The 68,344-nt window shown below is 53.9% G+C and overlaps 3 protein-coding genes across 10 annotated transcripts; 1 reads left to right on the forward strand and 2 right to left on the reverse strand.

The window, feature by feature from the left end:
- Positions 1–4,755: 4,755 nt before the first annotated feature.
- Positions 4,756–19,992, reverse strand: SLC4A1 (solute carrier family 4 member 1 (Diego blood group)). 2 transcript variants are annotated; one of them, XM_049636244.1, is made up of 20 exons: positions 19,856–19,992; positions 16,225–16,307; positions 16,009–16,099; positions 14,908–14,969; positions 13,868–14,048; positions 13,631–13,766; positions 13,059–13,182; positions 12,835–12,919; positions 12,480–12,682; positions 11,807–12,011; positions 11,164–11,376; positions 10,836–10,984; positions 10,553–10,747; positions 9,329–9,502; positions 8,798–8,887; positions 8,170–8,336; positions 7,417–7,670; positions 6,133–6,302; positions 5,862–6,038; positions 4,756–5,178 (listed from the first exon to the last, which is right to left on the reverse strand). In XM_049636244.1, exons 2-20 carry the CDS (start codon positions 16,237–16,239, stop codon positions 5,098–5,100), a joined length of 2,772 nt encoding a protein of 923 aa, XP_049492201.1. In that variant the 5' UTR covers positions 16,240–16,307; positions 19,856–19,992; the 3' UTR covers positions 4,756–5,097. The 2 variants fall into 2 exon arrangements, with proteins under 2 accessions (XP_049492201.1, XP_049492200.1); XM_049636243.1 differs by lacking the exon at positions 19,856–19,992 and having other exon boundaries at positions 16,225–16,748.
- A 24,223-nt stretch (positions 19,993–44,215) lies between these two features.
- Positions 44,216–53,701, forward strand: RUNDC3A (RUN domain containing 3A). 4 transcript variants are annotated; one of them, XM_049636246.1, is made up of 11 exons: positions 44,216–44,551; positions 48,218–48,333; positions 48,704–48,852; positions 49,043–49,128; positions 50,073–50,162; positions 50,263–50,343; positions 50,487–50,652; positions 50,752–50,909; positions 51,664–51,801; positions 51,928–52,034; positions 53,073–53,701. In XM_049636246.1, the coding sequence occupies exons 1-11, from the start codon at positions 44,445–44,447 to the stop codon at positions 53,213–53,215; spliced, it is 1,341 nt and encodes a 446-aa protein (XP_049492203.1). In that variant the 5' UTR covers positions 44,216–44,444; the 3' UTR covers positions 53,216–53,701. The 4 variants fall into 4 exon arrangements, with proteins under 4 accessions (XP_049492203.1, XP_049492204.1, XP_049492205.1 ...); XM_049636247.1 differs by lacking the exon at positions 53,073–53,701 and adding an exon at positions 52,459–52,836; XM_049636248.1 differs by lacking the exon at positions 51,928–52,034.
- Positions 53,702–54,350: 649 nt separating this feature from the next.
- Positions 54,351–58,742, reverse strand: SLC25A39 (solute carrier family 25 member 39). 4 transcript variants are annotated; one of them, XM_049636251.1, is made up of 12 exons: positions 58,609–58,742; positions 57,645–57,744; positions 57,452–57,511; positions 57,283–57,327; positions 56,916–57,025; positions 56,505–56,572; positions 56,238–56,362; positions 55,883–56,056; positions 55,431–55,540; positions 55,123–55,204; positions 54,963–55,043; positions 54,351–54,870 (listed from the first exon to the last, which is right to left on the reverse strand). In XM_049636251.1, the coding sequence occupies exons 2-12, from the start codon at positions 57,727–57,729 to the stop codon at positions 54,755–54,757; spliced, it is 1,056 nt and encodes a 351-aa protein (XP_049492208.1). In that variant the 5' UTR covers positions 57,730–57,744; positions 58,609–58,742; the 3' UTR covers positions 54,351–54,754. The 4 variants fall into 4 exon arrangements, with proteins under 4 accessions (XP_049492208.1, XP_049492206.1, XP_049492207.1 ...); XM_049636249.1 differs by having other exon boundaries at positions 56,916–57,049; XM_049636250.1 differs by lacking the exon at positions 58,609–58,742 and adding an exon at positions 57,846–58,519 and having other exon boundaries at positions 56,916–57,049.
- Between the last annotated feature and the right edge of the window lie 9,602 nt (positions 58,743–68,344).

Below are 68,344 nucleotides of genomic sequence, written 5' to 3' on the forward strand. Positions count from 1 at the left end.
CAAGCCTGAGGACGCTGCAAGTCATTTATGGGAGGGGAGTAGGGTGCAGCAAGGTGTCCCTTCTTGGGAGACAGAAGAAGCCAAAGGTAAGGTGCTCCATGGAGCACCACACAGGAGCTAAGGCAACTCAGTGTTCAGCTTTGGATCCTAAAACCACAGTGTGGGGCAGAAAGAGCACCAACAGAGCCGGGACTAGAACATGATGCTGATAATGTATAGGAACAGACAGACAGACAGATACACACACACACACACACACACACACCCCAACCGCAAACAGACATCTTGAGAAATTTATTGTAGGTTGGATATTTGATAATATCAGGCACGAGTGCTCATTTTGTTGGGTGTGATGGTGGCACCGCAGCTGGTTAAGAACACGATCAGTGTTGGTGGGAAGGTGCACAGCTGAAGGGTGCGTCTGAGATTCATTTTGAAGCATTGCGAGAAAGATGAAACAAACAGATCTACCCTGAACTGAGGATGATGAATTTAACCCTTTGCCCTGGAAGTTCAGGCGAGGGAGGGAAAAAAAAATACCCCTATAACTCTACCACTGTGGCGTTTTCATATTTCCCGTCTAAGCCTCTAAACTTCATTCCTGTGCACGCTATCCTTTCTTGCATGGCTGTCACCTTGACTGTCACAGCACTTCATGCTTTGCTTAAGAAACAGGAATAAACGTTTTGCTTACTAAATGCCAGCACCGGGGGCACCTGGGTGGCTCCGTTGGCTGAGCATCCGACTTTGGCTCAGGTCATGATCTCACTGTTTGTGGGTTCCAGCCCCGCGTCAGGCTTTGTGCTGACAGCTCAGGGCCTGGAGCCTGCTTCGGATTCTGTGGCTCCGGCTCTCTCTGCCCCTCCCCTGCTTGCGCTCTGTCTCTCTCAATAATAAACAAACATAATAAAATAAAATAAAATAAAATAAAATAAAATAAAATAAAGGCCAGCACCGGGCTAGGACCTCGAGGCGGGTGATCTCAATTTATCCTCTCAAGAACACTGTGAAGTCAATATCGTTACCACCGTTTTACAAATGCAGATGACGTTTTCTGTCCTTCTCCAACTAAATCACAAAGCTGGAATTCCAAACTCATTGACCTCAGAGGCCCAGGATCACGTGATTGCACCAAGCTGATTCAGCAGCTTCTTCATCGTCATTATTATTTTGTGGGTCTTTTTCCTAAGTAGGCACTTGAACCGACAACCCCAAGATCAAGAGTCACATGCTCTACAGACCGAGCGAGTCAGGTGCCCCTCATCATTTTTTTTTTCATGTTTATTTACTTCTGAGAGACAGAGTGTGAACAGGGGAGGGGCAGAGAGAGAGGGAGACACGGAATCGGAAGCAGGCTCCAGGCTCTGAGCTGTCAGCACAGAGCTTGACGTGGGGCTCGATCCCACGAACTGTGAGATCACAACCTGAGCTGAAGTCGGATGCTTAACCCACTGAGCCCCCCAAGGCGCCCTGCACCCCTCATTATTATTATTTGTAAGGCCTGCCTAGTGGCCTATCATATTGAGGTAGGGTGATTTGCTATAATTTACTAACCACCCTCCTATTACAGAGTGTTTGGCCTCTTTCTAGTTTTTTCTTGTTACCATAGAGAGTCCTATTAAAAAAATAGCTTCGGGGCGCCTGGGTGGCTCTGTCGGTTAAGCGTCCGACTTCAGCTCGGGTCACCATCTTGTGGTCCGTGAGTTCGAGCCCCGTGTCGGGCTCTGGACTGATGGCTCAGAGCCTGGAGCCTGCTTCCGATTCTGTGTCTCCCTCTCTCTCTGCCCCTCCCTTGTTCATGCTCTGTCTCTCTCTTTCTCAAAGGTAAATAAACGTTAAAAAAAAAATAGCTTCAGGGGCGCCCGGGTGACTCAATCAGTTAAGCGACTGTCTCTTGATTTCCACTCATGTCATGATCCCAGGGACTAGGGATGGAGCCCTGCGTCAGACTCCCCACTGAGCATGGACCCTGCTTAAGATTCTCTCTCTCCCTCTGCCCCCTCTCCTCCACACACACACACACACACACACACACACACACGCACTCTCTCTCTCTCTCAAATTAAAAAAAAAAAAGGCAATCTTCAGGTATAGGAGTACGTAGTTGGCTGAGTGGAGCATGTGACTTTTGATCTTGGGGTCCTCAGTTCGAGCCCAATGTGTGGAGTAGAGTTTACTTAAAAATTTTAAAATATTTTTAAAAAAGAGAGAGAGACAGTCTTCAGGTGTATAGCTTTTGGATTCTGTTGAATTATTCTCTTACCTTGAGGGGGGTTATTTTGTGTTCACACTGCAGTGTGGACCTCGTTTCGGCAACCCATTCACATTGAGGCAGTCTTCGAGAAAGGGTTGAGTGGGTGAGCAGGATTTAAAACTGCAGAGATGTTGAGGGAGTGTGTATGTATTGGGGGTTGGAGGGGGCAGAAGGACAGCTCTTAGAGGAAACGTGGGCAGTAGAGAGAGTGGGACAGGGCATCTGTTGGGGGCGGCCGGAAGCGCAAAGGGAGTAAGGCCTCAGGACAGGCAGGAAGTCGATGGGATTGATTTCTGTGGCCTTCACACTTCCCTAATGCCTTGCCTGCTCAAGGTGGCCAGTGGGGTTCTGGCGAGCCCTGAGGACCGGGCCAGCTGCTGTGGAGACATGAAGCTGCTGTTTGCAGGAGGTGGACAGCCAGGACGGCTCTCCCTGGGGCCAAGGTAGCTCTCCGGCCCTTTGGCGGCTGTCCCGGGCAGCCTGGGAGGGGTCAGCTGGGGATAGGCGGCAAGTAAATATAGATGCAGGGAAGGAAGCCAGGCGGCCCAGCCCTGCGCTGACCTCTCGTTGGAAGGCTGAGAAGTGTGGGGAGGGTTTATGTTTTGGCACCCTCCTGGCCAGGGGGTGAGTGACACCTGGCCCAGAAGCCTTCTAGATTTGCTGGAAGCTGGTGGTCTTCCACGGGGACCAGAGTGAGGGCCAGTGGAAAAGCTGGTCAAGAGACGCTGTTCCTGCGTAACTGAGCGCAAACTGCCTTCCCTCCCTGGCGAGGCCCCTCAGAGGCGCTGCCCACCTTGATGCGTGCAAGCCAAGGGGCTGATTGGCCCCAAGGGATGTGGGGCCCATGGTACAAGGGACAGGGCCAGCCTGAAGATACCGGATGACACTCCTTTCAGCCCCTCCCCCCACTGGGTCTTGCTCATTCTGAAGAAGGATGTCCAGAGCGTAATGTGTTTTCCCTTGCTCTCTCACCCTCTCACTGGCGGCTGGCCTTCTCCACCCTAAGACTCAGGGCCACCAGTTGTATCCCTCCCCCCAGGACACACCCTGCCACCCCCCAGCCTGGCCCTCCTTGCCCGCACCCTGGGTTACTCTGGGCACCAGCCCCACGGCGTGCGTGCCATGTCCACAGGGTCCGGCCAAGACCCCTTGGACCCCCGACTCTCGGAGGGAAATTGCAGCAAGGCAGTCACTCCACCACAGACGCATTTATTGGCAAAACCTACTCCCAAGCATCAAGGGGAAGAGTGCTAGCAGTGAGGGCGACTTTCTTTCCACTTTCCTGAGCAGTGTTCAAGGAGCAGAAGGAGGGAGGGGGCAGGGACACCCCAGTGAGGATCACAATACCAGCAGCGAAGGTTGATTGAGCGCTTCCTCTGAGGCCTGAGGCCAGGCTGGGCTAAGCAAGCGCTTTACATGCACTGTCTCATTTAAGCCTTACAAGAATCCTACAAGGTAGGTACCCTTATCGTCCCCATTTTACAGATGAGGAAGCTGAGGCATAGAATGGGGAAGTGGTGAGAGGCAGCTGTCAGCCTTCAGGGATGCACCCAAGAGCCTCCCATTGGGTGCCCAAGGCACCTGATTCTCCGTTTCAACCATTTCTCACCGCTTCCAGCTCTTTCCACTCTTTTTATATTTTTGTTTTGTAAAAAAAAAAAAAAAAGATTATGCCCCTATTCTGCAGAGTCCACTGTCTCTTACCCCAATTGGTCAAATCTGGGTTTTCCCCAAGATTCAGCTGGGGTGAGGTTGTGGGCAGTGCGTCTCCAACGGGAGGCCTGGGCATTTGTGTGAAGCCGAAGTACAATGAAAGCTCTTAGAAAATACGCAAACAATAAATTACAAACCTCCCTCCCTCCCCCCCCCCCCGACCTCACCCCCTCCCCCCCAAATCCAGCACAAACTCTGCATCCCCCCCTCCCGCCCCCCCCCCCACCCCCGCCCCCATTCCCCACCCCAGGGCAGAGTCTTTTCTCGGTTGCCCCTGTATCTGCAGGGACCAGGGCCCTCAGTAAGTGTTTGCAGAATGAATGAACACATGACTGAGTGAGAGCATGGGAGGAGGGAGTGAGCACTTAGGAGTCCTGGGTCCCCACCCTGACTGCTTCTTCACCTGCTCCTTGCCCTCACCAGGACACCTCCCTCTGCCCCAGATGAGAGGGTCCAAGGGATGGGGGTGGGAATAGGGAAGGGGAGTCAGCAGGGGCATCTCTAGGCATGGGAAGGTGGGTAACTAAAGTAGAGCCTAGGGCTCTGGCCTCAGAGTCAGGAGACCTGGTTCAAACCCCAGCTGTACAGCTCAGGAGCTGTGTGACCTTGGGCCAGCCTGAAGATACCGTCTGACAGTCCTTTCAAAGTTGACAAGTCTCCTTTTTCACATTTATCTTTGGTCCTCAGTGGCCATCCTGTAGCGTGGGTATTATTATAATTATACCCATTTTACAGAAGAGGAAGCAGAGGCTGGAGGACTTGCCCAAGGTCACACAGCATGCAGGAATTTGAACCTCACCCCCTCCACCTCCCCTGCCACTGCCCCTGTCTGTGCTGGCTGTGAAGACGTTGGTTCGGATCAGAGCCTTCCAGCTTGGGAACCCCACGTGGCAATGTGGCAGCAGGAGGGGACTACACAGCAAATTTCCTAATGTGGGCCCTACTGGCCATCTCCAGCCATAAAAGCTGGTTTACTAGTCACTCCTTCCATCCCCACCCACAGCCCCAGGGCTCCAGTTGCTACCCCAGGAGGGACATGACAGTCTATGAGATACCCATGAACTTCTGCTTTTCCTGGGAGAGAGGGGAGGCGGGAAGGTGGAGGGGGCCCTGAGGCCTGGGCCTTCTCCTCACACGGGCATGGGCGCCTCGTTGTATTCATCCTGACCTTCCTCCTCATCAAAGTTCGGCTTGGCATCGTCGGCATCCAGCTGGAGGGTAGAGTAGCAGGAGAGAGGGTAAGCTTCCGGGGAGAGGCGGGGCAGATGAGCCCTCCCCGCCCCCCCCCCCCCTCTCCCCCCCCCGGGTGCTGAGAGCGCCTCTGGAGGGAGAGGGCCTGGCTCTCTCTGAACCTTGGACGAGTCATGTCCTGCCCCCTCGGCCCCCAGGTTTGGTCCGGATGAGCGGTGTCCAATGGGCGAGGAGCCCCCGGGGATCCGGTGCCCCGGCAGGAGAAGGCCTACAGAGGGTGGGCAGGGCACCCCTTCGCCAGGACAGCCCCACAGCGACTGTCACATCGTGGAAGCATTCTACTGGAGGAGAGACTCTGTCCAAAATGACTTACAAGACCACAGGACCAGTCCCCCAGCGGTGAGGACAGCTCGTGTGGAACACAGCCCGTGTGCTTCTTAACTCTCTCCAACCCTGCCATTACTTCTGTTACAGGTGAGTAAACCCAAGGCGTAGAGAAAGGAAGCCACTTGTTCCGGGTCAGAAACTAGGATGACGCAAGCCCCAGACCCAGACCTTAACCTCTGCGCCCTTCTGCCTTCCTTTGTTTCCAGACCCGCCCCTCCTATTCTGCCAGCCCCGGGGATGACCCCTCCCTGCCCCCTGCAGCTCTGCGGGGGGTGGGGGGCACAGGGGAGGGGAGGGGAGGGGAGCAGACACTTACACACTTGAGCTCCAGCTCCCTGAAGATAAGCGGCAGCAGGAGGCGGCGCAGAGGCACCGTGAGAATGAGGATGAAAGGCAGGATCAGTGAGATGGCCTGGAAGGACTTCACGACCCACAGCACCACCAGGCAGATGATCTGGATGCTCGTGAACAAGTGCATGCGCCAGGTCTTCACCTGCGGGCAGAGGCTGGGGTTACCGCCCGCCCTGCCCTGGCACCCCGCAACCCCCCACCCCACTCTGGGCCGGGCCGCCAGGAGGGCTCTGTACCCGCTTGACGTAGGGCACGACCGGGTGGTACTTGGGCGGCTTGAACAGAAGCAATAAGCGGTCAAAGAGCTGGATGCCGCTGAGGGATGTGACCCCCATGTAGAGGAAGATGCCAAACAGCACAGCCAGGGGGATGAGGGACAGGATGGGCCCCATGAGGATAGACACGCCTGCAGGGAGAAGCACACGCTCTTAGCCCCCAGGGGCCCCAGTGGGCCAGAAGCATCAGGGGCTGGGGAACGAAACCATAGGTACCATATGAAGCCCTCTTAATAGGTATTACCCCCCATTTTACACAACAGTATTAATGCCTGTGCCGCTTTCCAAGCCCCTGACCGGCCCGCCGGGCCCCTCAGACTTCGGCCCACGGCCAACCACTCCCAGCATCGTCCTAATCTTCCCCACCACCTAGCCCCAGGCCCCCGCCCCTCGCCCACCCCGTCCCTCCCCCCCAGGTATTACCCCCATTTTACAGATGGGGAAACAGACCCAGAGAGGGGAAGCAACTTGTCTGCAACCACGCAGCTACTAAGTGGCGGGTCAGGGAGTCAAACTCCTGCCAGCCCAATTTCAAAGCCTTTTCTTTTAGCCTCAGGGGATCACAGAGGTCAGAGAAGCCCAACTTTTCCATCGCTCCAGCCCAGAATGCCTCCAACCCCCTCCACCTATCCAAACCCTGACCCTCCTCCAGCTAACACCAACTTTGCCTCCTTTAAGAAACTTCCCTGGTTCCTCCATCAGTGACCGCGGTGCTGCCCACACTGAGCTCAGCCGGATTCTCAGCTGCTCCAGAACTTGGATCAAACCCCAGTGACCCTCTGTCTTCTCTCCCACCCCAGATAACGCCTGGGGCACTGCCCTTGGGATCAGTCGTAGAACAGCCAAGCTGGAGAGACTTCAGGGGCATCTAATGAACCCTCTCATGGTACAGACCGAGAAACCGAGGCCCAGAGATGAGGAGGGTTACTAAGTTGGCAGCAGGGCAGGGCTGGAACCCACTATTCACTGAACTTCTGTCGGATAAAACTCTGAATGCTGGGTCCTATCTAGAGAAGTCCCCTGCTCCTTCCTCGACTCAGATGTCCGTCTCAGTGCCTTGGGCATTTCCTCCAGAATTCCCTCATGTGGACAACTGACACTGGGAGACACGGGCAGGGGGTACATCGGGGAGATCTGGCTACAGTGCGGGCAGGGCTGGAGAAGGCACTGGATCCTAACGGGCAGGGGCTGGGGGCCCGGAGCAAGGCCAGAGGGTGGTAGAGAGTGTGGCCAGCCCTTACTCACCCACGAGCACAGCGACCAGGAGCCCGCTGATCCGCTGCTCCCTGACCGATTGGATCTGGGGTGCAGCCCCCGGGGTGCTGTCCTTGACCATGACGGTGAGCGCGTTGGCATGGGTGATGGATCGCACGGTTGTGGCACTGAGCCAGGGCAACCCAAAGAGGGCACCCACACCGCCCATGCCGATAATTAGCAGCAGGTCCAGGTGGAATCCAGAGCCTTTGACCATCTTGCGCTCTGGTTTGCTGATGAGCAGCCTGGCGGGGGGTGGCGGTGAGGTCAGGGGTGAGCAGTGCTCTCGCTTGCCCCTACCCTCTTTGCCCCTCCTTCCTTCTCCATACTTGTGTCCCTCTGTATCTTATTTATCCTGCTGTGTTCATCTCCCTTAGTGTTCTTGCTCCCCTCCCTCCCACCCCCTCTTGAGAATCCAGACTCTAAGAGTAGAAGTATCTTTAGATATCATCTAGAACGTCTACAAGCAGCTGATGCAGCTGAACTTCAGGGAGCCTCACTGGTACAGGTCCCTTCTGCGTTCTGGCACCTCGTTTTGTCTCCTTTTTCTTAAAAAGCTTCCCCAAATTATACAGTGTCACGTCCCGCAAAACCTGGACCTTCCCCCGCCCCCACTCCTGCTTGTCAGGAGGGACACAGGTTTGACTGAGACTCGCGCTCAGTCCTTGGGTGTCATGCCTGCCCGGAGCCTGTCGCTTTCCCCGCCTCGGCCCCTCCCAGGCTCGGCCCCACCCTGGCTCTCACGTGGTGATCTGGGACTCAAGGAAGATGAGGATGAAAACCAGGAGGGCAGGCAGGATGGAGGCAAACATCATCCAGATGGGGAAAGGCGAATACAAGCCCAGTGGGTGGATGATCCAGCCCCGGACCGAGGAGTTGGACACCGAGAGGCCTTTAGGCACACTGAGTTTCTGTGGGAGGGGGATGCTGGTGAGAACACCGGAGGCAGGGGGCTGGGGGCAGGGAGACAGGGCCAGCCAGGGTCCTGGGCACTTGGGAACTTACTTATGGTTTGTACCCAGTCACTGCACTAAGCCCTTTACGTACATCTTCTCATTCCCAGCTTTATAGATGAGGAAACATGATCAGAGAGGTTATGTGGTTTGCCTTGCATCACACAGCTATTTGGTGGCAGAAGTGAGATTCATACTCAGATCTGCCTGGCTAAAGCAGGTTCTTTGGAGTAAAGAGGGAATCTGCCCCAGACCCTCGCTTCAGTCAGAGGGCTCCTGTAGGGCTGTGGGAAGGACTTGGGGCTCTCAGGGGAGGCAGGGATGGGTAGGGGTAGTTCTAGCCGGCTTTGGGTTTGGGAAAGCTATTCTTGGGAGGGGGACACTGGGAGAATGAAATAACAGTGGGGAGACAGGGTCACCTGGGTATAGGTGTCCTTGACTGAGAAATCCACCAGGACCATGATCAGAATGGAGATGGGAACCCCAAAGTCTCCAATGACCCGTCGCAGCTGAAGGCAGAAATCAGTGGTCAGTACCCGGTTGTTTCTCTACCTCCTGCCTCCCACTCCTGCCCCTTCTTCACCCAGGGCGCCTTGCTTTTCCCAGGGAGTCCATCAACATCTAATGCCCTGTCCTGCACCTCAATGTACCTGCTTCCTTTCTTCTGCCCCTGGCCCAGCCCCACCTCTGGCCCCACAGCTTCTCCATCCCTTTTTTAAGAGCTGTCCTTGGCTCCCCACTAGGTTCTCAGCCTGGGCATGCTAAGAAAGGGAGATGGGCTTGCCTGAAGAGTGGCAGCCTAGATGAGGAGGAGACCAGGGAGGCTTGGAATGGGGAATGGGAATGTAGGGTAAGAAGGAGAGCTAAGGACACTGAGGAACCTAGAGGCATGCTTTGGACTGAGATAGGGCAGTGTAGGCAAGGGCAGGGTGAGGGGAGGGTGTTCTCACCCGGCCGGGGAAGTAGGAGCTGTTCTTGAACTTGCGCAGTATCATGGCTAAGAAGAAGGTGCCAGCCATGAGCACAAGGGAGAGGAGGGCTGTGTTGGGCAGGGGAGCCTGAGGTTTGGGCACTGTTGTCACATTGTAGTCATAATCCTTCTGCAGTGGATGGTCCCGGAAGATCTGCAGCAGAAAACCAAGGCATCCTATTCCCTTTCATCCATCTGTCCATCATCCATTCATCAATCTGCCCATCATCCATCCATCCATCCATCCATCAATCTGTCCATCATCTATCTATCCATCCATCCACCCATCAATCTGTCTGTCATCTATCTATCCATCCATCCACCCATCAATCTGTCCATCATCTATCCATCCATCCATCCATCCATCCATCTATTATCCATCCATCCACTTATCTTCTTCCTCAACTGACAGGGTAACAGAGGGACAATGGGATTCTATAGCTTAGTTTTCAGGAGTAGAGACCAGGCTCAGCTTGGGTGGGGTTAAGCCACGGTGGCAATGAGTACATGTGTGTGTGCACGTGAGCACTCAGGGACTGGGAGACCTGAGAAGGCTGGTGGGCAGGAAACAAATGCCAAGGAGGTTCCTAAAAAGGGCTTCAAAGACTTGGAAACAGAAAGCCCCACCAACGAGCAGAATCAGGGGCAGACACGCATCGTCCACCCTTCCTCCATATAAAATGCAGATGCAGAGGTGGGCATAGTTTAAGGTGACTGAGGTGAGGAGGCAGGGTGCTCCAACCACAGGCCCTGTGGTTCTTGGGGGTGAGTGTAGAGATGGCATGCAGGACTGGACATGGGCGCACAGAGGCACAGGCACTATGCAGTCACAGCAAGAGTACCAGCCCACAGGGGTCCTGGGGGGCTCAATGTGTTAAGCATCCAAGTCTTGATTTCGGCTCAGGTCATGATCCCAGGGTCGTGAGATTGAGCCCCATGTTGGGTTCCGTGCTGGGTGTGGAGTCTGCTTGGGATTCTCTCTCTCCCTCTGCCCCTCCCCTGCTCACACTCCCTCTCTCCCTCCCTCTCAAAAAAGAGAGCACCGGCCCACAGGCAGCAGATGTCAACAGGAATGCGGTCACGGCCACACACTGTGAAGGTACAGCCGCACGAGTGCCATATGGACATGTGCGCAGCGACACACACGGTCACATGGCGCGTGCACAGAGTCACACGTGCTTGTCGACACTCCCGTGGCCCCTACCTTGATCAGCTTGAAGAAGGTCTCAGAGATAAAGATGAGGGAAATGAGGATGGAGAAGATCTCTTGGGTGTAGCGGGAGATAAACTGGACCAGGAAGCTGCCCTCGAAGGCCACAATGAGCACCACTAGCAGGACGAGCCAGAAGCCGATCCACACGCGGCCCACGATGTACTCCAGGTTGTTACTGCTGCAGAACTGCAAGGGCGGGAGAGGCGGCTGGGTCAGCGGATGGGCCCAGGCACCGTGCGTCAGGCAGGTGGGGTCAGGGCCAGAACAGAGCTACCGAGAAAAAGGCTTCCTCGAACACGAGCAGGGGTCCTGAAAAGCCAACCACCAGCAGGGGCTGAGCCCCGAGCAGGGAGAAGATGACGCCCTGGGCCGCAGTGGAGATGAGCAGCTCCGACACCCCCATGTGGTTAAAGGTCTTTTCTCCTGTGGGTAGAAGTTACAGTGTGGTCAAGGTCAAGAGGTCATTCCCAACGGCCAATAGAGCGTTTCACGGGCAGGCTGGTGCAGGGGCCCCGACCGTCAGATCGGGACGGAAGACAGGGCCGACACGGAGGCCAAAGGGTCAGAGGTGAAGGTGAGGGGGGCCATGTGGAGGCACTGACCCAGGAGGCCGCCGAAGGTGATGGCCGGTGACAGGGCAGCAAAGTAGATGAAGATAACGGTAGCCAGGACCTGGGGGCTGAACGCGTCTGTGATGTCACTCGGGTAGTGGGAGTAGCGGCGCTTGATGTCACGTACCAGGCCCCCAAAGAACTGGCCTGTCCGTCGTAGAGGGTCTTCCGGGGCACCAGGGACCTCTGGACCCCCATTCAAATCTGCAGTCAAGGACAGGACCGTGGTCACAGGGGGTAACAGCAGGAGGTGTGGGGAGAGAGGAATCAAGGGGAGAATCTTTATTTTTTATGCTCATTTATCTATTTTTTAAGAGAGAGAGAGAAAGAGAGAGAGAAGAGAGAGAGAGAGAGAGAGAGAGAGAATCCCAAGCAGGCTCCGAGCCGTGAGCGCAGGGCCCAGCAAGGGGCTCAAACTCGCAAACTGTGAGATCATGACCTGAGCTGAAATCAAGAGCCGGACGCCCAGCCCAACCGACTGAGCGACCCAGGAGCCCCGAGGGGAGAATCTTCTGATGGGAAGGGAGTGGCCAAGGAGGCTGGGAGACATGAAGACAGAGAGAGGAGGGGAGGCAGGGTCCCGCAGGGCTGCGCCGGGGGAGCTGAGGGTCTGTGGGGGCTGCAGGGTAGGTACCTAGGCCCTTGTAGAGTCTGGGCTCCTGCCTGACAGTGCCTACTCGTCTCTGCAGCAGCTCTCTCTGCACGGGCACCAGACCGAGCAGGGCCTTCTCTGAGGGGACTTCGGAGGGAGGCAGCACCAGGCTGCAGTCCAGAAACTCCTCCAGGTTTTTCACCAGCTCGTCCCGGCTCTGGGCCAGGTAGGCCTCAATGCGGAACACCTGGGGGCCGGAGAGAGGGTCAGGGCTGCCTGCACCTGCTAGACAAAAGGACCCAAGAGGCCACATTCAGGGCCTCCAGGAACCAGAACCCTCTCCCCCAGCTCCTTCGTGCTAGGAACTGCTTTTCCTGCTGCCCCCCTCACCTTTATGCCCACCACAAAAGGGTTTTGGGGAGGCAGACAGGGCCTCGAGTGGGGAAAGGGGAAAGGAGGCTGGGCCAGACCAGGCCAGACCTAACCCGCTGGAACCGGGTCAGAGTGGCCACACCAGACCAGGCCAGATCAGGCAGGGCTGGGCCAGAGCACGGGAGCCCTGGACTACCTGCCCCTGGCCGCACAGGGTGGAAGCAGCTAGGTTAGACGGCATGTGCCAGACCAGCAGAACTAAAGTGGCCCGGGCCGGTCCAGTGAGTGACGTCAGCGGCCGCCCCGCCTCAGGCTCCCCCGGCCCTCGCCAGCCCCTCCTCACCTTCTCCGACATGAGGGTGGCAGCAGCCCGCCCCAGCTGGGTGTAGTCGATGCGGGGGACCTCAGGTCCCAGCAGCACGAAGAGGAAGCGCACGGGCACTTGGAGCCGCACGGCCTCCTCCAGCAACGGGGCCTCCTCCAGCGAAGAGGCCTCCTTCAGCCGCACGAAGCCCAGCACGGGGCGTGCCAGGAACTGCGCTCGGCCTGCGAGGGGAAGGGGTGACGGGGTGGGGGGTGGGGTGGTCAGGCCAGGCTGAGGGGGGGCTGCTGGGGCCGGGCTCAGGGAGACGAAGGCTGGGCCGGGCCGGGAGGCAGAAGCAGGGGGTGCGGAGGGAAAGGGGGCACCAGCTCCTTACCCACTAGCACCAGGGTGGCCTCCGAATCTGGGGGTATCTTTTCCAGAATTCCAGATGCTGAGTGTTCTTCTATGTCTTTCTCTCCCTGTTGGAAGGAGGGTGGTGAGGGGACGCCTCTGGCCACTCTGAGCATCCAGCCCCCTCCTTCCCTAACCACTGTCATGTCTCTGCATGTTCAGGTTGGGAGCTCTCCAGCGCTCCCCTCACCCCTGGTACAGCCTCACCTTACAGAAGAGCTTCGTCTCTAACGAGGGCTGCTGCTGGGAAAGCAGAGGCTCTGAGGGGTTCCCAGAACTCGTCACAACTGTGGGCTTCATACCCCCCAAGTCCTCCAGGTCTCTGGCATGGCTGCAGGAAACACAGGGGACGCGGACTGAGAGAGCTGTTCGGGCCGGGCTGTTAATAGCGTGGAGACCCGTGGTGGGAGGGATCAAGCGGGGCTCCCCAGTGACCAGACTAGAGAAACCCCGGGGCAGGAAGACAATCGGCCTCCTGTGGAAGGACGGGGTGGATGCCAGCGGGTGGCCTCCGTCTGGAAGGACGAGGTGGGGCCAGGAGGGATGGAGGGAAGGGCCTTGAGAGCCTCGCCTCCTGAGGACCAGTAGCCCCCCAGATCTGGGCATGGAGACATGGTCACCCCCCAAGAGGTGTCTGAGGCAGGAGCCATCGTGGAGAAAAGTGGGCCCTGGTCCGGTGGGGGAGGGGCCACCCGGGCCTCTAGGGAGAGCTCGGGGCAGGCGGGCCGGGGAGGTGGGCCTTTTGGCTGTGGAGTCCAGGTCCTGGCAGACAGGGGCACCTGTGCTGGAGCAGCAGGATCCGGAGCAGTGTCTCTCGGTCGTCAGGCCGGATCAGATCCTCGTAGATAAACCTGTCCAGCAGCTGGTTGGCCACCCCCGCCAGGGAAGTCTCTGGCAGGTCCAGGAGGACAGCACCTGCAAGGGGTGGTGGGGTGAGCCGGGCGGCGGGACGTTGGCCCTCCTCCCCTCCACCGAGCCGTAGGTGCAGGGTCGCAGAGGCACCCGGCAGGGCTCACCCTTGGCAAAGGCTCTCTGCAGCTCCAGGAGGCTCCAGAAGGTGAGGTAGGACAGGTGCGGGCAGCCCCAGGTCCCGTCTTCCCCCAGGTTCTCCTCCAGCCGCATCCAGTGCGCGACCTCCACCCACCGCAGCTCTTGGTTCTTCCCATCCATCACCAGCTCGTGCAACTCCACATAGACCTGCAGCCCCACAGGCCTGAGTTCGTCTCCAGGGCCCGGAGCAGCGCCCTGGGGAGAAGACTGGCAGCCCGGGACATGGGGGACACTCAGCAGGCTCTGAGGGATGTCTGGGGGAGGCCCGGGGTCCTGGGAGGCGCTCGGGGCAGACCCCGAGCTCAGGAGGGGGACCGGCAGGAGCAGCAGCCTGGGCGTGTCGAGCGAGGCAGCAAGTGTGGGGAAGGGTACAGCCCACAGCCCTGGCTCTATTCCCCGACTCCCTGACCGGCCTCCTCACCCCATCTCAGAGGCATTTGGAGAACCTCCGGACCAAAAGGGGTGCTAGAGAGGACACCTGGGAGGAAAAGGAGAAAGGAGGACTTCGGGGTCATCGGGTGGATCTCCTGCCTTCAAGACTGTTGAGCGGGCTCGGCATGCCCTTCCCTGTCCTTGGGGCCAGAGAACCACTCCCTGGAGCCTCGCTGAGGGCAGACCCAACTTCCCAAGCAGCTAGACAGTCTGCTGCCCAGCAGGGAAGTGCGGGGCCTGGCGGACCTGGGCAGAGGGGGCACATATGTAATTCTGTGCTTCCCCAGGGAGCACATGACAGCCTGGCCAGAGGGTCTGGGAGGGCAGGTCCCCAGCAGTTACTTTATCTCTGCCCAGGGCTCTCCCTGCTCAGTGGAAGAAGGCCCCGGGCACCCCATCAGCGAGGGTGCCCATTCTGCCAATTTCCCGGGGTGCCCACTCCTTCTCTACCTGTTGGTGGGGTTCGCCGATGCTAAAGCTGTGTCTGTCCTTCTTCACCTCCCTTCCCTTGGTAGAAGGGCAGATCCCACGGGCAACACAGAAAAGAGAATTGGGGGAGCCCAGGGGTCCTCACCTCGTGGGTCTCTGGGTACAATGTGATGTGATAATCTGTGGCTGTCGGCTCGGCTTCGTGAGCTGAAAACCCGGAGGCCAGTTAGGGTTGCCCCCAGATAATGCCCCCCTCGGGGTCGTCCTGCACCCCCCCCCCCCGTGAGCCTCAGCGCAGCAAGCCTCCCTCCCTTTGCCGCTGGGCAGGACCGGGGTGCCCGCACCCCACCCACCCCACCCCTGCTGCTCCATGGGCTGTGGCCCCCCGTGTGTCCGTTCTTGGCCCGGCCTGACTCTGTCATGCCCCGTCCAAGCATGGTGGACGACCCTTGAGACTCATCTTCAGCGGTGACAGAGAGGGTCACCTCCGAGGTACAGGGTCCTGAGCAGCAAATCTCAGGATTCTCCTAGGATCGCCCTCCTCTCCCATCACCTTCTGGGACCAGGTTCCCTACCTTCCTCCCTCCAGCCTCAGCAATCCCACCCACCCCAAAACTCCTCACCGTCTCCAGGTGGAGCACTGGGAGCCAGGGTGGGCTCTACCTTATATAGCCCCCACCCCCCACCCCTCTCCCAGCCCGCATTTCTCAGAGGGGCCTCTTATCTTCCATACCAATTGCCAGCACTTAAGTCCTGTTGACGGTAAACAGGTCCCCACCTGGGGCTCCCCAACCGAGACCTTGACAGGGCCAGGAAGGTTTCCTGGTGTCTCTCTGCCCTGGGAGGGTCCCCACGGCCCCCCATTTCTCAGGACCTCTAGACCCCCAAACAGAACGATGCTCTCAGGACAGACCCGGTGCCTGGCCAAGAAGTCAGCCTTGGATGGGCACAGGTGGCCTGTGGGCTCCTGCCCTTGTCCCAGACAGGCTTGGCTGCCCTGTCCCAAATCGAAAGGCCTGGCCATGGGTGACTGGTTCTGCCCGGCCCCCACCCCACCCCACCCCCGCAGTCACCCCCTGTGATCATTTCAAACAAAACTCTGTTTATCCTTCAATCAGCCAGGATTGTGGGGAAACTGGCCCTGGGGCTGGGGAGGTAGTGGAGAAGGGAGAAGGCATGTTGCCCACCCGTCTCTGTCTGGGGCTCAGCACCTCATCCCAACAAGACAAAGAGAGACGGGGCTCACCCACTGGCTCCTCCACCTGAAACACGGGGACGTCTGGGTCTTCATAGTCCTCCTGTTCTAGAGTGATCTCCAGCTCCTCTTCATAGTCATCCTGTGGGAAGTGGCCATCAGGGCTGGGCTGTGAAGGGCTTCTCCAGCCACCACGAAGGGAGGGGTCCAGGGCGGGGTTCCCAGAGCCCCGAGGTAGGAGCCCTGCAGGTACCACGAAAGACTCACCAGCCGCTCCCCCATGGTGCTGTCCAGATTTCCTATTTGTCTGCGGTGATCTGCGCTCCCAACATAACCCACACTGCTGGTCCCTGCAGTGGGGCAGCACAGCCTGAGTGAGACACAGGGCATCCCGGAGTCTTCTGATCCCCCGCCCCCAGAGGAGGCTACATTTGAGTGGAGGGGGATCCCATGTGTTGGGAGACAGTGGGCTCAGGGGAAGAAGTGTCGGAGGGGCCTGGAGGAAGGAGCTAGATTTGTAGGTTGAGGGCGGGTGCACGGGGGGGGGGGGCAGGAGAGATGGGGCAGGTAGAGGAAGCTTGGCTGGCATTGATCAAAGGGCGTTTGAGAGGATGGAGGGCCTTCAGGTTCAACTCCTTCCTTCGGCCACCAGTCCTCACCTGGCTTCTTTTCCTGTCCATCCTCAGGACTTAGCCAACTCCGGGGACATGACCTGTTTCTTCTTCAAGGAGCTTAGCTCCCCTGACAGTCTTCACAACATACCCTCTTCTGCCAGAAACAGCTACTTTCTGCTGGGCATGGGGCTGTAGCGTCCTTGGGAGTGGCTCACGGGTGCTGAATGACATGACCCTGTTTCTCTCCCCCACTCCATCTCTCATACTCTCTCCCCACCTATCCCGTTGGCCTTACGAGCCCTTTCCTGCCCCAGGGACTTTGCACATGCAATTGCCCGCATCCCAGGTGCCCCTCCCCCACACCTCATCCCTTCCCACATCTCAGCTCTTCAGATTCCCTTCCTGACCACCCTGCCATTCACTGACCCGATCTGTCACTTTCTGGTCATTTGATTCATTTATATATACATCATTTGAGGATGCCTCTAGTAGGGAAGCCACTCGAGTGCCAAGATCTATGTCTCAGTCCCTCCCTACTCAGTCTCCGCTAATCCCCTACTCCTAGAAGAATGGTTGCCACCAATAAATAAGTTTTGGATGAATGTAAAGCGTGGCTCCGCCCTGCAGGCTTGTGCCTCTGGGACTGGGGAGTCAGGATGCCTGGGACTCGGCCAAGAGACGGCTGAGCCCCGCACCTCCATTTGCTCAGTTGCGGCTCTGGCAGAGAGGGAGGCATGGTCACTCCAGGGATGTGAGGACCAGCCCCAGGGGAGCACAGAGGTCCCCTAGGGTGGCCCCGGACAGGGCGTGGAGGGGCTCCCTTTCCCCCTCACCCACTGAAGCCCTGGGTGTTGCGACAACGGCGATTCGGGTCAGGTCGACAAACATGCCCGCTCCGTGCCCGCACGGAGCTGAGATGAACAAGACAACTGTCCCTCCCCTCGAGAAGCTCCCGGCCCTGACTGGGACAGCAAACTGGGAACGCGTGACAGGCTGAGGGCGCCGGGAGATAATGAGTCCCCCAGACAAACAAGAGATGAGCAGAACGTGTCGGGGGCCAAGGATCGTAGGGCAGGACGAAGGGTAGGAAGGACCTGCGGGTGGGGTTGGGGGTGGGGTGGCTCCAAGGAGGGGGACCCTGGGGCTGGGCCGAGAAGCTCTGAAGGACCTGAAGGGCTGAGAGGTGGGGAAGGACAGTCCGGGTCTGAGGAGTGGCTGCCCAAAGTGCAGAGCTGGGACCGTGCCAGACAAGGCTGAGGGAAGAGGGCAGGGAGGGTACACAGAGAGAATGGGACAGAGAAGTTTCTTTCCGAGGAGTGGGTGGTGCTGGGGTCCCAAGAGATAGGGAGAGGGCATGACAGAGGCCCGCCAGACTGAGAAAGGCAGGGGTCTCTGCCTCGCGGTGGTGGTAGGGGAGGTGATGACCAGGGCACGGCCCTTGAGGACCCTTGTCACACAGCTTTTTCTCTCCCTCTCCTGTCCCTCTCTTTCCTCTTCTCCCATCTTTGTTTCCTTCCTCCCTTCTCTGGCCTTGCCCCGACCTGGGCCTCAGATCCCTAGCAGTCTCAAGGGTATTAAGCCTTAGGGGCTAAAAGTCCCACCTGTGAGGCTGGGACTGTGGCCTCCATTTCTGAGAAGTGGGTTGGTCCGAGGGGCCGTGCAGAGCCACAGGAAGCAGCCTGTCTGCCACTGACTGGCCGAATAGCCTTGGGCAGCCCCCAGCCTCTCTCCAGGCCTCAGTCATCCCATCTGTACAATGGGGAGGGCCTTCCGGCCAGGGTTCTGAGACCTCAGTGAGACAGAAGAGAGGAGAACGGGGGTGATTTGAACGCATCTGGGGCCTTACAGGGTGCACTCATGACCCAGATTGCTGGTCCCACTAGGCCCAGTCACCCCCCGCAGCTGCCGGCCTCGCACTGATAAGAGCCTGGAACCCGATCCCTGCCCTGTGTCTGGAAACTCCCCAAACACCTGGCCGTCCAACCAGCCAGGGCAAGGCCAGATAACGGTGAGCAGGGCATCTGGAGCCCAGGAGGTGGAGCACAGCTGGCAGAGGCTGGGGTCGGGGATGGGGCGGGGTGGGGGGTTGACCAGATGATATAGGGAGGGCTCCCTGGTGGCATAGCACTGCCTTTGTGTAATCGCCCCCACACTGCACAGAGCTGTACTGCCTTATCTCCTACAGTCCCCAAACTACTCTGTGAAATGGGTAATGTCATTAACCCCGTTTTACAGATGAGAAAGCTGAGGTTCAGGAGGGTTAACTTGTTTTGGTCCTATGGTAGGTAGGTATCAGAGGCGGGTTTAAACCCTGGCCCAGCTGACTCCAGCCACATCTCTAGCCATCATGCTGAGCTGCCTCCTAGAAGAGAAAACAGCTCTAAGCTGTTCAGCACTAGTGGTTAAGAGCATGAACCCCGCAGTCAGACTGCCTGGGTTCAGATCCTAGCCCTGCCACTGCCTGCGTGACCTCGGGCAAGTGACTCAACCTCTCTGTGCCTTGGTTTCCTCACCTGTAAAGTGGGGGTGATATTGATACCTACCTTATAAGCCTGTTGTAGCACTGAGTTAAGTTGATCTACGTAAAGCACTTAGAATAACGTCTGACACACAAAGAGCTCAGTGTACAAGTTTGCTGTCATTATCACTGAGACTGGGGATCAAGGTCAGACTTGCTTTCTTCACCTATGTCTCTGATTTTCCTTCAATTCCCATGGAATTAGCCTAAATGCTTTGAGATCCTTGGGTGATGGGGGACTCCTCCTTTCCCCGCAAACACTCTCTAGGATGGGCCCGGTGCCGGGTCTGCCTGGTCGACTCCCCTGCAAGCATCCCATACGGGAAGCACTGTCATTGGCCAACTTTCCTCGCAAGAGGGAGATCGGATGGCCTGTACATCCCCACACGTGGAGGAAAGAGGGAGCTGGGCTGTAAGACCGGTGGGAGTGGTAAATAGGAGCCTGACAAGGACCCACACTTGGAGGGGGGGGGGGGATCAGATTTGCCCCCCACCCCCACCCCAGCCACACGCCTCTGCTGCTACATGCCAGTCTCTTTTTCCTAACACCTGCAGCCCTGTGCTCTCCGGCTGTAGGTGCCAATGGGCTTGTGCCCTTAGGGGTAACAACACATATCCTACGTTCTCAACCCACCCACCCACACCGCCCCCCCCTTGGAGGTTGGGTGCCTGTGCCCACCTAGACACAGATTCAGGCTGTGCACCTGCAGAAGCCCTCGGGACAGGTGCCGCAGGCCACCCCCCAGCCCCTCCCGGCCCTGCTTACCTGCTCACGAGCCTCGGGGTCCCTCAGCGAACTCCTGAAGCCACCGGTGTTCTCTGCAACCAGCCGAGCTCACACCTGCTCTAACAGCACCAGGTCCTGGCTCCCAAACCCCTGACTCATGCCCCCGCCTCCTAATCTGCCCGCCCCACGGTCCCGGGAGCCCCTTCCCACCCCCCGCCCGGCTCCTTCTGGGTGCCCAGTAAACAGAGTTATCTCTTACACACATCTGGACAGCTGTGAGTCTGGCCCACCCCACCCCAGCCAGCTAGCCCCCAGGGCCGCCTGATGCCCTCCTGGCTCTCAAGGACTCTCCTCGGTCTTCCTTCGTGGACCAAGGTCGGATGGTTGGCTTCTCGAGCTCCCAGCCTCATAGCAGGTCTGCCCCAGCTTCTGGATGCCCCTGTCCTGCATCTGTCCGCCCTCGCTCTGGCCAGATTCCTCTGCTCCGGCCCCAAGATGCATGGGGGATCTCTCTTCTCTCTTGGCTCAGAACTTGCTCTTGCTCTATGGCCTTGTCCACGGGGACCTGCTCAGTGTACACAGGGTCCAGGCAGCCCCCTCCCCTTCTTGCCCCGGACGAGGGCTCCCTAGCCACCCTCTTTCCCCAAGACCCTGGATGGCACCAAAGAGCCGGCCCCTGGATGCTAAAACTCTGCCATTCAGTCAACCTGAAACAATGTCAGGTCAACAAAAACAACCTTCCCCACACAGAGCTCCTAGCTCACAAAGCCCCAATGTCTGGGCACACTGGTTCCTCTGTCGGCAGCCTGGCCCAGGCCCCCGGGCCAGAGCAGCCTGCATTCTCGGCCCCCGCCGTGCCCCTGCCCACACCCCACCCCCCAGCAGGGCTGCCTCTGCTCCTGGGGGTGCTGGGGCCAGTCACCTGTTCCCGGGCTCTGGTTGCTAAAGAAGCAGAGACTGAAAGATGAGTTCAGATTGGCACGAATGAAGAGAGGCTTGAAAGCAGACAGAAAGGGGCGTTTGTAGATACTGCTCTGGGCGCCGAGAGAGGAAACCCTACTAGCCCAGCACCAAAACTGACTGGCCGTGGGACCCTGGGCAAGTGCCTGCCCTCTGTGGGCTTCAGTGTCCTTACAGTGAAGTGAGAGTACCTAGTTCTGGGGCTACCAGCCCGGGGGCTCCCTGCTTCAGACTCAGACAGGGACGGAGAGCCGACATATCCAGCAATTTCGCCGCCGTTTCCTGGGTCTCGACCGCAAACCTGCACTGCGCCAGCCCAGAGGAGAGGGAGAAGGGCAGGAACACGGAGCCGACCTCCTGCGTACGAACACAGTGCTGGGGGCTTCACCTGGCAGTCACACCGGATCCTTGCAGCCTCCACAGGTCCCAGAGAAGGCAACGAGAGTGACAGAGTAGTCAAGTGGAGTCCTTGTTGCCACCCCCTACCCCTACTCCCCCCGCCCCCCCACAGGTACTTCCTAGTGCTAAGGGAAGAGCCCTCCCCAAGGTCCATGGGGTCTTTGTCCAAGCCTGTGCTCATGGAAGGTTGGGAGCCAAGGCCAAGTGTCAGCAGGAACAAGGGAAGCCAAGGGTGGACCCCCAGGCTGGGCCTGGAGGGTGCACCGCGAGCGGTGATTTGGTTACATTCCTTATACGATGTTATGCCAGACCACACAGCCCAAGACCACGGGCTGGGACGGGTTGTCCCAGAGGGAGAACCTCCGGGCGGAGAGCGCTGTTCTCCTGAAGGGATGGGACTTTCTCATTTCCCGTCGTCCTGGATGTCACCTGTCCTCAGTGAGAGGTGAGGCAGCGGCCACGGAAAGGAGGCTGTCTTCTCTTTCTTGGCCTGAAGGAGCAGAGGCTGAGATTCCACAAGAGAAGGAGGGATGTCACGGCGACCTGGTGAGCTGTCCTTTGCCGTGGACTTGGCAATGAGGTGGAGCAGCGTGGGCCCGTGACCGCTGAAGGCAGACACGTGTCACAGTCTCACACCTGCTCTTCGGTACCCACTGGATGAATTTGGCTGCTCTCCCCAAGTCCCCAGCAAAGCCTTCCTGGACAGTCCCCTGCAGGCACTGAAGGGAAGATCTGGGCCCACATTCAGGGCAAAGAGGACTGTGGTTGCAGGGGCTGCTAAGGTGAGGCGTCCAGATGGCATGGGGAAGGGAGCCGGGAGGCTGGCAGAGAGGACAGGGTCTGGCCAGCTGACCTGGAGGGGTCCATGGGTATTCCCTGGTGAAGATATGACTTCCTGTGCCCTCACGGACTGGGGACTCAAACCATGCGGAAGCACCCCATGGCTGGGACATTTGGGTTCAGGGGAACTGTGGGGGCAGGAGGCTTTGGGACCTCGGTGGATATGTGACCTTGAGCTGGTCTATCATCTCTCCACTCTTGGTGTTCCTCTCTGGGCTGTTGTGAACACCTAATGCGATGAAAACGGGAAGCATAATCTGCCGGGGGCACAGGTAAGGGACTGAGTTGTGGAGGGAGAAGGAGCCGCGGGGACAGAGTATCCACCCTCCAGGAGATCATACCCAGTGGGGCCGGCAGCACCTAACAACCACGTGGTGCAATCACAGGTGTGTGAAAAGGATGGGGGGCCTGAGGGACGAGTGATTGGAAAGTGGAGATGTCCCCAGGGAGTCTTCTGAGCTGAGTCTTAGGAAAGTGCATCAGAAGAGCAAGCAAGGCCTCCCATGTGGAAGGACCAGAGGTGTAAGGACCCACGTGAGTTGGGGGTGCAGAGCCATTCGGGGGTTAATGGGAGTGGGGCAGTAATCCCTACACATTATGACTGGACCAGTCGCCATTAAGGCAGGTGAGGGCTGTGGTGGGGGGGGGAGAAGAGGGGAGGTGGGGGATGGGAGTGGAACTGGAAAGGTGTTCAGGGATGAATCAGCCCAACCCTCCTCCCTCAGAGTCCTAAACCCCACCACCCCACTCCTCAATCACCCCAGGAGCCTCCCATCTGGTCTCCTGGCTTCACTCGAGCCCCCTAGGTGCCACCTAGCACTCAGAGGGGTGCTCCCCCGTGACTCCCCCGTCGTGACTCCCCCTGCTACAGACCACTCCGGCCCTTTGCTGCTCCATCGAGGCACCTGCATCATTCCTGCCTGTCTCTCCCCACCCTGCCTGGATGCTCCTCCCCGCCCCGCCACTCCTTCTCACCATTCAGGCCTTAGATCAATGTCATCCCCCGCAAAAGACCTTCTTTGACCTTCCATTTCGAGATAACCTCCAGCCACTCTATTACTGCGTCAAGGAAAATCAGTGTGGACTATGTGTCAGAGACAACCCCAAATCTCAGCGGTTTAAAGCAAAATGGGAGTTTATTTCTCTTTGATGTAAAATCTGGAGGTTGGAGCTCCCAGGCTGGATGGTGCTCTGCAGTGTCAGGGACCCCGCCCGGGTACCTTCTATTCTGTGGCATCCTTGACATGTGGCTTTCTCTTCATGGTTCATCATGGCTGCTTGAGCTTCAGCCATCACTTCTGCATTCCAGCCAGCAGGGAGGAGGAAAGGGTAAGGAAGGATGTGCCCCTTCTCTTGCAGGCTATTTCCTGGAGACTTTCTGCTCGCGCCCCATCAGCCAGGACTTAGTCACATGGCTATACTCGGCTTCAAGGGAGCCTGGGAAATGTAGTCTTTATTTGGGGAAGTCATGTATCCAGAGTTCTATTACCCGGGAAGAAAAGGCAAATGAAAATTAGAGGGTGTCCAGTAATCTGCCAGAATCATGTCACCTGCTAAATACTCTTCTTTTTCCTACCAGCTGATGGTTTCCTGCTTCATTATTTGTTATTCTCTCTCCACCGGAACATCAATTTCACAAGGGCAAGTTTTTTGCAAGGGCTTGTGTCTATCACTGTATCTCCAGGGCCTAGCACAGTGCCTGGCACAGGCAAAGGTAATGAATTTGTACTGAATGAATGAACGACTCCCCCACAATAATTATTTGAGGAATGCATTCTCATTCCCATCTTACAGATGGCGGAAAATGGGGCTCAGAGAGATTAAGTAACTTGCCTAAGGTTACACAGCAGGTAATAGGGCCAAGGTTTGAACCTTGCTCTCTGTGGCTCCAGCTCTGTTCCAGCTCTTTCTACCTGAGGTGCTGGCTGTGCTGATGGCTCAGCTCCACCCTGAATCAAGTGAGAAGCCGGGAAACCTCACCTGGAGTCTGTTAGTGTCCTCTCCCTGGTAAATTCTACCTCAAGTTCTCGCCAATGGCTTGCCTTTGGCCTCTAGTGGGATCAACGTAAGAAATGGTTGTTTAAAAAAATTTTTTTAACATTTATTCATTTTTGAGAGACAGAGAGAGACAGAGCACAGTTGGGGGTAGGGCAGGGAGAGAGGGAGACACAGAAGCCGAAGCAGGTTCCAGGCTCTGAACTGTCAGCACAGAGCCCAACGCGGGGCTCAAACTCATGAACCGTGAGATCATGACCTGAGCTGAAGTCGGACGCTTAACCGACTGAGCCATCCAGGTACCCCCATAAACAAACTTTAAAACAAAGAAGAGGAAATGGTTGTTTCGGACAAGTTTCTGTAACTCTTCTGCAAGTCCCCGGGTGAGGATGTTACATAGAAGCCATGAATTCATTCCCCCTGGCATCGAGCGCTAGGAAGAGGTCTGAAACTTCAGACAAATTGATCGGTTTCTTTGTTTCAGCGGAGGGAGAACTACCTGTCTTATCAGACCTTCCTTTTTACCTTGGCTGCTAGGAAATTTGGAGTTTAAATTACGCGTCCAGAGACAGCCCTAGCCTCAGGAGAAGTGCTGCAGGGCACAGACTGCGTGTGACTTGGAACCAGGGGGCCAGGACTTGTGTCTCAGCCCATGCTCCATGAACAAGACATTCAAACGTCCCCGAACCTTAGACCTGAGGTTGTAAACGTAGCATCCTTCCCTCCCAGGGCCGTTAGGAGGATGAAATGAGCTAATACATGGGATGACGCTCTAGAAGTGCCTCGGTGATATATATAGATGGTTGGCCCTTACCACGTACAGGACATTCCGCTTGCCTAGGCTAAGCTGCAACTTCTCAGGCCCCAGGAATTCTCTGATAAGATTGCGAAGTGGTCAGGGAAGGCTTCAAGGAGGAGGCTTCTTTCAAGACAAGTAGGCCCCTCTGGTGCAGAAGGCTGATAGTGCTGTCCCTGTCCCCTGTAGTGCTGCCCGCTTCCATTTCCCAACCTGGCGGGCCCTGGTCCAAATCATCCTTTCTGGTACTGTCTCATCTAACACCAACCCCATGGTCTAGCTCTGTCCCCAGGGGTAAAGCACAGCTCACAGGCGGAGAGAGAAGCTATAGGATGGCTCACAAGCCCCCGAGACCAAAGGGCTTTGGAATGAGGAAGAGTTTAATCTTGGGACAAACCCCAGCCCAGGGCTGGAGGCTAAAATCTAGGCCCTTTCCACCTCATCTCTTCCCTATTAACCAGCAACCTCTGACCCTCTGCTTCCTCAGCCATACAAAAAGACTTAATCACAAGGCACACAGACCACCCTCCATAAAGTGGCTGTCTTACAGGCCGTTCTTTGTTAATCCTCACAATACTTGAACAAAGTGAGGCACAGAGAGGTGAGGTAACTTCCCAGAGGTCACACAGCTCATAAGCTATGGAGCTGGAACTGGGTTCCCACGCAGGCAGCCAGGGCACAATGCTTGGGATGGGGACGGGGAGGGAAAACCTTTAAGGAAATGGCTCTTCTCAGTCAGTGAGAGTTCAAAGTCAAGCCGCCTCGGGGAGCCAGACGTAGGTGGGTCCCTCAGGCTCAGGCAGGGCTGCAGAAGCCCATAGGCTTACAGAGGCCTGAAGGCCTGCCCCTCGGGTCTGACTGCCCGGATTCACAGCTGGAGACACCCCCTCTCCCTGCCCCTGTCTACTTAGGGCCCAGGCGACCTGCCCGGGATGATGGGAGCCTTGCTTGGGCGGAGGAAGTATGAAGAGCAGGCTCCCTCTTCCTTCCCGAAGGGCTATGGGGCCAGGGCACACACAGTGAGCCACGCGCGGCGCCAGGGGCCCACTGACCCTGCACTCCCTACCTTACTTCCAGCCGCTCCTGGCGCTCCTGGCGGGCGGCCTCAGGATAAAGTCCAAATTCCTCCTTCTGACCCCGTTTCTGCTGACCTCCCGACCGGGCCTCCTGGCTTTGAACTTGCTCTTGGTCCCAGGTCCCGCCCTACTAGTCCAGGTCTCTGCACTCTCCCTTCCCCTGGTTAAATGTTTAAAATTGAGCTCAGTCCCAGAGTACCTGGGTGGCTCAGTCGGTTAAGCATCTGACTCTTGATTTCGGCTCCGATCGTGATCTGTTGTGATCTCAGAGTTCGTGAGTTCGAGCCCCGTGCCAGGCTCTGCGCTGACCGTGTGAAGCCTGCTTGGGATTCTCTCTCTCTCTCTCTCTCTCTCTCTCTCTCCCTCCCCTGCTCTCTCACTCTCTCAAAATGAATAAACTTAAACAAAAATTGAGCTCAGTCCCTCTCCAGTCTAGCCACCTCCCCTTTGGAGGGACCTCCACCACACAATTCTTCCCCTTCCCAACGGCTTCCTTGTGACCTGGTCACCCTCTGCTTTCAGGGTGGGCCTGCCCCCAGTCGGAGCTCAGAACAAGGTGGCATGGAGGCTGAGCATGCATTATCAGGCGACCAGCCACCGCTGGGAAGCTGCCTGTCCCTCCTCCCTGCTTTCCATGCCTGACCCTTTGAAATATCAGAAGCATGGAACAGCCTCTTTTGCAGGTCAGGGAGGTTGGGGGGGAGGGGGAGCAGGAGGGGGGGGAGGGTCAGCTCCAGGCACTATGCCTCTGGGCTCAGAGGGCCCCTGATGCCAGGAGCCAAGGTAGCAGGATGCCACATCTGGAAGTTTCCATCTGTGGTCCCCAGGGCAACTTGCACTGTGTGAGAGGAACCCCAGCATTAAGCATGGTCTTCCCCAGTCACCCTCCCCTGGGCCCTTTATTTTAAAATAAGGTGCGGATAGGGGTGCCTGGGTGGCTCAGTCGGTTGGGCGTCGACTTCGGCTCAGGTCATGATCTCACGGTTCGTGGGTTCGAGCCCCGCGTCGGGCTCTGTGCTGACAGCTCGGAGCCTGGAGCCTGCTTCGGATTCTGTGTCTCGTCTCCCTCTCTCTCTTCCTCCCTCACTCATGCTCTGTCTCTCTCCATCTCAAAATAAATAAATAAACATAAATTTTTTTTTTAAATAAAGTGCGGATACAATATGTCGCTGCAGTTGTGATTCCACGTGAAACCTCAACAGCCAGCATTGGCTGGAGCTCCACACTTCTTGGGCTGGGCCTGGGCAGGGCGATGAGGGGGGAAGGAAGGGAAGGAGGGGAGGGGAGAGGGATGATGTGCAGGAATTTGCTCCTGTTTAGTGCGTGTCCGTGGCTCCAGTGGGGAGACAGCTGCTGGTGCACCTGAGCTGGGCAGGAGGTGGGGGCAGGGCACCCTCCCTCTGCCGTTCAGGTCTTGCCCCTGACTTGTCTTTCACAAGCATCCCCTGGGGTCTCTGTGGCTGACTCACCCCTCCTCAGGGAAGCAGGGAAGGGGGCTCCCTGTCAGTCTGGGCCTCCCCTCCCAGCCCGTGGGGGCCCCTTCTCTCACCACCCTTCCCGGAGGAGGGGATATTTCCTCCAGGAGAGCGCCAGGCCTGACTTGACAGATGGCGGATGGCTCCTCCCTCCAGAAACAGCTCCCTTTCTTCTCACCCCTCCTATCTGCTGAGCCAGATGTTTGGCGCCTCCGCCTGACAGCTGATGGCAGGGTCTGTCTCAGGGCCTGGGCCTATGGGTGTGTCCCCCACTGTGTGTGTGTGTGTGTGTGTGTGCGCGCGCGCGCGTGTGTGTTCAGGGGAGTTGTGGTTCAGCCAAAGGCTTTGGAGTCAAACCAACTGTATCTGCTCTTACTAGTTAGGGGAAACCCTAGTCAGCACAGGGATCCCTTGAGGGGAGGCCTCCATCTGCGGGACCCTGAGATGTGACACTCCCAGCAGGTGGGGGTAGATGCCCAAAGGCCTGGCTGGTGGAGAAGGAGGGGAGCAAGGCCTCTGGGTCCCCAAACCCCCAACCCTAGCTTCTCCTCCTCTGTAGACTGTCCCAGTCAGGAGACCTAGAGCTGCCCACCTCCAATCCCAACAGCGAGGCTGAGCTCTGGAAAGACCTCGTGGGGGATGTTTCAGAACCCTCTATTCCTCCCACGTGCTCCGTCTCCCTGGGTGGCGAGGCCAACAGGCTCCAGCAGATTCAGCTTAGTAACTCAACTGTCCCTTCTTGAGCTTGGAGAAGGACAAGGAGTCCCCAAGTCCAAGTTCCCCCCGTTGACTGTGCTTTGTTTCTTTTTGAATAAGCCTTGGAGCAGCCAATCAGGACCCAGAGCCTCAGGCCTGCCCCAACACTGGTTGATTTCAACTTGGGCCTGGCCAGTGGTGCAGAAGGGGCCCAGGGTGGGGTAGGGTGGGGTGGGGAGTAGGGAGCCTGTCTGCAGGGCCCAGGCCCCTATCTCAGAATCCAGTGCTGACAGCTGGGAGACTTGGGAGAAAAAATACTAGGTCTGATATGGGCAGGAGGAGGAGGACCGGGGAAGGGTTTCCAGTCTATGCCTCAGTTTATCTTTTGGATAGCTGGATGAAATGGGGTTTCCTAAGCCTCAGCTCTGAAAAGATGTGGCGTTAGTTCCTTTATTCATCCAAGGAGTAGGTCCATAACATTTATTTCGCCCTACTAATGTATGGGGCTCCATGCTAGGTGCTTGGAGATACAGAAGCCTGAAACCCATGCTGAGGGTCCCGGGGCCTTCAAGTCTGGGAGAGAGTAACCCCCCTCCCCCATCCTGGGACGGTGCAAAGGCAGCAGCCCAGAACCCACGGGAGGAGGCTCGCAGGCACTAAGTCACATCATTTTGGCCTCTAAACCTCAGGATGAGCAGGGATTCCCTCCTGTGACGTAGCAGAGGAAAGGGAATAAGAATCCCAGGATGATAGCGGCTTTCATGTCCTGAAGAAGCAGGAATACATTCAGGGCAGTGCCGAGAAGCCCTTCTGCTGGGCAGGCGTGGTTTGAGCACCAGGCAAGTAAGGGTAATTAGGCGAGCCTGAAACAAGCCAGGTGTGCAAAGGAGGCGGGGCAACACGAACAGGAAGTCCAGAGAGTCAGAATGTGCTTCTGGCCGGGGACAGGCCTCTGCCCCAGTGGCCATCCATCCTTGTGTGTGATCAAAGGGGCAGAAAATGAGAGCAAAAAATAAGCAAGGACATGAGAGATGCCTCCATGCAGTGGCTTTAAGTTCCCTCTCCTCATTTTGTACTTTAAAGACAGACTTTAGGGGTGCCTGGGTGGCTCAGTCGGTTGAGTGTCCGACTACAGCTCAGGTCGTGAGCTTGTTGGTGGCGAGTTTGAGCCCCGTGTCGGGCTCTGTGCTGACAGCTCGGAGCTCGGAGCCTGCTTCGGATTCTGTGTCTCCCTCTCTCGCTGCCCCTCCCCCGTTCGTGCTCTGTCTCTTTCTCAAACAAAATAAACATGAAAAAAAAAAAAAAAAAAGAAAGAAAGAAAGAGAGACTTTAGATCATTGGAAAATAACCATTGCAAAGAAGCCTCGGTTTGCCTGGTAACCAGACAGTATGTTTGGAAGCAATTTTATTTTTTTTTAATTTTTTAAATTATTTATTTATTTATCATCTATTTTTGAGACACGGAGAGAGTGTGAGTGGGGAAGGGGCAAGAGAGAGAGAGGGAGACACAGAATCCGAAGCAGGCTCCGGGCTCCGAGCTCTCAGCACAGAGCCCGACGCGGGGCTCGAAGCCACAGACCGCGAGATCGTGACCTGAGCCCACGCTCGACAGACTGAGCCACCCAGGCGCCCCACTTATTTTTTTACTGTCATTGTCAAAAGGCAACTCAAGTTTAAAATGTTTAGAGAAATTTAGTTTGTCAAATTCCTAATTGGGGTGAATGTGCCGGGCAAATATTAGAGATGTTGATTGCTTAAAGCAGTATCAGTTAGTAGATTCAGAAAGTTAGTAAAAGGGACATGAAACCAAGTAGTGAGGATTTCTCTCCTCAGTAAAGGCCCCTGGACTTTAAAGAATTTAGTAAACAGCCTCTCCTACCCCGACGCCTGTAAACTTGTCTGTAGTGACACCGCCTGCCCTCCAGGGGGCCCAGGCTGCTCCTAGTGACTCCCTACCTCTCCTGAGCCCTCCAACTGGCCCCCACCACTTCAGTCGTCCTCCCTCACTGTGTGCCCACTTCTCCCAACGCACACACTGGCTCCTTCCCTACAGCCCTAAATGAACTCAAGCCTATCCCATTAAAATAACCAATCTTCTCTTGACCCGACCATGATTGTCCTGTTGCTCTCCTCCCCTTCACAGCTCAACTCCTCTTCCTTGCCTCTTGTTCCCTCCTCTGCCCAAGACTGTCCAGCCTCTTCCCTGTCTCTCCTTTCCACTAATAACCAATTAGTTGCTAAATCTAATGGACACTTTCCAGCTCCCCAGCTGGACTTCTCTGTAGCATTTGACATGTGCAGCCTCTCTCCCTTCTTGGAAATATCTGCTTTCAGTTTCCCTCCCCTATTCCTTTGATGGTTTCTTCTCTATCTTCTAGGCTGGTTCACCTTCCTCCTATCACCTCCCCCCATGTCAGTGCTCCCCAAAGTCTGTCTTTCCTATCTTCTCTTTTCACTGTGCACACTCTTGTAACTTGGTCCTCTTCCAAGTTGCCCTCTGTCAGCCAGTGACACCCCCATCCACCCATAGCTCAAGCCAGAAACCTGGCAGTAACTGCAAAACTTCCACCTTCTCTGGCCAATCACCGAGGAGCCATTCATAGGCTTCCCCGTAACTGATGACCTTTCTAAAGCCCAGATCGGAGCCTATCGCTCCTTACTCCTGTTCAAATCTCACAGTTCTAACTTCGAGTGTCCTTCTTCCTGTTCCTTCTCTCCACTTATGTACTAAACCACACGTAGGTCGTGAATGACTAGCGCAGGGCATGGCACACAGTAGACGTCAGTAAACGCTTGTGGATTGTGAATGCTGAAAGGTGAAGGTAAGAAGACGGGAAAACGCGGACCATGCAGCTCCCAATGGCCAAAGCGAGAACAATTTGAGCAAAATAAATAAATAAAATAGAATTGGATTATAACCTAAAGTAGAAACTAAATATCCATGAGTCCATATTGATATATTTAAATAATTGAATACATTAATAAATGGAGGAGAAGAGATAAATCTCCCATACGGACGAATTCTAAAGACTACATATTGATACCCCCCTCCACTACTCAAGGGTAGGCTATGCATAGTGACTACCTTCAAAAGAGTACAGTTTGGAAAGTGTGTGTGTGGGGAGGGACACATATAACTTTACAGTGGAATAACCTGATAAATGCTACCTCAGCCAGGGAGCAGGATCAACATTATCCGTCGTTAGTTATGTTAACAGTATGCACACTTGATATGGTGGGATGAATCTGGAACTCCATGATCTCCCTTCCTGCAGCTCATAACCTCAGGTCTCATCATGAGAGAAACATCAGACAGAGGCCGATAAAGCAGGGTGATGGGTTCATTCTACATGCCAACTTGACTAGTCTACAGGGCTCATTCAATCAAACACGAATCTAGGTGTTCTCTGAGGGTATTTTTATATGTGATTAACATCTACAGACTGTTGACTTTAAGTAAAAGATAATATGGATGGTTCTCATCCAATCAGTTGAAAGGCCTTATGGAGCAAAAGTAAGGGTTCCCTGATGACGAAGAAATTCTACCTGTGGACTGAAGTGTCAACACTTGCCCTATAGACTTTGGACTTGCTGATCAGCACCCCCTCAACTGAGTAAGCCAATTTCTTGGCAATAAAGCAATTTATTATTTATTATCTATTTATTTATTATAATTTATTATTATTTATTAATAAACATTTATCTATACATGTCTAAAATATATTTACAAATATATAAACATATGTATACATACATATGTACACAGAGAGACATATATGTTTATACATCTCTGTATGTCTCTACCTGCCCTCCTGGTTCCCATGGGTTAAAGAAGAAACCAAAATGGAAATTATAAAAAGTTTTGAACCGAATGAGAGACAATGCCAAGAGAACGAGAAGACAAGCCACAGACTGGGAGAAAATACTTGCAAAAGATACATCTGATAATGGACTATTATTGAAAATACTCAAAGAAGTCATAAAATTCAACAATAAGAAAATGAACAACCTGGGGCGCTTGGGTGGCTCAGTCGGTTAAGTGTCCGACTTCGGCTCAGGTCATGATCTCACGGTTCTTGAGTTGGAGACCGCGTCGGGTTCTGTGCTGACAGTTTGGAGCCTGGAACCTGTTTTGGATTCTGTGTCTCCCTCTCTCTCTGCCCCTCCACTGATCATGCTCCGTCTCTCTCAAAAATAAAATAAACATTAAAAAAAAATTTTTAAAAACAGAGAGGGAGGTAAACCATAAGAGACTTTTTTTTTAAGCTTTTATTTATTTTTAAGAGAGAGAGAGAGAACAAGCAGGAGAGGGGCAGAGAGAGAGGGAGACTCAGAATCTGAAGCAGGCTCCAGGCTCTGAGCTGTCAGCACAGAGCCCGACACGGGGCTCGAACCCATGAACCTGTGAGATCATGACATGAGCCGAAGTCGGACACCCAAACCACTGAGCCACCCAGGTGCCCCAAGAGACTCTTAAAAATAGAGAACAAACTGAAGGTTGCTGGAGGGGGAGGGTGGGGTGGGTGAGTTAAATGGGTGACAGGCATGAAGGAGGGCAATTTTCAGGAGGAGCACTGGATGTTATATATAAGAGACAAATCACTAGGTTCTACTGAAGCCAAGACTACGCGGTATGTTAACTAAGTTGACTGTTAAAAAAAAAAGTAGAAAAAAGTAAGAGTAAAAATACATAAAACACAAAATAAAGTATCATAGAATCAATAACAACAAAGTTACTTCTTTTAAAAGATTAATAAAATGTAAAAATCTCTAGTGTGACTTATGAAAACAAAGATCTCGTTCGGCAAACGTCAGTAATGAAAAGGTGATTGGGCGCCTGGCTGGCTCAATCGCAAGAGCATGTGACTCGTTCTCGGGGTTGTGAGTTCAGCCCCGCGTTGGGTGTAGAGATCACTTAAAATAAAGAAACTTTAAGAAGTAAATGAAAAGGTGAACTTCACTACCAGTTTTAAGGACATTACAAATAAGAGGGGGCGCCTGAGTGGCTGAGTCAGTTGAGCGGCCAACTTCAGCTCAAGTCACGATCTCACAGTTCATGAGTTTGAGCCCCGCATGGGGCTTGCTGCTGTCAGTGCAGAGTCCACGTCAGGTCCTCTGTCCCCCTCTCTCTCTGTCCTTGCTCTGCTCGCATGCTCTCTCTCTCTCTCTCTCAAAATAAATAAACTTAAAAAAATAAACTTAAGAAAAATAAAAATAAGAGTATATTATGGATACATTTATTTTATGCCAAGAATTTAAAATTTTCAATAAAATGGGCAGAGTCTTAGAAAACTATGACTTCTACCCTCTCCAGAAGCCAAAAGGGAATTCTACCTCATCATGATGGAGCTGCAAGGACTGGACTGGCTGTCTTGCTGTAAACGACTAGAAGACTAGACGAGACGTATGAAACAACCGTTGTAGACACTGACGATGGGCGGTGCAGGGCTGAAATCTCAAAGACGAGGGGAACAAACAAAGTAAGCCCCCATGCTTGTCCCAGTTTCTGCCTGGAGGCACGGCCTCATCGGTGCTGGGAAGTTGTCCCAAAGCAGCGGGGTTTGCCGGGGTTGAGACAAGAGATCAGAGGTTAGGGAGGCTTTCACAACTGGAATTTGCAAAATGGAATATTACAGATAAAGGAGCTATGTATAGAAAGAGCTCCAGAAATATGCATCAGAGTGTCCCTGAGACTGCCGTTGAATACTAAGCCACGTATGTGAGGCTGAAACTCCACCCATCTGAGAGAGGCAGTGGCAGGCTGTAAGCGAAAGACTTGCCAGAGATTACAGAAGGTGAGGACGCAGCTAAGTTCCGGCCACCCAGAGTGGAGAATCCTTGTTAAAACACCCAGGGCACTCAGGAGAGGCTCTAGAAAGGTAACAGACACCTTGGTAACAGGGCTACTGTAGCGTTAGAGTAAAGGCACATTTAGACCTCCCCTAACACCTTAAAAATAAGCTTCAAAAGAATTGAGTTTCTCATGAGTAAGTTAACTAATTGCCTGATAGGACCAAGTCTAGCATTTTGGGAAACAAAACTCAGCACCTTGAGTAATGCAGTAAGTCACGGTCTGAGAGAAAATGTTTGCAACGTACATATCTGACAAAAGGCTTGCATCTAGACTATGTAAAGAATTCCTACAACTCAATGATGAAACCAGGCAAACAACTCAATGAAAAAAATTTGCAAAAGACTTGAACAGACACATCACACACACAAACACACACACACACACACACACACACAAATGGCTAACGAGCTCGTTGAAAAGCTCAGCATCATTAGTCATTAGAGAAATGAAAAAAAAAAATTAAGTCCACAAGGAGATACCACTACCTACCCAGTTAAACGGCTAAAATGCAGAGATCAACAGGGGTGCCTGGGTGGTGCAGTAGGTTAAGCACCCGGCTCTTTATCTCAGCCCAAGGTCGTGATCTCACAATTCATGAGTTCGAGCCCCACTTGGGATTCTGTCTCTCCCTCTCTCTGCCCCTCCCCTGCTTGTGCTCTCTCTCTCTCTCTCAAAATAAATAAATAAACTTAAAAAAAATTTAAAAAAATAAAATGCAGAGATCAACAGCACTGAGTGTTGGAAAGGGGGTGGAGCGTTGGAAATCTTACACTTTTATATATCGTGCAAATTGCACAACCACTTTGGAAATCGGCTTGGCGGTTTCTTTAAAAGTTAACCATATACTTATCCTATGATTCCTTTAATCAATCCTAGATATTTATCCCAGAGATATGAAATATATCTTGAATGAGAATGTTCTTGGAAGTTTTCTTCATAATAGCCAAACACTACAAACAGCTCAAATGTCTATCAACGGGAGAATGAACAAACTGTGGTATACTTCTTATCGATAAAAGTAAATAGTTACTTACAGACACTTCAACATCAGCGAATCTCAAAAACATCGTGCTGAACGAAAAACAGCCAGTGCCAGAGTATTTATTGTGTGATTCCATATCTATAAAGTTTTAGAGTAGGCAAAACGAATCTATGGTTCTAGAAATCGGGTCAGTGGTTGCTTCTGAGCAGACTGACTAGGACGAAGCACGGGAGAATGTCCTCGGAGTTGTGGAAATGTTCTGTTCCCTAACTGCTATGTGGGATACATGAGTGCACGTATCTACTAAATTAGTGAATGTCATGCTTGACATCTAAACATTTTGCCGTATGTAAATTCCACCTCAGTAAAGAAGAACCATATTGGGGTCCCACCGCACACCCACCGGAGTGGCTAAAATTAAAAAGAATAAATATACTGAATGTTGTCTACTGTAAGAAGCAAGTGGCTGTCTCATACATTGGTGATGGGGATGTAAAATGGTACCACCACTTTGGAAATTTCTTATGAAGTTCAACATATACTTACCATGTGATCTAGCAAGTCTGCTTTAAGGTATATACCCAAGAGAAATGAAAATATTTGATTACAAGTATTGAAAATGTATACAATACCATGTGTCCTAGCTTTCGCCGAAATAGTCAACAGAATCAAAACAATCCCAATATCCATCAGCAAGTAAATGGACAAATAAATTGTGTTATATCTATACAGTGGGATACTACATTTTATCCACTGTATTTATCCACCAATCCCCATCAGCAACAATAAGGGGTGAATTGGGGCTCCTGGGTGGCTCGGTCGGTTAAGCGCCCGACTTTGGCTCAGGTCATGATCTAGCAGTGTGTGAGTTCGAGCCCCGCGTCAGGCTCTGTGCTGACAGCTCAGAGACTGGAGCCTGCTTCGGATTCTGTGTCTCCCTCTCTCTCTCTGCCCCTCCTCTGCTCTCTGTCTCTCTCTCAAAAATAAATAAACATTAAAAATAATAATAATAATAAATAAGGGATGAATTAATGATACTTGCAACAACATGAATACATTCCCAAAATGTTATGCTAAGTGAAAGAAACTAGACACATACATCCTATATGATTACATTTAAATAAAATTCTTTAAAAAAAAAACTAGTTTACAGTGACAAAGTAGATAAATGGTTGCCTGTGGACAAGGGTGAGGCAAAGGATTGACTGGGAAGACCCACAAAGGAATCTTTTTAGTGATAGATTATTCCATATCTTGATAGTGGGTGTATGTGTTTGTCAAAACTCATTGACTTGTAAAATTAACACGGGCCCATTTATTGTGTGTAAATTATTCTTCGGTGTTGTTGAGTTTTAAAAATGGAGAACCGTTGGGGCGCCTGGGTGGCTCAGTCAGTTAAGCGTCTGACTTCAGCTCAGGTCATGATCTCACAGTTCGTGGGTTCAAGCCCTGCGTCGGGCTCTGTGCTGACAGCTCAGAGCCTGGAGCCTGTTTCAGATTCTGTGTCTCCCTCTCTCTCTGCTCCTCCCCTATTCATGCTCTGTCTCTGTCTCAAGAATAAATAAACATTAGGGGCTCCTGGGTGGCTCAGTCGGTTAAACGTCCGACTTTGGCTCAGGTCACGATCTCGCGGTCCATGAGTTCGAGCCCCGCGTGGGGCTCTGGGCTGATGGCTCAGAGCCTGGAGCCTGCTTCCGATTCTGTGTCTCCCTCTCTCTCTGCCCCTCCCCCGTTCATGCTCTGTCTCTCTCTGTCTCAAAAATAAATAAAACGTTAAAAAAATAAACATTAAATTTTTTAAAAAAATAATAATAATAAAAATGGAGAACCAGTTGACAAAGTCAAAATAAAAAAACTAAGACAAAAAAAAAAAGAATAAATAGAATACCCACATGATGCACAACGATTAAAGAAACTGAATCAGCAAAGATAGTTCCATGACCAGATAGCTTCATCACTAAATTCAGTCACATATTCAAGAAGCAAATGCTTCCAAAGATTCACAAATTATGTCATGAAGCATAAAAAATAAGGTGGCATGTCTTAACTCATTTAACAGCATAATCTTAATACCCAAACCTGGCGTGGATAGTACAAGGGAGGGAAATAATAGGTCAATCTCACGCATGAACATAAATTTTAAAAGCCTAAATGAATAAAACATTTAGCAAACTAAAGCCAATAATATATATAAAAAAGGTAATATACCATGACCAAATTGGCTTATCCTAGAAATGGAATTTGATCACATTAGAAAAAATCAATTTATGTAATCCTCCACATGAACGTAAAGACAGAGTAAAAACCAAATATTCATTTCAGAAACAGAAAAAGCATTTGATAAAATTTTGTCACCCGTTAATGATGAACACTTTGAGCAAACTAAAATAGAAGGGAACTTCTGTAACCTGATAAGAGATACCTACAAAAAACTTATAGCAAACATCACACTTGGTATTGAAATCTTTCCTTCTGAGGCCAAAAACAGAACAAGGATACTTGTTATTTGGTGAGGAAAAGACAAACCTGTTTTTGCAAATGACCTAATTATGTATCAAGAAAATCCAAAAGAAGCTACAGGTTAATTGATTCAGCGTATAGAAATTTTCAGCAAATTAGTAGAATCGGCTTAAAAGTCAATCGCACAAAGACAGACAACCCATTTAAAAAATGTTCGAAGTGGGGCGCCTGGGTGGCTCAGTCAGTTGAGTGCCTGACTCCTGATTTTGGCTCAAGTCATAATCCCAGGGTTGTGGGATCGAGCCCTGGATCAGGCTCCAAGCCGAGTGAGGAGCCTGCTTACGATTCTCTCTTTTCTTCTGCCCCTCTCCCTTCTTGTGCTCTCTCTCTCTCTCTCTCAAAATAAAAAAAGCAAAATAAAATAAAAAAGGAAAAATAACAAGTGTTGCTGGAGAAACTGGAACCCTCGTATATCTCTGGTGGGAATGTAAAATGAATCGACCCCTGTGGAAACAGTTTGGCTGTTCCTCAGCAAGTGAAGCATAGAATAACCAACCATACGACACAGCAATTCGGAAGAAGTGAGAACACTCACAATAGATCCCAGGTGACCATTTTGGCCTTTCTGCCCATTACGGGGGTCCACCTTGACCCTGCTGATTAAGTGCCATCGCCTGGCCTCTGTTCTGGGCTCCCGTCGTACACATCGACTCTGGGAAGCCCCCTTCCGCAGCAGCTTCTGCTACCACCGACTTTCGCCTGCAGAGCAGAACCACTACTGAGTTGTAAAGAGTGCCAGGGTCCCCTAACATCTAGCCCGTTTCTTATCACTTTATTGAAGAAGTATCTCTGGGCCTCCACGAAGAATACAGAGGGCTGGAGGGTTCCCTGATCACATATAATTATAATTTCATTCTGGTGTGCCCACCTCTCTGCCTTTGAACCCCCCTCCCCAGTATTCTGCTGCTCAGTCCCGGCCTCTCCACCTCATTTGCCGTAATGCGTAGATTTTCCTAAACTTTGAAGATCTATGCCAGTAACATCTTGCAACTGGCTTCAGATGTCCTTGCCGAGCCTTTAAAATGTTAACTCCTCGGCTCTGGGAGAGTATCCCAGATCAATAAACTCTCCGTTATCCAGACTTATTTATATTCCACCCCCTGGCCTCCGTCCAGCACTCTCATGGGGTAAGTAGAGGCACCTTCTCCCAATTTCTGCGACATGTTAGCCAGTCAGATCCTGCAGTCTTCTGATGAATAATCCCTTTCTTGTCGTCGCTGGGATAGTACTTCCCCGCTTGGTGCATGGTGACACTTAACCGAAGTTATGGGTCTAGAACCGTGGGGTCCCTGGGTAGCTCAGTCGGTTAAGCGTCCGACTTTGTCTCAGGTCATGATCTCGCAGTCCACGAGTTCGAGCCCCGCGTCGGGCTCTGTGCTGACAGCTCGGAGCCTGGAGCCTACCTCTGATTGTGTGTGTGCTGACAGCTCGGAGCCTGGAGCCTACCTCTGATTCTGTGTCTCCCTCTGTCTCTGCCCCTCCCCCGCTCATGCTCTGTCTCTCTCACTCTCAAAAATGAATAAATGTTAAAAAAAATTTTTTTAGAATCATGGAGGGAGTCAGAGTCAGAGCTTGAAGATCATCTTATGGGGCATCTGCCTCAGATGTGGACTTTGCACAGTATGCAGGCAAGGAGAGGCCACTTCTGCTGCCCCAAAGGGCTCAGGGAAAAAATCTGAGGGTCCCGGGACAGGTGATCCCATACCAGATCTCAGGGGCCTGACTTGTTGCGTCTATAAAGATACAATTCTGCTATTTTAAAGACTTTAAAGACTTTAAAGACTTGTCACGTCTTTAAAGATATAATTCTGCTATTCTTACAATCAGATTATGGGATCGATTTTCAGCACAGGCTGCAGATGAGAGTTTCCTTAAATGCTGCCATAGAGGCCTTCCTGCTCTCACCCTGAACCCTGAGTTGATAGTTGGCTGTGAGTCTCTCATTTTTGTCTTTTAGCACTTTGATGTCATTTAACAACCGGCCAACTCTGCTGTCCTTATAATGACCACTTCCCTCCTACGTCTCAAATACTAGAGATATTCACAGGCCGTACACCCTGTATTCACCAAGGGGAAAGTAATCATGATGTGCAGCACTCTAGTCGATCTAAGGACTCCACTTACCTCAGCAAAGTAACCCTTGTTGCCATATGGATGGTGAATAATACAATTCCAGAATCCTATCCTGAGAACCTGCTTCCTAGGATCACTTAAAATACCAGCTGTATTTTGGGGAGTTGCCCTAGAAGTAGAACCCAGGGAAAGGATTCAAAGGCAAGTTTTTATTTGGGAAATGATGCTAAGAAGCACCAGGAAGCAAGTGAGAAAGGAACACGGGGAAGGAGAGGAGGCTAATAAGGGCATAGCCTCAGGAAAGTTAAGAGTGTGAACAACTACGGGCACCTGGGTGGCTCAGTCGGTTGAGTGTCCAACTCCTGCTTTTGGCTCAGGTCATGATTCCAGGGTCGTGGGATCGAACCCTGCATTGGGCTCTGCGCTAAGTGTGGAGCCTGCTTGAGATTCTTTCTCTCTCTCTCTCTCTCTCTCTGCTCCTCTCCCTCACTCAGGTCTTCTCTCTTTCTAACATTAGAAAATATATATATTAAGAGCGTGACCAGCTAGAGCTTAAAATCCTGTTGGGACACTCAGGGAACCAATAATAATGTGAGCCTCAGGACCATCCCAAGTGAGGGCTGAGGGAGCTGGGGTATCTATTCACCAATCCCCATCAGTTATTTCCTCAGGGTTGCTCTGGATAGAAGTATAATTCCCCAGAACTTTCAGCCTGCCCAGTGTTTGTTGGAGTAGAGCAGGCTCCAGTGGCCAGAGAGAGCCCTTGGGGAAAGAGCTGCAGTTTTTTTTGGCAGTTGGCAGTTCTTCCAGTGTACCCAAGAGCTGAGCGAATGTGGGAGGAGCACTGACAACATTTACTACACCTAGGGAGGAATCCTTTCACCAGATACAACAGTGGGTCCACTAAACTGGAGATCGAGGCTCGCCTGAGCTCAGAGCACAGAAGGTTACTATGGGGTGACTATCCCAAATTCCAAGGGATATTGGGTTGCAGCTATGAAGTAGGGAAGACTATGCCTAGGACCCATGGGATTCTCTGGCGTGCCTCTCCTTTCTTCCATGTCCAATAGCAAAAGGCTTGGTCACTTGACCTGATTAAAAAACAAACAATTAACAAGCTGAGGTTATGGCTACAGGCAAAGTGAAAATGAAATGAGTAATGGAAGAGGAGAGTTATAAAGGTAAACTTGTGACAGTTACAGGAATAAGGATTGTAGAAGCCATAGGTATTTCCTTTCTTGCTTGTTTTGTATTAATAATACATATTAATAATACATAGTATTACATATGTAATAATGACATATTAATCTACATGTTAATCTCTACACATTAATCTCTCCCCTCCTTTCTTTCCCTTATTTTATAGGCAGTTTTTTGTTGATAATGAACTTCATAATTTAGCCTTTAGGTTACAGAATCTTCTAGAGGAAATGTGGCTGAACTAGGTGAGGTATTAGCATCACCCAGAAATGGATACTGTTACCGAAGTGACTTTGCAGCTCCACTTTTGGGAGTGGGAACCAGAGCATGTTCATTTGTACAAAGGACAACTGCACCTTGCGAGGCAAACATATGAAGTTCATTACTGTTTATTTCTTTAAGTTTCTTTTTTAATGTTTATTTATTTTTGAGAGAGAAAGACACAGAATGGGAAGCAGGCTGAGCTGTCAGCACAGAGCCTGATGCGGGGCTCAAACCCATGAACCGTGAGATCATGACCTCAGCTGAAGTCAGACGCTTAACTGACTAAGCCACCCAGGCACCCCATACTGTTCTTTTTTTTTTTTTAAGTTTATTTATTTGAGTGAGAGAGAGAGAGAATGGGGAGGGGGAGAGAGTGAGTGAGTGAGTGGGGGAGGGAGAGAGAAAGTGAGAGAGAGAGAGAGAAAGAGAGAGAGGATCCCAAGCAGGCTCCGAGCTGTCAGTAAAAGCCTGATACAGGGCTCAAACTCACCAACCATGAGATCATGACCTGAGATGAAACGAAGAGTCAGATGCTTAACTGACAGCCACCCAGTCACCCCTGTTACTATTCAAATACGTATAGAAAGATGTGTACAGGGGTGCCAGGGTGGCTAAGCATCTAACTCTTGGTTTCAGCTCAGGCCATGATCTCATGGTTTGGTTCACAAATTCGAGCCCTGCATGGGGCTCTGCGCTGACATCGCAGAGCCTGCTTGGGATTCTGTCTCCCGCTTTCTCTGCCCCCCCCCCCGCCGCTTGCTCCTAGCTCTCTCTCAAAATAAATAAAAGTAAACTTAAAAAAAAAAAGATGTGTATAAATGTTGAGCAGGTAGAGAGGCAGACTAATGTCAGTTATTCATTTCTTGCCTTTCTGCTCTAAATCCACTATTTGTGTCTCTGCTGTCTGATTTGAGTGCATCTGACTCTGCAAACTTGCTTCCCAGTCTCCGTTACTAATTGGCTTTCTGTTAGGTTCTGCTAATAAGAGACACTACAGAGAGATGGAAGGCAGGAGGAAGAAAGAAGGAACTATCTCCCCATATTTCTGGTTTTTTTTGAGTCGCTCTGTCGTTGGAAGTTGGCTCCAGCCTTCAGCTTCATTCTGCACGCCAAGAACCAGCTTTGTAAACAGCTCCTCTGAGGAATAAGCAGCAGCCTGCTGGTGACTTTGCCTGACTCTGAGCCCCAACTCAGTAGGGCCCTACCTGTGGTCTCTTTGGGTGCAGCAATCCCACCTCTTCTCTTTTGTTCCCTCAGCCCTCGCTGCTTCATTTGGTTACGAGTTCCATGTCGTCCCAGTGTTCTCTTTCTCTTTTCACTTTTAGTCTTCTAACTCCTGTGTAACCGATTCCCTGTATTAAATCCCTTCTATCTGAAATACATAATGTGGTTTCCATTTTTCTTACCAAGCCCTTTCGGATACACAAAATTACCCTCAGTGACAGAATAGATAAACTGTAGTATTGACATGTATTGGAATCATATACGAGGAAAATAATGGAGAAAGAATAGACAAATAACAAATTTTCTTTTAATAAAGAAACATTAAACTATATATTTATTGATCGACATATAGGTGATAAAACTATAAAGAAAAGCAAGGAAATGATTATGACAAAAGTCAGGACAGTGGTTGTCCCTTGGGGGGATGGATGAAGAGAAGATCTGGGTGTGTTTGGGAAGTCCTGGGTTCTTGACAACTTTCTATTTCTTGATCTTTAAGGAAATGACACAGGTGTTTGTTTTGTAAATATTCTTTAAACTGCACCTATGTGTTTTACATGCTCTTTTGTTCACATGACATACCCCGCAACTGAAAAACAAAAGAATATCATGATTGGCATTGGCTATCTAGCTGGAGGCAGGAGGATGATAAGAGGGCCTTCTAGAAGTGAGGGAAGAGGGAAACAGCAAAGGAGAAACAGAAAAGACCAAGTCTGAGGTCCTGGAAGCCAAGAATTGAGGCTGAGGTTGAGTAGACATGAGATCTTTGCTGGGAGTGCCCAGGGAGTGAGACCGGGGTTGTGAGCTTGCATAGGCCTTTTTTTTTTTTTTTTTTTTTTTTTTTTTTTTTTTTTTTTTTTATCTCTTCCTCCTCTGTTTGTGCTAACAGAGGGTCCCTGCCTGCTGATCATATTCAGATGTTGGTGCACATATGAGTCCATGTGGGGACATATGACCATACACTAGTAAAGTGGAGTAAATCCAGGAGGTGGACAGAGTTGGTGAATACACATAAGCTGAGCCCTAGGATGGACATTCCTAAAGCCAAATGGGAAAACTGGGTGTACCCCACCTTAACACAGAAGGATTTCTGTGGGAGCTGGAGATTTCGGAGTGTGAAAGAGAACAGGTTGAGTAGAGGAATGGAGCAGGTGCAAGCAGGGATGAGAGAACAACTGGGAGGCAGAGGGTGACAGGAAAGCCAGGCAATGCATCCATTTCTTTCACTTTACCCTAAAAGATGTGATCAGCTTTGGGGGCTCTCTTAGCCTTGCAGAGTGAGTTGATGGCACCATGCAGCAATGCTGATAGCCAGGGGGTTAACCCTCAAGCCAGTTGCCCTGGGATGGTGTGTGGGTGTAGTAGGACTCAGAGAGAGGGAGAGAGAGAGAGAGAGAGAGAGAGCAGTGCCTTGGCCCTTAGCTGCCAGTCTAGTCTCACAGTCCTGAGTGGTTCAAGCCGCTAGGCTCCTACGGCTTATTCTGGATTCCCATCCCCCACCCTAGGAGCCGTTGAATCCACCGGCCGGTGCTGACAAGCCAAACACCAGATACACAGTCTCTCAGACTGCTCCTTGGCCTCCTAGGTTACCGCGTAGGGCCACCTGCGCTCTCTGGAGGCAGACCTGATCCCGGCCTCCTTGAGAACCCAGATACTGATTGGGTGGGGGACGGGGCTGCGATGAGGGTATGGGAAGTGAGGACCTCCTTTCCCCGGCAGCAGGAGGAAAACTGAAACACCACCGATCACAGCTCAGAAACCAGGGAGTTCAGTCGTTGGAACTCAGAGACGCGAGGCGAGGAGGGGTCCCGGGCCCTGAGTGTGGGAATGGACAACAGGCCAGATACCCCCTCTTCCTCCTTCCAATCGCTGCTTCTTCCGGGGACCCCCTCCGCCCTCTTTCTGCCCCAGCCCTCTCCCCCCCCACCCCCCAAATTCTGCATCCTCTGCGGATTGGTGCCCGGCCTGCCAGGGGCGGGGCCCGAGGGCCCTGACGTCACCAGCCGAGGGGGGCGGGCGTCTAAGGGAGGGGGGAGACGGGCCCGGCTCAGCACCTCGGAGAGCTCCCTCCGGCCTTGTTTTGCTCTGGAATCGCCGCCGGGGGAGGGTGCCAGGGGGCCGGGCACCGGGAGCAGCGGCAGGGGGATGACCGAGCAGGGATCGAGGGGCCCCGGCGGGCAGAGGGCCCAGCCGTGATCCGGCGGGGGGGGGGGGGGCGGGGCCCGGGGGGGGGGGGGGGGCAGCTGGTGGCGGCAGCAGTGGCCGCACATCTGGATGGAAGCGAGCTTTGTCCAGACCACCATGGCTCTGGGGCTGTCCTCCAAGAAAGCGTCTTCCCGCAATGTGGCCGTGGAGCGTAGGAACCTGATCACCGTGTGCAGGTGGGCGCCGCTGGCGGGGGGTGGTCAGGGAGAGGCGTCGGGGCGGGCTGCGGAAATACGGACCGAGAGTGCCTGCCGGGAGGGTGCACAGCAGCCACGGAGGAAAAGGGATGAAGCACAGAGTTAAGAGGAGCGCGTCCACTGTTCCTCTCAGGCCCAGACCAGGAGGGGGTTTGGAGGTCTGGTCCCTATCCTTCTAGGCCAAGTCAGGCCTATGCCCAGTCCGGGGCCTAGGGGTGAGGGGTGTTTAATTGGCCCTGCAGCTTCCTGTGAAAACCAGGAAGTGACATTGTGTGTGAGGGGGAGGGGTGGGGATGGCTGGCTCCCTTGCTGGGGGCGGGGGCGAGGTGGGCAGAGAAGAACTGACAGGTAGCAGCCTGAACGCCCTCCAAGCATACCCTCACTCCCACCCCTGACATCCTGGCCTCTCAGGGGTGGGGCTTTCCTGGGAGATTTCCCAGGCGTAAATCCGGGAGCAGAGATGTGCCCTCCTCCATCTCTGGGCAGCTGCAGCCTGTGGCAGGATCAACTAGGGGTGTGGGCAAAGCCCCTGAATCCACCCAGTGAAGGGTGAGGGATGCTGTGCCTGCCGTGGGAAGGAGGGAGGGTCTGACCGCAGAAGCCTGGGTCTCCTGGGTTCCAGGGAGGAGACTGGGAGGGCAGATGTGTCCCTGAGGGTGGGGCTGTCGCAGTGTTGGGAAGATTCATCTGCTTTTGGGGGGCCCAGGAAATGAACCTTCCCACCTCAGCCCTGCAGTGACTCACCCTCACTGCCCTGCCCTGAGCCAGGAGCGGCCAGCTGCCCAGCCACTGTCCCTCAGCCTCACCTGCCCTCATCTCTCCCTCTAGGACCTACCTCCCCCCCCCCCCCCACTAGCTGCCTTCTCCATCTGCAACCTCCCCACCCCCATGCCACCTCTGAGGGCAGGCACTCCAAGTGCCGGGCTCAGCTGTCCTGCCTTGCCACCCCCACCTTGCCTACACACAGGCCTTGGCCCTGCTCCTTCCCCCCAGGAATCAGCGCTCACCTGATGCCCTGGCTCCTGCCCGCCATAGCTCCTTCCAGGTTCCTGAGCACACACCCAACCACACTGCATCTGCCCCAGCCCAAAGTGCAGGCTGCTGCCTCCACCCTCACCTCTCAACCCCTGCCACTATGGTATAAAACAAAGGTTTCTGCCTTTGGGGCCAGAGGGTCCCAGGTTCAAGCTCTGACTTCATCAGTTATTTGCTGTACAACCATGGGAAGTCTCCTAACCATTCTGGGTCTTGGGTGCCTCATCATCCCCACTGTCAATGTAACAGCCACACCAAGGAATAGTTATGGCATAATTCATGTAGGACCACATGCCTGGCACATGAAAATAGCCCTCTCCTGATGGTACCCTTCCTGTCTCTGAGAAGAAGGTTCTTCTTCTTTCCTTTGCCTGCTAGGACAACTGAGCCTCTTGAGTGCATGGGGAAAGGGGGGGGGGTGCGGGGAATCTCCCTTTGGCCTAGGCTGGAGAAGCAGAGGTTCTGGAGGTTCGGAAGTGGGCTTAGAGCTGGGGTGTGAGGGACAGAGTTTTGGAGGGGGTTGGGGGCATGACAAAGACTTAGAAACCCCTCAGGCCCCTGCTACCTCATCACTGTCATGTGGTTCGCCTCCAGCTCCCAGAACAGTTCCCTTTAGCAGGCCAAGGGCTCCCCTGGGCCCTGGCCTCCCCGTCTCCATGGTAACCTGCAGCAGCCACTGCACCTCCTAACAAGGAACACACCATGGGGCTCCCGGGGGCAATGACCAGTTCGGCGACACCCCTGAGGATAGATGGCAGATGGCTGCCACACTGAAACGAGCCCCAGGCCCCCACTGAGGGCTGACCCAGATGACCAGAAAATATCACGGGGGGTGAAGCGTGCTGCATAATGAAGCCCAGCTAATGCCCTAAACACACGCTCCTTCCAGCAGGGTCGACCTTACCATTAATGGCCCTGCTCCTCGCCACCCCTGCCCAATGGCCTATCACACTTACCTTCTCCCAGTCCTTCCTGGAGCCTGAGGCAGGTACTCTATTATTCCTGTTTGGGCCTCAGAGAGATTAAATGACCCGTCCAAGGCCACATGGATATCACCTGGAAACAGGATTTGAGTCCATCAGGCTGCTTCCATCTACTACGACCCCAACGCTGACCTGGCTCTGATTTCGGGCCAGACCAGCTCTAAGCCCAAAGAGAGGGAGGGAGGGCCTTTGGCTCAGTTCTGCCATTGGTCTGAGAGACTCAGAGGACAGTGCGTAAGGGCTGGAGCTTGCAGAGTGGAAGGCAGAGGAGGCAGGGGCTGCTCCCAGGCCTTGGGAATCGTGATGGCCACCAGGAGGCCACAAGATGTAGCAGAAAGAGGAAGCGCTTTGGAATCAGACATACTTACCTGACTCCTCACTAGCTGTGTGACTCTGAACAGATCAGTCCACCTCTTGAATCTTCAATTACCTTATCTGTCAAATGGGAATGATGATAGTAAGAGGACCTACCTCCCAGAGCTGTTGTAAAGATGGATGAGCTAATACATGCAAACTACAGTGCTTGACACATTACAGGGCTTGATAAGCTTAGGGGGGGAGGGCAGTTCCAAGCAGCCCCCATATCCCCCGACACCCACTCTTGCTCTGCTACCCACAATAGGGTAATAATGGGATGTTGGGAGCTGTGTCCTCATTCCTGCCCCATCCCAGTGCAGGGATGGCAGGTGGAGATTGCAGGGGTAGGGATTGCAGAGGTAGCTGAGGCTCTGAGCAGGATTGCAGAGAAGGACGGGGGCTGCTGGGCTCCAGTTTCTCAGCCCTGTTGGCTTCCCTTGATTCCCTTCCTCTCTGAGAAGCCAGGTGTCTGGACCTCTAAGACCCCTTCCAGAGATCTGCTGCCAATGTCCCGCACACACACCCAATGTGTGTCAGACCCACAACCTGCACACACACACACACACACACACACACACACACACACACGCACAGACACACAATGCCCCAGCCCAGCTCTGCACCGCCTGGTTCTGGGCAGCTGGTGTGTGGGCGACCAGGCTAGGAAGGAGAAGGGGAAAGGGGGGCATCCGTGTGCTAAAAGCCCACCTGGCCACCCTTGCATGCCCACGCTCCATGTGCTCAGTGCCAACTCACATGTCCTGGCACAGGTGACCCCCCGCCACCCCCAGAAGGGACTGAAGTTTGTTCCAGCAATAGCAGAAGACAGCACAGGGCAGGGGTACAAACCCACTTCTAACTCCTAGCTGACCTCTGACCCACACACATAGAAAATGCAACTCCAAAGGATGGGCAAGAAGGAAGGGGCTCTGGGAAAGACCCCTGACTCCGGGTGTCTCATCTTCTTACCTGTTCTATCCCCTCTCATACTTTATTCCTGAAGTTTCCTTTCTCTAGCTGTCACCTCTCCTATCACCTATATGTCAATCAGTCTCCCACCTGCCACTCTATCACTCCCAGGTCACAGCACCTCTGTGGTCACTGTGTATCCCTCCGTATTTCACCTTCTTTCCCTTTCCCACCACACCCATGCTCTTCATGACCTCTTCTCTGTCCTCCTCTCCCTCTCTTTGCCTAACACCCCTCCTCTACTGCCATTACCCTGTTGTCTCACTGGACCCCCACTTCCCCCTCTCCCACCCCTCACCAGGTTCTCTGTGAAAACGCTGCTGGAGAAGTATACGGCAGAACCCATCGATGACTCATCCGAGGAGTTTGTGAATTTTGCAGCCATCTTAGAGCAGATCCTCAGCCACCGTTTCAAAGGTGGGCGGGCCCAGCTCCCTGTCCCCTGTTGTCCAGCCCTCCTAACTCCCAGCCTTTAGCTTCCAGCCACCCACTCTGATCTACCCTGTGGCTTTCTGAACCCCATCATTTTGACTCTGGGCCATGCACAGAGCTGGGAAGAGGGGACGGGGTCTTCTGGCCACTTGAGTGGGTGCCCACAAGCCCAATCAATGGGCGTGCAGTTATATGCTAGTGAGCCCTTTGTGTACATGCATGTGTGTGCACATATGTTCGGGGGAGGCACCATGTGTGGGCGTGGCTGCTTATACTTATGCATGTGTATACCCCATTACATGGACCCTGTACAAACTCCCTGGTTTTGCTGAGCCCCCTCCCTGCCCTGGCTCAGCCTGTGCCCCAGCAGGTCCGGTGAGCTGGTTCAGCTCAGACGGGCAGCGGGGCTTCTGGGACTATATCCGGTTGGCCTGCAGCAAAGTGCCCAACAATTGTGTGAGCAGCATTGAGAACATGGAAAACATCAGCACAGCCCGAGCCAAGGTGAGGGGCCTGTGATGGGCAGGGAGAGGGCAGCTGTTGGTTGCAGGGGAATACAGGGGGGGGATTGCCTGCTCCTTGTTCCTCACCCCTGCCTACAGGCACTGGGTAGAAGAGCCACAGGAGGTCTAGACCCAATAGTGCACTCATGGGTCCCTTCAGGGCAACAAATAAAGGTGAGTGTGCTTTCCAGGGCCGGGCATGGATCCGAGTGGCACTGATGGAGAAGCGAATGTCGGAATACATCACCACAGCTCTGCGGGACACCCGGACCACCAGGTCAGACCCTCTCAGTCAGCTCGGCCCACAGATCCCAGTGTGCACGTTCACTGCCTAAACATACTCGATCCTTCAATTCTTAGAGCAACTTTCGGTACCTGGACTACAACTCCCAGCATGCACTGCTAGCTTGCTAGTTTCCCTCTCCCAGACTATCCTCTGCCACTGCGCCTGCCTTCCTGGAACACACCTTTAGCACCACCACCATCTCTTCCAAGTCAGATTAATTATTCTCCACCATTCGGCAGCACTGACCTCATGCACAGCCCTAACCTTAGACACACCTCTGAACAAGCCTCAACTATGTTAACCTTGTTCCATGACCTATAACACAGAGCCCTACCTACTCCGCAAACAGTGGCAGCAGTCTGTACTTGCTACCCATGGACGACAGAGTCCCAGTGTGCCGAGCCTCAGTCCCTGCACCGTGGGTTTGCAGAGAGAATGGGTCTCAGGGGCCGGGGTCACAGGCAGAATTTGTGCTTGAAGCTGAGTATGGTCAGGGTCATGTCTCTCTCCCCACCAACCCAGTGGTCACATACAACCCAATGTTTTTACTCCATTCTATCTCTAGTCTGTCCTCACATGTCAGAGTTTACATCACCATATTTTTGAGCACCTGCTGTATGCCAAGCACTAATGATTAGAACTGGTTTCCTGATTTTACCGTTCTGGAGGACTCCATGCTTTGCGGGAAAGGGGTAGTTCAGAGGATGGAGGAAAGTATTCTCAGGGAACACACGTTCTAATAGGTGGGAGACACAGTGGGCCCCACTCTGAGGGAGAGACCAGATCCACACCTGAGAGGTGAGCAGGAAAGAGACCCCTCCTTCCTCTAGGAAAGGTCTGTAGTAAGCTAACAAGAGAAGTCCTGAGGGGTGCCCCACCCGCCACTCCCGCGGGAGGACGCTGCACCATCAGTCCCTCGCTCCCCCGCCCCGCAGACGTTTCTATGACTCGGGAGCCATCATGCTTCGGGAGGAAGCCACCGTCCTCACCGGGATGCTGATCGGACTGAGCGCCATAGACTTCAGGTGGGGTCTGGATGGAGGTGGCGGAGGGAGTTTAGCCGCGAACGCCCACATTCCCATCTCCTCCTACCCGCCCCCAACCTTGTGGTTCCTCTGCCCCCAGCTTCTGCCTAAAGGGCGAAGTGCTGGACGGGAAGACCCCCGTGGTCATCGATTACACACCCTACCTAAAGTTCACCCAGAGGTGAGCAGCAGGACTGCTGTGATGGGTGGGGGACGGCGGGCAGGGGGCAGGCTGCGCCGGCATCCGGGTCCCTCCGCCCAGGGGGTCGGCAAGGGAAGCCCGGGCGGGCAGAGCGGGCCGTGCCCACCGCTCCTTCCCCCAAGCTATGACTACCTGACGGACGAGGAGGAGCGGCACAGCGCCGAGAGCAGTACCAGCGAGGACAACTCGCCCGAGCACCCGTACCTGCCGCTCGTCACCGACGAGGACAGCTGGTACAGCAAATGGCACAAGATGGAACAGAAGTTCCGCATCGTCTACGCGCAGAAGGTGCGTGATGCCGCGGCGGGGGCTGCGGGCAGGGGGGCGGGCGGCCGCTGGGACCCTCCCCCCGCGTCCCGCGGCCCGGGCTGAGCCGGCGCCCCGCAGGGCTACCTGGAGGAGCTGGTGCGCCTGCGCGAGTCGCAGCTGAAGGACCTGGAGGCGGAGAACCGGCGGCTGCAGCTGCAGCTGGAGGAGGCGGCGGCGCAGAACCAGCGCGAGAAGCGGGAGTTGGAAGGCGTGATCCTGGAGCTGCAGGAGCAGCTGTGAGCGCCGCCGCCGCCCTTCCCCGTCCCGGCCACCCCGACCACATCTCCCCCAGAGTCTAACGTCACCTTTCTTGATAACAGCATCTAGTGCAACCAACCGCCAGCATCAAACCACTGATCCCCTCACCTCCTCCACCCCAGGCCCCCGTCCCCAGCGAACTAAGTTACTCTCAACGTAAGATCCTGGGCGCCCCACTTCATCCGTCAGCTAGCATGGTTACAGAACATTACTCCTGGGACCCCAACATTACTGATAAGGACCTCAAATGTTACTTAGCAACCTTCAACACGATCCGTTATTCCCTCTGCTCAACAGCCCTCTGATCCACAACCACTGACCATCATCCCCAAGGTGACCACTGACTTCACTGCTACTCATCCCCAATAGCTCCCCCCTAGACCTTTTCATTACCCTGTGACCTGCCAGCAGGAGTCCCCAAGATACCCCATTAACCTTCAGGATTCCCACTCTGTTCTCTATCCACTCCACACTGACTTGAGTCCCACAAACACCCCATTGTCCCCTCCATCCCCCAGTAGGAGCACACCAAATCCCCGTCACCTCTCTAACCCCCAGTACCTTCCACTGACTCCCAGGATCTGCCCTACTGATCCTCAACATTCTGTCCCCATTTCTGCTACCCAGGTTTCATTCCTAACCCCACCACCACCTCTTTCTGAGCTCGCCCCCCCCCCCTCCCCACTTCTGCTCCCTCTCCTAGCCAGTCCTGACCCCTCCTCCCCATCCCAGGACAGGTCTGATCCCCGGTGACCACGTTCCCCTGGCCCAGGGTTCCAAAGAGCTCACTACTCCCCTGGTCAACCAATGGCCGTCACTAGGAACGCTCAATGGGGCAGAGGGTGCCAACAACCCCAAGCTCTACCGGAGGTAAGCCTCAGCCAGGCTCAGCTTGGGCCCGAGTGCTGGCCCTTACCGGGAAGAGGGGCACTGGGGGGGGGGGGCGCGGGGGGCTGTAGGCCTCTGCCTGCACACCAGCCCTCTGCTCTGCCACAGACACAGTTTCATGAGCACGGAGCCACTGTCAGCTGAAGCCAGTCTGAGCTCGGACTCCCAGCGCCTGGGAGAGGGCAAACGGGATGAGGAGCCCTGGGGCCCCATCGGTGAGCCCCCGATCCAGCACCCAACTCTTCCAAGGAGGGCTGAGGCCAGGCCTTGGGGCCTATGGTCAGGCCCTGGCCAATTCCCTCTTTCATTCAGCCCTTCCAGAGAGCTTAGCACAGCAATTAAGTTTGGTTTGGGGGTGTTGGGCAGACCCTAGGGCAAACTAGCTGTGCCTCCTCCCCTGCCAGCTTGGTCAGTCACTTCACCTGGCTGAGCACTTCCCATCTGTAAAATGGGGATGCTGATTAAAATAACCACCCATGTTGGCATATGGTGAGGGCTCAATGGCTTTTTGGCATGATGACATCCTCAAGGGGCTCACAAATTCTTGGGGAATTCTTTGCCTAACTGATTTGCTCTTATCTCATGCACTCTGCGAACCGCTTGCCTGACCATTGTTTCCCCCTTTTCTTTGGCTGCCAGGAAGCTCAGAGCCAAATTAGTGGCTCTCTTCAAGCGAATGTCCAGGACTTCAACGCATGCATTTTGTGTTGCCCTCCCCTGGCTTCACCTTGGTTCCCCGCCCTAGTTTTCCCGGTGCCTGGACTTCTGCCTTTTCTTTCTAAAAACCACACTGTACTGGATGATTTTAGATCTTCTTTGAGACAAGGCAGGCTATGGACGTGGAACCCCGCCACACTGTGTTTGTGATTGTCCGTGTGTCTGTCTCCCCACCAGACTGTGAGCTCCGTGAGGGCAGGGACCGTGTCTCGTCCGTTCTCTGTATCCCCAGTGCTTGGAACGGAACAAGTGCTCACCGTGTGTTTAATAAACAGACAGAGAGGATGAACCTCAGGGGGAGACAGAGACATAAACTGACGATTACAATACAGTGTCCCTGGCACTGTGCATGGCATGGGCAGATGCTTATCAAGGTTTAACTGAAAATGGCAAATGCTCCAGAAATGAGGAAAAATTCCTGGGGGAGGGGGGGTTCACCTGAGGGCTGCCCCTCCACTGCCTTCCCCTGTACCCCCCTCCCCAACTCACACACAGGCAGACCAGTTGGCTTGGCCTCACCTGCCCTCTCTCCCCAGGGAAGGACCCCACGCCCTCCATGCTGGGCCTCTGCGGCTCCCTGGCCTCCATCCCCAGCTGCAAGTCCCTGGCGAGCTTCAAATCCAACGAGTGCCTGGTGAGCGACAGTCCTGAGGGCAGCCCAGCACTGAGCCCCAGCTGAGGAGCGGTGTGGGCAGCACCAACGCCAGCCCCCCCACCCCCACCCTGGCCAGGGGCACAGACACCTGCCGCCTTTCCTCAGAGTCCCCCAGTCCAGGCCACTTTTCCAGGGAACGCTGCCCACCCAGCCATGGGTCTCTTGCAAAAGGCACCCTTTGCTTCTTGCCAGTTTTAGCTTTCTGCCCAAGGGAGCAGGAGCTGCAAAGGGGAGTCGGTTGGGCCAGGCTGCAGGGGCACCACGGCCACAGGGAATCCTTGGGAAAGTTTGTTCCATTCTTCTGGTGACCCTGACGCCCGGCTGGCTTCCCACTGGACTCTTCTTCGCTCATCCCCACCACCCTCCTCAGGAGCTGGTGGCCCAGCCTCAGCACCCCCACCTCCCATGCCTCTTCAGTCTGTCCTTGTGTATTCTCTGGAGTCCCTCCCTTCCCAGTCCCCAGGGCAGGGGCTCTGAGGGGATCAGGCAAATAAAAACCAGAAGACTGAGGGCAACTTTGTCTGTGGGGGGCTGGGACTGGACACTGTCCTGAGGTGGCATAATCTGATAGAGCCGGTGCCGGGCCCATAACGAAGGTGATGCTAGACCGGACAGAATGGGTGCGTGCCCCACGGGAGCAGACCTGTCAGAAGAATGCCAGGAGTAGGTGGCTTTCCTGAGAAGGGTCCTAAATGTTAGGCCTTTCCCCAGCAGACATGTAAATGCCCCATTCAGCCTAATACTCTTAATAACTTGCTTAGCCCCAAGCAGAGAAGACACTGAACATCCTGGGGGCAGGTGGAGGAGGCAAGCCCTGGCAGGGCCCTATTCTCCTTCCGGCACCCTGAGCAATTCAGCTTTGGCCCAGAGTTGCAGACCCAAAGAAGCAACCTCCCTCCTCTGTTGGCACTGAAGTGTGCCCTTGGGGAGAGGTTGCACCACCTTCTACCCTGGCCCTAACACTACCTGTCGCCCCCAACTCTGGGTCCTTGCACTGACCCAGCTCTTACTAAATAAGGAGGGGGGTGCTTTACATGGGTACCACCTGGGCAGTAAAAGCCGCTGTCAAGGTCCCCTCCAGGCCCCCTCTGTGCAAATCACTCACCAAGTCCCAGTTCCCTCCCCACCCCTGACCCCCCTGCACTCACAGGCACTGGAGAGAAGTTCATCATCTTTAGACTCAAGGAATTAACAGGGAAGGGTGCAGACTACACCAGGCCCAGGGTTTTGTGGCTCCCAGAAGCAGACCCAGCTACAGCAAACACAGGGAAATGGTGGGAAGGGAGGGGGCAGTTATCCGATTTGGTCTTGAACTTGGTCGGGGCGGGGGGCTGGAAAAGTGATTATCCTTGGGGCTTGGGAATGAGGAACAGCAGGAAGAAAGCTGTTTTAGGGGGGCCTTGGCAGACCTAGAGGGGTAGCCCCAACCCCTGGAGCTCATAGTTGAGAGGGAAGGGAAATGAGGCCCCTCCCCTCAGTGCTGAGGACAAGGCACTTGGCTCAGTCTCCTTCTGCCCCACCCCCATCCATGGAAGAGATAGGGTCCTTGTCCCCTGGCTCCTTTTAAGAGCCCAGAGGCTGTTCTCTGTTGAGCCTCTGGAAGAAGCTTTTGCCAAACTCGTAAGTGCTGATCATGATGGCACAGGAGGGGGCAGCCTTGATGATCCTCGGGAGAAAGCCTGCAATGGGAGACGGAGATTAGGGTCAGAGGTCAGGGTCCTGGGAGGGGCCCAATCCTTCCAAGTTTGGACACACACACACAGACACTCACCTGCAAAGAGTCCCCTGGTGCCAGACTCAGCCCGGATCCTCCGCAGCAGCAGCCAGGTGGAGTCGGCGTGTGGGGGCGTCACTGCAAACGTAAGGCACAGCCCAGTAAGACCCCGCTTGGGCCCCCACCTGCCTAGCCCCACACCAGCCAGAACCTTCACCTCTCACAGCCTCCACCGCTCCCAGTGCGACCTGGCGTTGCGTCTTCACCACGTCAAAGGGTAGAGTCAGGATGGCCGCCACCTGGCGGGGTAGGGAGAGAGCTGGTCTCCATTCCCAGGACCCCCATCCCTCGCATCCAGCCAGGGTCTGCCAACCTTAACTAGGATTTCACCAGGGAGGGCGAGCTTGCTCCTCAACAGGCAGCCACCTGCCGCTACACGAGCACTCTTCTCTTGAGCACCTCCAACAACCCTCAGGCCTCCCAAGGACACATCCACTGGCCTCACTCCCTGTCCGATCAACTCACCGTCCCTGAGATGCCGCCAGCCACAAAGCTGATGCCCACGGATGTCTGGTCTTTTGGCCTGAGCCCGCTCAACCAGCTCTTCACCAGCTCATAGTTGAACCAGTACAGGGCTTGGGGGCGCAAGGATACGTTCATTAGAGTTGGAGAGGGCAGCAGGGTGGCCCCAGACCTCCCATTTTCCACTGCTGCACAATGTGACAAGCCCTCCCTCCTGGTAACCAAGACTGCTCGTTACGTGCCAGTTTCTGTAACGGGCCCTCTGCAGAAATTTACTTCTGAAAACCTGGGTGAATACCCTGCCTGCTGGCCCCATTGCACAGATGAGCTATTCAAAGCCCAGAGAAGTCAGGTGACTTCAAAGTCAGTAATAGCACAACTGGGATTTAACTGCAGAACTCTTGTGAGTCATCCAAAGGCTCCGTTATCCCAGCCCCTGCACCCCTGATTCCTACCTGAAAAGGGCACATCCCGAAGGGCAGTGGGGCCCCAGCCCAGCCACAGCGAGCGCCAGCCGCCCTGAGCCATGGCAGCTCGGACACAGGCACCCAGCTCCCGGTATGACACGTGCTGAGCCTGCAGCTTTGTCCGCACCAGCTCCAGGGGGCTGATCACAGTCACGGTTCCCACTAGGGGGAATAGTGGGGAGAGGTCAGCTCACGGGGCCCAACGGCAACGTGTCCCAGGATCTGGGGGCCCAAGAGATCCCTCTACCCCTAAGCTGCCAGACACCGGAGCTGGAAGCCAGAACCGGACTCAAGCACAGGTGGGGGTCAGAGAGAGAGATCAAGGGCCCAAGGCTGTGCTCACAGCGGGCTAGTGCGCCAGCCACCATAGGTGCGTAGAGGTCAGAAGTCAGGGCTCGACCACAAAGGAAGGCCTTGAGTTGGTCATAGGCGGTGAAGTAGATGGCAGTGGCCGGCACAGTCATAACCCTGGGAGGGTGAACAGAGGTTAGCTGGGACTCCCAAAGCCTCCCAAACCTCCCAGGCCTCCCCTGCCCAGTCAGCCAACAGGAGAGGAACGGGCCAGAGGATTCCGGGAAGGAAAAGCAAATACACAAGCTGGGATACTCACAAGGTGGCTGGGAGGCCGCTCCACAGGGTCCTAGTGCCTTCATGTCTCACGATCTTCACAAAGGCATCCTGGCCAAGCAGACACCAGTCCGCAAGGAGGAAGGTGAAGAAGCTCCATGAGGGGGCTAACCCATACTTGGCCCCAGCCTGACGCCCTCACCTCTGCCCACTGCCCAGAGTCCTGGCGGTAGTCGCTCAGGCCCCCACACACTCAATCACCCACTTAGCTCCAAGTGGACTCTTGCCCACCCTTCAAAACCTCATAGCGACGATACCTCCTCAGGGAAGCCCTTCCCAAACTGAACCGGCCACCCCTACTTGCTTTGTGTCACTCATTCTCTTCTGAGTCTGCAGTGTGACCAATGCAAAGCCCTCAGGAATGCCTAGAGACACGGTTGACGGCACAACTCACCAAGGTGCCCGTAAAACGCGTGGGGTCCTGGAACCAGGTGGCACAGCGGGCACCATTTGGGCACAAGTACAGGGGCTCCAGGACACCATTGCAGTACAGGAGGCACTTCCCTGTGGATCGGAGAGAGGAGGGCACTGGGAAAGGGGAGGGGGTGTTAGGATGACTATGCTCTGGAACCCTGCAGGGAGGTGGTGAGCCCCCATCCCTAGAGGGCCAGCAGAGGCTGTGGTCCCTGCGTGGACATTCCTGACAGAGGGCTCGCTAACAGGACCTGGAAGTGTGTGCTAGGGCTGTGGAGCTCTCGGGTCCCCTGGGGACACTCCCTCCCCTGGGCCTTCACAAGCCCCCTGTGGCTTGGGGAACTCACATTTGGTGTAGGGGAGGCTCCAGAGTCTGGAGGAAGACATCAGCTCTAAAATACAAGGCAGTCCCTTAAGTCAGGAGAACCCCCCCACCCGCTCCAGGGACCCCATCCCTGGAAGACCCTTGTTTTATCCAGGCATCACCCCATATTGGCTCCAGGGTCGGGCACTCACCACCGGCCACGGAGGGGCGCTGAGACTGCAAGCGTACCTTCACCACGTCCAGGGGTGTCACTGGGGGGAAGACAGCAGGTCTGAAGTCTCCTTAAGGACCCCAACCCTGACCCCTCCTCCAGGACCAGGTCCCCTCCAATCTTTGGTCTGCCCTAGTCCCCAGCTGCCCCCACCCCACCTCCCCAGATCTTACTGAAGAGGGAGGTGACCACAGCTCCGGTGCCTGAGGCCACCATTTGTTGGAGGGGGCTAATGCCCCCAGGGTTCTGGTCAGCCATCTTGTAGCTTCAATTCTGAAAAATAAACAGTCAACTGGAGTCCCAACTCACAAAACACGAGTCAGTGGGAAGGGAAGAAAGGGATTTGACCCAGCCCTTCATCCCAATTCACTCACTTAACATGAATTCAAACGATCCTCACGATAACCTTTTAAAGCACTTGTCAGCTCTACTTTGTCAATTGAGAAACAGAGATTCATAGAGGTAGGGTGACCTGACCAAGGTCACTGTGGGAGTAGTTAGGAGGGAAGCCTGGGGAGTTACTCACTGGTTAAGAGGCAATAATGGCCCACTGCCATTCCCTCATCTAAGCAACACGGAATTACCGTGCCCCCTCCTCGGGGCAGGCACCTGGTTTGGCCCTGGGGACCCAAAGATCAAAACGTCTGAGCCGCTCCCCAAAGCCCCTGCCTCTCGAGGCAGGCACTTGGGAGCTCCGAGTCACCGGGCCTGAAAGGTGGGGCCGAGCAATGAGGGAAACGTGTAAACAAATCTGATGGTCACGAAAGGACCGTCCTCTCTCTCGGGACTGCAGGCGAGCTTCCAGGCCCTCCCCCGCACCCTCCCCCCGAGGCCGGAAGGGCCAGTCCCCAGGCCTAGATGGGAAGGACAATCTCTCTGCTCTCTTCCCAAGACAGAGGCGGGGTTGTTCGGCCGAGAGGGCGGAAAGTAGGTTTGGAGAGACAGGATCTCTCCTTGTTCCTCCGGCACGCCGGTCCCGCGCTCAGCGGACGCCCGGTGGGACCGAAGAGGTCGGGCCGACCGCTCACGACTCCAGGCCCCCAGCCCAGCTCAGGCTCCCCGGGACCTCGGAAGGCCCACCTCCACCCCCGCCCCCGCCCCGAGCCGGGCCCTCAACCCCGGTCCAGTTCCGCCCACCTGGCTCCAGGCCGGTGCTCGCGCTGCGCGGCGCCCAGGGCCCAGCGGGCCCATGGCGGCTCCGCGGCCGGTGCAGGGTCCGCGCGCGCTCGACCCGTACCGAGGCCGACTTGAAAAGCAGCAGAGCCCGCCCCGCCTCCGGACCGCGCCGCGAGGCCCCGCCCCCCGCCGGCCGACCTGCCGCACGCCCGGAGTACCGCCGGCCCCGCCCACCCGCAGAGGTTCTGGGACCCGCACCGCCCCAGTCCCCCAGCCGAGGGAGGGTGCGCCGCAGGTTCTCCGCCGGACCAGCGCCCCAAGGTCGCGGGGTCTCCACGTCGAGCGTGACGGAGGCAGCACCGCACTTAACAGCGTGGTCTTACAAACTCCATCCCACCAGTACGCTGGGCGAGCGCTGTCCGGGGAGTCCCAGCTCTTCCCTTAACTTTCCAGACCAGCGTGGGTAAAGCGCTCTCCCGCTCTTCCTCGGTGTCCTCATCTGCGGAGCCGGCAGGGATTTGAATCAGTTCTTCCAAGGCCACGGGGCGATCAGATAGTGATGGCATATATTTACCCGCCGGGCTCCCTGCGGAGTCTTCCAATTTAGTGATGACCTACGGAACAGAAATTAGCATTATTCCTATTTTACAGATAATCGACTGAGGCGCTGCTCCACAACCTCTTGCCAAACTGCTGGGTACCTTGCGCGTGGGCGCTGGGGTTAGAAGAGCTGTGACTCGGACCAGGCAGGCTGGACAGAGAAAAGGCTCGCCCGGGAGCCAGGAAACACAGGGTCCGCCGGACTCCATTTAGGCTGCATCCCACCACCGTGTGTGACCTTGGGCAAGTTACACCACCACTCCGGGCCTCGGGTTCCTCCTTCGCACAATGAAAGGGTTGAGTAGGAAAGAAGGGGACCGACATTTTTGCGTTGGCTACTGTCACGTTATTTTTTCTAAGTCCCCAAGTTTTTAGAAGTGTATTATTATTTGGGCCCTTTTGACAGAAGAGGAAACGGGGGCTCAAAGTTAAGTGCCTTCCAGGTACTTTCCCCCTGCACTGGGGGGTGCCGCACTGGGTGACAGGTAGGCTTAAATCCTGCGCTGACGTCTCTGATCCCGCTTCTCAGAGAGACACGTATCTCCCCCGCAAGCCCCGCACCTGAGACCCCCACCACCTGCCTTGCCTTTAAAACTTTTGTGCAGTCGTAATTATTTGTCCGAACACAGAAAAATGAACACGGAGTGCAAACCTGCGCCTTTAAGAAGGGCAGTCCGTGACTTTGACGTCACCAGCTTCTCGGACCTGAAGCCGCCCAGCCAGCCAGCGCACTCGAGGTTAGCACGCGGATTCGAAGGGGCCAACCATCAGCTTTCCCTGAAACTGGCTTTGGGGCTCCGAGAGGCTTGAAAGCCCACGTTTAGGAGCGGGAGAGTGCAAACTCTAACGGGTGAAGTGGCCGCTGGTCGAAAGGGCAGGGGAGAAGGTGCCTTTACATTCCCTTACCCCCCGTCAAGAGGAGGTCTGAAATTACACAAAATCATTTTATAAACTGTATGTATGTAAAGGCGAGAACCAAGCTTCTATTAAGGTCTTTCACAGCCTCCAAGTTACGGTTTACCCAAACACGTTCCCAGCCAACAACCAAGAGATTACTCTTCCATGATACAGAGGAAGAAACTGAGGGCCTTGTGTGTAATGGCTCCTACCGTGGAGTAGAACCAAGACTTCTCTCAGCAATCTCCCATTTTGCAAATAAGAAAATGGAGGCGGGAGAGGTCAAAATCACACCAAGGTCACTCAAATGAAAGAGCCAGGATTCAAACCCCCAGTTGCCTGAGTCCAGAGGAGCTCTCACCCCACCCGGTTCAGAACCAAGTTTCTCTGCTCCCTGCAGTGACCTGCTCACCTGTTGGAGGTTTTATCTACTCAGGCCTTGGGCTCAAGAAATCCAAGAAATGCAGCTTGTGCCTCAAGATCAGAGCACGTGGGAGGCAGGGGCCAGCACCACCTCTAGCAAATATCTTAAAGCCTCTGTGCCTTAGCTTTCTCCTTTATAAAATGAGCTGATGGGGATAATAATGCACCCACCTCATAATACACTATGTGAGGATTTAATAAGTTAATAGTAGGTTGATAAGTTAATAGCTGTGAAATACTTAGACCCTTGCCTATCCTGTGGCAAGCACTCAATGACTATTATTGATTGCCCATCCCCAGGACCTGTAGCATAGAATGTTCTAGAAAGAGCCTTTAGAGCATCCAAGTTCTGGTCCTACCTCTGCCTCCAAATGCAGACACAGATAGTAATAATTCCTGAAACACCTCCTTGCCCAGAGCCAAAATCATACAGCTGCAAAGTAGCAGTCAGAACCAAACCCGGTGACCTCTGAGCCTCAGTTTCCACCCACAGTAGAATAAGGGGCTTGCATTCCATTTCTGGTTTTCTTCTCGCAAGAGGAGGCCTGTGAGATTTATCGCTATGCCTCAGTTTCTTCATCTGAAAATAACAATGATGTCATTCGTCCTGCCTAACTTACAGACTCCTAGCTAAAGTCACATCTGTGAAAGCCCGGTGAAGAGTCGACAAATGGTTCTGTGGCTCCTGACAGGATCCCTGAGTTGATCAGATCACGGTCCCTGCCTTCCCCCACCGGTAAATGCTTTGAGCTGGAGAAAACCTTGGGACATCACTGGTGTGAGCAAAGCCCAGTGCAGTGGCAACAGTCTGGACAGGTGGGAGGGCTTATCCGGGGGCAATGAGGCACCACTCAAGCTACTGGATGCATCTCCCAAGGATGGTCGTGGCAGCTGCAGGGCGGATCAGGAGCCTTGAGATGCCCATGAAGCTCTGGGGCCCTGGCTAGACTCACCTGCCCAGAGACCTGAGGAGGAAGCAGCCATTGTCCCGGCTGACTTGGCCACAGTTCACACTGACCACACACCCAGTAATCCTTCCAGAGGCAGCATGTGGCCCCACATGGCCATCACCAGCTTCCTCATCAGATGGAGAAACAGAAACTCCTTTCAATCATAAAAGGAAAGAAAACAGCCCTAGGAGCTGTTGTGGGGACTGAAGGATAAGTCCTTGCCTGGCCCTGGGGGAGTGACATCAACAGAAGGTAGTTTATTGTGAGATTGAATTCTTCCATACAAGCCCTGCAGGGGGACAGTGCCACACCCCCCCCAAGCTTGCACTCCACCCACCCCCACCCCCGGCATCTGGGAAGACATTTGTGGGGCCTAAGTCATGCTTGTGTCCTTCCCATGGACCCCACCAGCACCTATGAGCTCATAGCCAGCACCTGTCTCCAACTGGAGCTGTCTTCCTGGAGGCCGGGCCCACAGTTGCAGGCCCACTGAGCTGGAGAGAAATCCAAACTCCAGGCTCAGCGCTAAATGCCAAGTCAGATTTTTGATTGGACCTTGAGGGCAGGAAGGGGTGGGTGAGTTGCAGAAAACTATATTGGGCCAATCGGAGAAAATTGAGTAAGGCCCGTATAGTAGATATTACCTCATCGGTGTTAAATTTCTTGAGTGTGCTAACCGTGCTGTGGTTTCATAGGAAAATGCCCTTGTTCTTAGGAAACACACGCTGAAGTGTTTAGGGGTGAACATCTGCAATGTAGTCTCAAACGGTTCAGCAAGAATAAAGAGAGATAAAACCAATGTAGCAGAATGGGAAGAACCAGTGAAGCAAGGCGAAGGGCATATGGGTCCTCATTGTACCATTCAGGCACTTTTTCTGAAGTTTTTGAAGTTTTCAAAACAAAAAGTTGGTGGGGAAAGGGATTTCTTGCTCTGAAATACTTAAAGGGCCAGAAAGCAGCAAAGCTGCCTTCTTTTTAAAAATTTTTTAACAGTATCTATTTTTTTTAACTGTTATCTATTTTTGAGAATGGGGGGGAAGGGCAGAGAGAAAGGGTGACAGAGGATCCAAAGTGGGCTCTGTGCTGACAGCTGAGAGCCCAGTGTGGGACTCAAACTCATGAGCCGAACCGAGCCGTGAGATCATGACCTGAGCTGAAGTCGGACAATTAACCGAGCCACCCAGGTGCCCCAAAGCTGTCTTTTTTTTTTTTTGGAGGTTAAAAAGATACCCGTAATAGCTAGGATCAACCCACCCGGGGAAAGGCATCTGTTCACAACACCTCTCCGTCCCCCACCACTGCCGTCTCCAGCACCCACGCCCGAGAGGGTGAGTTGGGGAGTTTCTGGACACCCAAGGCTTCATTGAAGGGACCCTAGGTGTAGTCTGAGGAAATGGCCCCAGAGGGAAAGGGTCCTGACAGACCCTCCAGAATTGCCTCCCTCCACCCCTATCCCTGCCCGACTCCCAGAGCTCTTAGGGACAGGCTCTCTCCTGCTCAGCTCAGAGACAGAGTTAAATTAAAAAGCAGGGCTGGAGAATGTACTGGGTAGTTGTTCTCATCCTGAGCGCTACCGCCCCCTAGGGGACATCTTGTGAATTTATGAAGCCGTTTGTAGTTATCACAAGATTGGGGCTCCTGGAGTTTGATAGAAGGCAGGAGGGAGATGCTAAATGTCCTATAAAGTGTAGGAAGGATATCCTGACGCAACCAGGAATTGTCCCGTCCACCACTCAATCTTCCTTTGTCTTTCTGGCCACCCACATACATTAGAAACACATTCATAATTATCTGACCTAGAGGCTAGCCCTATTTCACCCACATCTTTTGTAAATGCTTTTTTTCTTAATTTTTTTAACGTTCATTTATTTTTTTTGAGACAGAGAGAGACAGAGCATGAAGGGGGGAGGGTCAGAGAGAGAGGGAGACACAGAATCCAGAACAGGCTCCAGGCTCTGAGCTTTCGGCACAGAGCCCGACGCGGGGCTCGAACTCACAGACTGCGAGATCACGACCTGAGCCGAGTCGGGTGCTCAACCGACTGAGCCACCCAGGCGCCCCTTTTGTAAATGCTTTTAAAATATATTGAGTTTTCCAGGAATAAAACTACCCTGCAATCCTACAGAAGATTTGGCTATATAAAATAATTTTAACGTTTATTTGTCTCCATTAGAACTTTATCAAGGGTAATTCACCATTTCAGAAAATCTTGTCTCCTTGGCCACCTGGCCCGTGTGAGCTCAGTTGCTAACACGACACTCCAGCACTGGGTCTCCATTTACAGTTGCCAGTGATTCATTGCCAGGGATTCCTGTGCATTTACAAGCTTCTGTTCTCTCATGGAGTCAAGCCTGAGCTTTCACACGCAGAAACGCGTATTATTTTATTCTAAATTATTTGTTTCCAATTATTTGTTTTTCCTCTGTATTCCGCTTTGAACTTTATATACACTTCTAACGACACCGTGCCTAGGAAAATGGTATTATCTATGAATTTCATTTCTGAAAATTTGTTAAAGGAGGGTGCAAAACATATATTACCAAAAGCAGGCTTTGGATCTGTTTCTACCGAGAACCTCGGAAAGGACCCTGAGAGCTTACCAAGCACGATCCGGCCTCATGTGGTATCATCGCCTTCTGGGGGCCGCATGTTGTGCCTCTCAGTGTGACGAATGCTACCTAGGGTACATTGGCTACGAGACCAGAATGGCCACGCCAGAGCTGAGCCCAAACGGAGGCGGAGCCGTCCCAGAGGGGCCTGGACCAAAGGGCTGACTGTGTGCATCTCCTTTTTTAAATTTTTTATTTATTCTCTCTCTCTTTTTTTCTTTTTAGCTATTTTTGTGTGTTTGTTTCTTGCCAGCTAGTGTTGTAGGCACTGGGATACAGCAGGGACCAAGTCACATAAAGTCCCTGCTCACACTTTCTGGGGCAGGAGATACGAACAAATGAGTAAATTTTTATTTTTTATTTTTTTTATTTAAAAAAAAATTTTTTTAACGTTTATTTATTTTTGAGACAGAGAGAGACAGAGCATGAACAGGGGAGGGGCAGAGAGAGAGGGAGACACAGAATCCGAAACAGGCTCCAGGCTCTGAGCTGTCAGCACAGAGCCCCACGTGGGGCTCGAACTCAGGACCGTGAGATCATGACCTGAGCCGAAGTCGGACGCCCAACTGACCAAGCCACCCAGGCGCCCCACAAATGAGTAAATTAAGACAATTGCAGACAGTGAGTAACTCCTGAGGGCAATACAACAAGTCACGTGATAGAGAGGGCCGGAGATGGTCCAAAGAAAGGGAGAACTAGGGGGTCAGGAGCACCGATGGAGACTGACCCCGGGTGAGGACCTGAGGACCGAGGGAAGGTGGAGCAGGCTGGGATGAAAGGAAGTGCCCAGGTGGGGGGCAGGGATGTCGCAGTAACTTCCATTGAAAGAATATTGTGATAGTTACAAACACAGGCTCTGGATCAGCCGTGGATTCAGTTTCTGACTTCACCCCTTCCCAACGACATGACCCCAGTAAAGTTGCTTAACATCTGAGTCTTTCTTTCTTCATTGTAAGACAGGGGTAATAACTGTACCTACCTCGCACGGTTATGTTAAAGATGAAAAGAGAAGCTTGTACAGAACCTCAATAGAGGTTGTGTGAAACTCGATAGAACGTTAGCAGGATCCACTGTTTTTTTAAAAAAATTGTTTTTTGTTTATTCATTTTTTGAGACAAAGAGACACAAAGTGTGAGTGGGGGAGGGGCAGATAGAGAGGGAGACACAGAATCAGAAGCAGGCTCCAGGCTCTGAGCTGTCAGCACAGATCCTGAAGCGGGGCTCGAACTCACAAACCGTGAGATCATGACCTGAGCCAAAGTTGGACGCTCACCCAGCTGAGCCACCCAGGTGCCCCTACAGGACCTGCTTTCTTAAAACACTGAAATCAAGTACACCAGCGACCATCCTAACATACAAGATTGAATGAAAGTCCCCTGAAGGGCACTTGAGTACAGATTTCTCTGCTAACTTGTTGGAAGAATTTGTCTCCGTTCTGGGCCTGGGCTTGTTCATCTTTATAATAGCATAATATTCCAGGCCCTACTTCCCTCCCAGGACTCCTGAGTGGTTAAGACAGATGAAATGTGTAAAAGGGATTTGTTACCAGGAAAGGGTGCTGGGGTTGGGGATGGGCGGCTCCTTCCACCCTCCCGCCTTCCTTCCTTGCAGCCGCCTCCTCTCTGCCCCTCCTCAGGCTCCTGGAGGTGACTGTGACTTGACCTCTCTGAGCTGTTTGGGGAGAGCAGTTTCCTCACCTAGGCCCTGGCCTGGTGCTTCAGAGCTAGATCATCAGATTAACAAGAGGAACCCCTCTGATGTCCTAAAAAGAATTCCTCCCATTTTTAATGTGGCGGTTTACAAGGCCTCCTCAAACCCATCATTCTTGTCGAACCTCACATGACATGAATCTCACATGTCGGAGTTATTGTGGACCCATTTTACAGATGAGGAAACTGAATCTTGGAGGGATGAAGTGACCTGTCCAAGTGCCTTTAAGCAGGTACTTCTTGGCCTCTACGGTGTCTGCCTGGAGAAGGGCCAGCAGCGCTCAGTGGGCTGGAAGGACTGGGAGGGAGGACTGGGCTGGGCTGGTGTTAACATCCAGTAGAGCCTGGTGCTACGGGCAAAAGCTCTGATTGACTTGGACTCAGCACGGACCCCACCACTTGGGACTGGGTGACCCTGGACAAGGCTCTTAGCGTGTCATGTATCTGTGAAATGGAGATACCACTCTGCAGTGTTGTTATAAGAACTCAGTGATGGGCTACAGACATTCAAAACACTGTCCTGATTCTTCTGGGCTCCACTCTGCCCCCGGGTCTCTAAGCTCATTATCCTCCCAGCTCTAGTGGTCAATGAGTCAACAACCCAAACTGCCCTTCCATGTCCACCACCCAACCTGTTCAGTTGCTGCCCTTGGCAAACTCTGGGCTCCAGCTCCCGGAGGCCATCAGCCGTGCGCCCGGTGCAGCTGCCCCCGGGGGATTCTCAAGTTCAGAAAAAGGCACAGGGTGGGAAGGGCACTCCACGTACCTTGAGTGGCATGACAGTGGCCGGACCACCAACGGGGTCCAGCTTCTCTCAAGCCTTGCAGCTCAGGGTCCACCCCCTCCCAGGGCAGGGACTGGACGTCTTTACATGTGGGCCCAGGGGAGTTGGGGAAGGGTTTGAAGGACCTGAGCCCCTCTCTTGGCTTTGGCTGCATTTAAAAATTTTTTCACTCTAGTGGGGTCAGATTTTACATCACTGACTTTGTAAATTAAAAAAAAAACATTTTTTAATGTTTATTTTTTGGAGTGAGAGAGAGAGAGCGAGCAGGGGAGGGGGTGAGAGAGAGGGAGACACAGAATCTGAAGCAGGCTCCAAGCTCTGAGCTGTCAGCACAGAGCCTGACATCGGGCTCAAACTCATGAACTGTGAGATCATGACTGAGACGAAGTTGGACGCGTAACCGACTGAGCCACCCAGGTGCCCCTGATTTTGTAAAATTTCACAGAAAAATGAATTCTTTGGTCCTAAATAAATGCAGTTTGGTTGTCCAAATTCTTTCGAACATAGGGATGATGGAGAAGGAAATGACAATTTATTGAGGAACAACTGTGTGCCTGGCCCTTTACATGGACGTGTTAACACATTTGATCCTCCTGAACTCCCTACTGGGTAACTACAGTTAGTCTATTTCACATTTAGGGTCAAAGAAGTAAGCCAAAGTCACCCCACAGGCAGGAGGCAGAGCTGTAACCCGAGATCAGCAGACGGTGACAAGTTCCTGCCGCTGCTCAGACCCCAACCCATTGTCCTGACTTCCAGGAAAGAGTTGACTCTTGTCCCCTGGCACCGGCCACCTGCCTGTCCCAGAGGCCACTCTGGCTTCCTGTAGATTCCCCGGGACCAGTCCTTGCCCTGGAAGTTCACCTCCAGAACATACCATGCTCTCAGGATATACAAAACCGAAACTTTCACCCAGGAATGTGCCCCTCCTCTCCTGTAGGAGGCAGATGCTGGCTTCCATATCTGGATAGAAGAGAAGTCAGCCCATCCTCTCCCGTGTCACGTCCCACCCTGACCCCATCTCGGAGGGACTGATTCTTCTTTGGCCACCTCTGCCCTTGTCTGGCTGAGGGAACCTGATGGTTTTCAATCTCGCGATTGCACAGGGGTCAGGACCAGCTGCCCCGGGGGGGGGGGGGGGGGGGGGCCCGGGCGCGGGGGGGGGGGGGGGGGGGGGGGATGGAGTTCCGGACACTGGGCCAGCAGGATGAGATGGGGTGCAGCCCCGGTGGGGAACCAGGTGGGTTCATGGGAGGAGAAACCCCGGGGGGGGGGGGGACCAGGACTAGGGAGGAGAGAGGTGGGCTGAGGGGCAGGCGACCGTCTCCCAAGCTAAAGTGGGGGTGGGGGTGGCGGTGCGATGGGAGGGCCCAAGGGGAAGAATCCCCACAACGGGGCAGCTCTATTAACTGAGCGCGTACTTGGTTCAGGCTGCGCGCTGAGCGCTCTGCAGCCATTACTTGACTCTGATGGGGGAACTGCCTCAGTCTCAGTGTCTGCAATGTGCACATCAGGACTCTGCGGCCGGGCTTATAAGTCACGCAGTTCGTAAGAGGAAGAAGAAGTGGAGAATAGTTTCCTCGCCGAGTTCCAGGTTCCTCGTTCCATAAAAAGGGAGCTGAGCAGGATAAGCGGTTCTCAGACCTCAGCCATCTGCAGCTGCAAAAGCTCCCCAGCTGATTCCAATGGGTAGCTGGCATCGAGAACACGGGCTAGAAGATCCCCGATCCCCGAAGGCCCCTCCAGCCAGGGCCCCTGCAAAGCTAAGGAATCCATTTCCTCTAC

This window comes from Panthera uncia, chromosome E1 (assembly GCF_023721935.1).
Source record: "Panthera uncia isolate 11264 chromosome E1, Puncia_PCG_1.0, whole genome shotgun sequence".
NCBI classification, from domain to species: Eukaryota; Metazoa; Chordata; class Mammalia; order Carnivora; family Felidae; genus Panthera; species Panthera uncia.

Coding starts and splice junctions, on each gene's coding strand:
- SLC4A1 (XM_049636243.1), bottom strand. CDS start 16,347: ATGCCCTGTGTCTCACTCAGGCTGTGCTGCCCCACTGCAGGGACCAGC. Junction 14,970..16,008: donor TCAGGTGGAGGAGCCAGTGG/GTGAGCCCCGTC, acceptor CCGGGTTTTCAG/CTCACGAAGCCGAGCCGACA. Junction 10,985..11,163: donor CACCTTCGGCGGCCTCCTGG/GTCAGTGCCTCC, acceptor TTCTACCCACAG/GAGAAAAGACCTTTAACCAC.
- RUNDC3A (XM_049636245.1), top strand. CDS start 44,445: ATGGAAGCGAGCTTTGTCCAGACCACCATGGCTCTGGGGCTGTCCTCC. Junction 44,552..48,217: donor AACCTGATCACCGTGTGCAG/GTGGGCGCCGCT, acceptor ACCCCTCACCAG/GTTCTCTGTGAAAACGCTGC. Junction 49,129..50,072: donor CGGGACACCCGGACCACCAG/GTCAGACCCTCT, acceptor CCCGCCCCGCAG/ACGTTTCTATGACTCGGGAG.
- SLC25A39 (XM_049636249.1), bottom strand. CDS start 57,729: ATGGCTGACCAGAACCCTGGGGGCATTAGCCCCCTCCAACAAATGGTG. Junction 57,512..57,644: donor TGTGGTCACCTCCCTCTTCA/GTAAGATCTGGG, acceptor TCTTCCCCCCAG/TGACACCCCTGGACGTGGTG. Junction 55,044..55,122: donor AGCGGTGGAGGCTGTGAGAG/GTGAAGGTTCTG, acceptor TTACGTTTGCAG/TGACGCCCCCACACGCCGAC.